The sequence below is a fragment of the Trachypithecus francoisi genome, unplaced genomic scaffold (assembly GCF_009764315.1).
Source record: "Trachypithecus francoisi isolate TF-2019V2 unplaced genomic scaffold, Tfra_2.0 Lachesis_group5, whole genome shotgun sequence".
Lineage (NCBI taxonomy): Eukaryota > Metazoa > Chordata > Mammalia > Primates > Cercopithecidae > Trachypithecus > Trachypithecus francoisi.
Window position 1 is genome coordinate 147,556,814 of NW_022681470.1, and position 59,176 is coordinate 147,615,989.

General features: G+C 56.8%; 3 protein-coding genes across 3 annotated transcripts; 2 read left to right on the plus strand and 1 right to left on the minus strand.

The window, feature by feature from the left end:
* Positions 1-10,959: 10,959 nt before the first annotated feature.
* LINGO3 (leucine rich repeat and Ig domain containing 3) lies at positions 10,960-33,100 on the plus strand. The gene is made up of 2 exons (XM_033195167.1): positions 10,960-11,049; positions 27,966-33,100. The coding sequence occupies exon 2, from the start codon at positions 28,012-28,014 to the stop codon at positions 29,788-29,790; it is 1,779 nt and encodes a 592-aa protein (XP_033051058.1). The 5' UTR covers positions 10,960-11,049; positions 27,966-28,011; the 3' UTR covers positions 29,791-33,100.
* A 6,067-nt stretch (positions 33,101-39,167) lies between these two features.
* Positions 39,168-47,000, plus strand: PEAK3 (PEAK family member 3). Its single transcript, XM_033195168.1, is given in 5 exon segments — positions 39,168-39,305; positions 39,807-39,892; positions 41,899-42,072; positions 42,075-42,427; positions 44,215-47,000. Coding segments are annotated over 4 exon segments (1,419 nt in total). The 5' UTR covers positions 39,168-39,305; positions 39,807-39,810; the 3' UTR covers positions 45,025-47,000.
* Positions 46,901-50,855, minus strand: OAZ1 (ornithine decarboxylase antizyme 1). The gene is given in 7 exon segments (XM_033195169.1): positions 46,901-47,412; positions 47,568-47,653; positions 48,414-48,586; positions 48,855-48,941; positions 48,943-48,971; positions 48,974-48,999; positions 50,615-50,855. Coding segments are annotated over 7 exon segments (684 nt in total). The 5' UTR covers positions 50,761-50,855; the 3' UTR covers positions 46,901-47,275.
* Between the last annotated feature and the right edge of the window lie 8,321 nt (positions 50,856-59,176).

Below are 59,176 nucleotides of genomic sequence, written 5' to 3' on the forward strand. Positions count from 1 at the left end.
CATCTGCAGGCTGCCCCTGACCCTGGCCCAGACCCACCCTTTCAACTCCCTGCCCATGGTCAGCGCAGCCCTCGGATCACGGTGTGGGGGCCACGGCCATTGGCCCGGGAACCAGCTTTGCTGCCTGTGCCCACGGTCACCACAACCCACGGCTTCCAGGTGCTGGCCGAGAGCCCTCGGGTCTTGTCCTCGGAGGCCCCACTCTGGGAGACATTGGCGGATAAGACAGATAGGCCCGTCTCGCCCCGACACCAGCCAGAGATCCTCAGGGCACCACCTCAATGCAGGTTCTGGAGGCTTCCAAAGGAGGACGGGAGCTGGACATTGCTGATGGTCAGTCTGGCACCTCCCCGACCCCGCTCCTTCTCCAAGGTAGCTCTACTTCACGGAACCCTCCCCCAAACCCGCAGGCAGGTCCTTTTTTATTCTCATTCACGGATGAGGTGGCTGAGGCCCAGAGAGGTTAAGCAGTTTGCACAGGGTAACACAGCCAGAATCCTAGCCTAGGAAGTGGGCTGCCTACCGCTCCATCTCCCCCACCACGCCTTTCCTCTGCCCCAAGCCACTGGGGCTCCCAGCCACCCCCATCTTGTGGGCACGGAAACGAAGTCCCAGTACCTAAGAGAGGCAAAGAGAAAAGGGAATGAGGCCGGGCGCGGTGGCTCACGCCTGTAATCCCACCACTTTGGGAGACCAAGGTGGGCGGATCCCTTGAGGCCAGGAGTTCCAGACCAGCCTGGCCATCATAGCAGAACCCCATCTCTTTTGGACTTTTAGTAAAGTCCAAAAATTATCTGGGCGTGGTGGCGGGCGCCTGTAATCCCAGCTACTCAGGAGGCTGAGGCAGGAGAATCATTTGAACCTGGGAGACAGAGGTTGCAGTGAGCTGAGATCACGCCATTGCACTCCAACTGGGGCAACAGAGCAAGACTCCGTCTCAAAAAAAAAAAAAAAAAAAAAAAGAACAGAAAAGAAAAAACAGACAAGGGAATGAACGCGCCATGGCCCCAGGAGCTGGGAGAAAGCAAGTCACCATCGGCCTCACACCACAGGTCCATGCCTGCCTTGAACGACCGAGGAGAGGCCTCCCTGCACCTCTGGAACACCGGTGCAAGGACCCGGACAGTGCTGTGCGGCGTAGGACCTTCTGCCACAGAGGCCCATGCTGCCCATCGCCACCTGTTTCTGGGTCTCGATTTCCCGCCTGGACTTAGACGAGGACATGGATATGAAGGGAAGAAAGTTTGTACACAGAAGAAGCTGTGCCCACAAGGAGAGCTCCTAGGGTTCAGGAATAGCTGGTTTGAGCCTGGAGACCACCCAGGGTGAGAGAGGTTAGCAAACCCCTGGGGCCGGGCGCTGTGGCTCACACTTGTAATCCCAGCACTTAGGGAGGCGGAGGCGGGAGGATCGCTTGAGCCTAGGAGGCCGAGGCTGTGATGATCTGATTGTGCCACCGCACTGCAGCCTGGGTGACAGAGCAAGACCCTGTCTCAAAATAAAAAGAACATTCCTGGGGGTCCCAGCTCCACGGCCAGGGTTCAAGTTCGCGGGATCTCACCAGGTCCCTCCCACTCTGCGCCTCCCCAAAGCCCCCACTGTCCACAGGAATAAGTCCCCGCTCCCCCGCCTTGCCCTTTAGACAGGGGCTTTCCGGGCAGGCCTAGGTCTGTCTGTGAACTCTGGGTCCTTCTGCCTCCAGTTTCTCACACTCTCTAACTCCCTTCAAGACCCAGCTCCGTGGACTCCCCGACCACTGCGCGGCCATGCTGGCCCCGGCCAAGCTGGCCTCAGCGGTGCTGACCAGAGCCAGCAGGGGTCAGGATTCACCCAGGAATGACGGGCCCAAGGCCGCTAGGGTTCCAGTGCCTGACAGAGGACAAAGTTCCTGCACGCTGGCCAGTGAACACAGACCGGAAGCAGTATGGGAACAGGAAGCTGGAGGTAATGGGCACGAAGTCAGAGACAGAGACGCCCGTGGGTGCCACTTTTATGCTGAAAAGGCTTCTGACTTCCATTTCCCTGACCTCATCTCTGCCCCAGCACCAAAGAGGCACTCCAAAATTAATGCACACCCCAAATCAGTGCTCCTTCCACCAGGTGCTGCTCCAGCTTTCTGCATCCAAGGAAGCAGCTCCTTGATTCAAGCTTACATCCTAGGGTGCCCTTTCCCCCTGTTTCTCTTGCCTCCCACGTCCCAGCCATCAGCAAATGCTGACAACTCTACCTTCAGAATTGTTCCCAGGCCAGGCACAGTGGTTCATGCCTGAAATCCCAGTGCTTTGGGAGGCTGAGGCAGGAAGACAGCTTGAGCCCAAGAGTTCAAGGCCAGCCTGGGCAACATAGAGACTTCCTCTCTGGAAAACAACAACAACAACAACAGCATTGATCCTGAAGCTTTTAAAGAACAAAGAGCACCAATCCTACCCAAACTCTTTCAGAAACTAGAGGAGGAGGGAACATTTCCCAACGTGTTTTATGAGGCCAGCATAACCAAAACACATTACAGAAAATCATAGGCCAATATCCCTCATGAATATCAATGCACAAATCCTTAATATTAACAAATTGAATCCAGCTATCTATTGAATCCAGCTATCTATAAAAGGGATTCTCCATCATGACCAGCAAGTGGGGCTTATCCCAGGAATGCAAGGTTGGTTTAATACCCAAGAATCAACATGATTAGCATAAGGGAGGAAAACCATATGATCTTCTCAGTAGATGCAGAACATTCAGCTCTCACTTGGACAAAATTCAGCACTCATGCAAATTTAAAACATGCAACTAGGAATAGAATGGAATATCCTCAAACAGATAAAAAGTGTCTATAAAAACCCTACAGCTGCCACCCTCAGTGGTGAAGGACTGAGTGCTCTCCCCCTAAGACCAGAAACAAGGGAAGGATGTCCAGTTCCACTGGTTCTTTTCAACATTGTACTGGAGGTTCCACACAGTGTGATAAGACAGGAAAATGACATATAAGACAAACAGCAGTAAGGAATAACTAAGGCCAGGAGTGGTGGTTCAGTGGCTCATGCCTGTAATCCCAGCACTTTGGGAAGCTGAGGCAGGAGGATCACTTAAACCCAGGAGTTCAAAACCAGCCTGGGCAATATAGCAAGACCCTGTCTCTACCAGAAAAAAAAAAAAGAAAGAAAAAATTAATGGGCATGGTGGCATGCACCTGTGGTCCCAGGTACTCAGGACGCTGAGACAGGGGGATCACCTGAGCCCAGGAGTTCAAGGCTACACTGAGCTATGACTGCACCATTGCATTCCAGCCTGGGTGACAAAGTGAGACCCTGTCTCCAGAAAAAAAGTGAGAGAGAGAGAGACAGACAGACATATCAACTAACTGCAATAAATGGACGTTATTTGGATTCTGAACTGAACAAAGTGTGAAAAAATTTTAGAAGGCAGTCAGGGAAATTGGACACTGGCTGGATATTTGAGCATATTATGGAATTACTGTCCATTTTCTTAAAAAATGATAATGGAATTGTTGGCTGTGTTTTTTTAAGTCGTTGTATTTTAGAAATGCAAATATTTATGGATGAAATTACTTCGCGTCTGGGATTTGCTTTGACATAGTCTGTTGGGGAGGGTGGAGAGGGACTTATGGAACAAGATGCATCATACTTAGGGGATGGCTTTATGGGGGTTCATTACGTGATTCTTTAAGCCTTTGTTTGTGTGTAAAATTTTCCATAATAAAAGGCTAAGCCAGGCACGGTGGCTCACACCAGTAATCCCAGCACTTTGGAAGGCTGAGGCGGGTGGATCACGAGATCAGTTCACTACCATCCTGGCCAACATGGTGAAAACCCTGTCTCTACTAAAAATACAAAAATTAGCTGGGCGTGTTGGTGCACGCCTGTAATCCTAGCTACTCAGGAGGCTGAGGCAGGAGAATTGCTTGAACCCGGGGGGCAGAGGTTGCAGTAAGCCGAGATCACGTCATTGCACTCCAGCCTGGGTGACAGAGCGAGACTCTGCCACAAAAAAAAAAAAAAAAAAGGCCGGGCACGGTGGCTCACACCTGTAATCCCAGCACTTTGGGAGGCCGAGACGGGCGGATCACGAGGTCAGGAGAACAAAACCATCCTGGTCTACACGGTGAAACCCCATCTCTACTAAAAAATACAAGAAAAACTAGCCGGGGCCGGACGCGGTGGCTCAAGCCTGTAATCCCAGCACTTTGGGAGGCCGAGACGGGTGGATCACGAGGTCAGGAGATCGAGACCATCCTGGTCTACACGGTGAAACCCCGTCTCTACTAAAAAATACAAAAAACTAGCCGGGCGAGATGGCGGGTGCCTGTAGTCCCAGCTACTCGGGAGGCTGAGGCAGGAGAATGGCGTAAACCCGGGAGGCGGAGCTTGCAGTGAGCCGAGATCGCGCCACTGCACTCCAGCCTGGGCGACAGAGCTAGACTCCGTCTCAAAAAAAAAATAAAAAAAGAAAAACTAGCCGGGCACGGTGGCGGGTGCCTGTAGTCCCAGCTACTCAGGAGGCTGAGGCAGGAGAATGGCATAACCCGGGAGGCGGAGCTTGCAGTGAGCTGAGATCCGGCCACTGCACTCCAGCCTGGGTGACAGAGCGAGACTCCATCTCAAAAAAAAAAAAAAAAAAGTGAATATAAGCAAGAGTTTCCTTCAGAATCTGATGTGGGCGATTAATTTCCATGTATATCAAAGGAGAGTTCTGGTTTTTTTTTTTTTTTTTTTTTTTAGACAGAGTCTCACTCTATCCCCCAGGTTGGAGTGCAGTGGTGTGATCTCAGCTCACTGCAACCTCTGCCTCCCGGGTTCAAGTGATTCTCCTACCTCAGCCTCCCTCGTAGCTGGGATTACAGGCGGCTGCCACCATTCCCAGCTAATTTCTGTGTTTTTAGTGGAGACAGGGTTTCATCATGTTGACCAGATGGTCTCAAACTCCTGAGCTCAGGTGATCCACCCACCTCAGCTTCCCAAAGTGCTGGGATTACAGGTGTGAGCCACTGTGCCGGGCCGAGAGTTTTTTTTTTTTTTTTTTTTTAATGGCAGATGGATAAACTTCATTCTAAACCTAGAACTTACTCTGGGGGTCACTTATTTGTGGGGACAGCTAATTTTTGTACTTTCATCGTGTTGGCCAGACTGGTCTCAAACTCTTGACGTCAAGCGATCCATCTGCTCTTGGCCTTCCAAAGTGCTGGGATTACAGGTGTGAGCCAGCCACACCGGCCAATATGTATATACATTTTTTGAGACAGGGTCTTGCTCCGTCACCCAGACTGAAATGCGGTGGTGAGATCCTGGCTCACTGCAATCTCGACCACCTGGCCTCAAGCGATCCTCCCATCTCAGCCTCCTAAGTAGCTGGGGCTACAGGTCAGGCATGCACCACCATGTCCAACTAATTTTTTTTTTTTTTTTTTTGAGATGAGGGTCTCACTGTGTTGCTGGTTTCGAACTCCTGGGCTCAAGCGGTCCTCCTGCCTCTCCCTCCCAAAGTGCTGGGATTCCCGGCATGAGCCACCATGCCCAGCCATTGTCCTCTTCCTGTCCTCGGTCAGTGTCTCCCTACCCCTTGCCCTGAGTGGAAGCCTCCCGAGGGTAGTGATCGTGCCTGAGCCTGCATGGACCCAGCACCTAGTAGGTGCCCAGGAGATGCTGAGAAGTGCAGGTTCTTCTGCATCCAGCAGGACAAGGGAGGTGGGTTTGACATCCCGTGGAGCACCCCAGGCCCAGCCTCTCAGCTGCTGGGTGACCTTGGGGTGTCCCTCAAGTCTCTGGGCCCAGCATCCCTGGCAGGATGCATCTCCCTCAATTCCTCATGGAGAGCTGCCCCGGGCAGCAGGGAGAGCGTGGGAGGGGGATGCAGGCGCAGCTTTGAGCCTCCCAGGCAGTGGGGCGGGAGCACCTGGTTGCTAAGGTTACGACCACCTGTGATGGGATGTTGCCATGGAGACTCACCACCTGGGCGGGGAGGGCGGCTCCAGATGGGGAAGCCGTGGGAGAGACTGGGGGCGGGGAGGAAGCAGCCCGCAGAGTGGGGTGGCCTTCTGGGGAGGGGCGTGGTAGGGCTGAAGGGTCTCCTGTCCTGTGCTGTCCTGCCTGGGAAAACCAGCAGGAACTCTTCTGTGGCAGGAATCATTTCTAAAATTAAAAGCCCTCCTCCTCTCACTCACCCTCTCCAGCATGAGGGACAGGACCAGGTGCGGGTAGGAGTGGTAGTCATGCCCCAAGGAGGGAGGCTGCAGGGGCAGGTGGCCTGGGAGCCTCCCGTGTGGCCCCAGACAAGTGGCCTCCCTCTGTAACTGGGGATAGAGTCCTTGGCTGCAAACGTGTAGAGTCCTGGAGCCTTGGGCTCCAGATGCCTGAGGTCAAGCCCTGGCTTCAGCAGGCAGATGCTGTGTGACCTAAGGCTAGTGACCTAACCTCTCTGAGCCCCCAAATTCTCATCTGTAAAGTGGGAATAATAATGAATCCTGCTGGATATGTGGAATAATAATGAATCCTGCTGGATAAAGTGGAATAATAATGAATCCTGCTGGATAATGAATCCTGCTGGGCATCCAGCAGGACATGAATAATGTCCTGCTGGATGCCCAGAGACACAGTGGCTCACATGTGTCATCCCAGCACTTTGGGAAGCTGAGATGGGAGGATCACTTGAGGCCAGGAGTTCGGGACTGCAGTGAGCTATGATTGCACCACTGCACTCCAGCCTGGGCAAAATAGCAAGATCCTGTTAATTAAAAGTTAATCAGGGCCAGGCTCGGTGGCTCACGCCTATAATCCCAACACACTGGGAGGCCAAGGTGAGCGGATCACTTGAGGTCAGGAGTTCTAGACCAGCCTGGCCAACACGGAGAAACACCAACTCTACTAAAAATATAAAAATTAAATGGGCCTGGTGGCATGTGCCTGTAGTCCCAGCTATTCGGGAGGCTGAGGCAGGATAATTGCTTGAACCCAGGAGGCGGAGGTTGCAGTGAGCCAAGATTGCACCACTGTACTCCAGCCTGGGCAAACAGAGTGAAACTGTCTTACAAAAAATTTAAAAAGCTAATTTAAAAATTAGCCAGGTGTGGTGGCACATGCTTGTAGTCCCAGCTACTTGGGAGGCTGAGGCAGGAGGACCACTTCAGCCCAGGAGTTCGAGGCTGCAGTGAGCCGTGATCATGCCACTGCACTCCAGCCTGGGTGACAGAATGAGACCTTGTCTCTTAAAAATATATAATAATGGCCGGGCGCGGTGGCTCAAGCCTGTAATCCCAGCACTTTGGGAGGCCGAGACGGGCGGATCACGAGGTCAGGAGATCGAGACCATCCTGGCTAACACGGTGAAACCCCGTCTCTACTAAAAAATACAAAAAACTAGCCGGGCGAGGTGGCGGGTGCCTGTAGTCCCAGCTACTCGGAGGCTGAGGCAGGAGAATGGCGTAAACCCAGGAGGCGGAGCTTGCAGTGAGCTGAGAACCGGCCACTGCACTCCAGCCCGGGCGACAGAGCGAGACTCCGTCTCAAAAAAAAAAAAATATATATATATATATATAATAATAACTAATCCTTCATCATTTTGGGAAGGATTAAATGGACACATAATATTACAAGACTGGGCTGGGCACAGTGGCTCACACCTGTAATACCAGCACTTGGGGAGGCCAAGGAGAGAAGATCACTTTAGGCTAGGAGTTCAAGACCAGCCCAGGCAACATAGTGAGACTCTGTCTCTACAAAAAAATTAAATTAAAAATTAAAATTAAAACTTAGCTGGGTGCTCACCTGTAGCCCCAGCTTCTTGGGAGGCTGAGGTAGGAGGATCACTTGAACCCAGGAGGTCAAGGCTGCAGTGAGCTATGACTGCACCACCGCACTCCAGCCTGAGCGACAGAGTGAGACCCTGCCTTAAAAAATAATTAGGTGAGGTGGCTCACGCCTGTAATCCCAGCACTTTGGGAGGCCGAGGCGGGCAGATTGCTTGAGATCAGGAGTTCGAGAGCAGCCTGGCCAACATAGTGAAACCTTGTCTCTACCAAAAATACAAAAATTACCTGGACGTGGTAGCTGATGCCTGGAATCCCAGCGACTCAGGAGGCCGAGGCAAGAGAATCGCTTGAACCCGGGAGGTGGAGGCTGCAATGAGCTGAGATCACACCACTGCACTCCAGCCTGGGTGACAGAGCCAGACTCCATCTAAAAAAAAAAAAATGAGGCAGTGGTTTCTGGAAGCGGTAGACATTTCCAGGGAAATCAGGATTGGGGGGCCGCTTCCCCACTCAGCCCCCCAGAAACGCCTGTTCTGGGAACAAACCCCACCATCTTCAATGCCACTGGATCATCCATCTGTTCAACCAGCATTTATTGGAGGCCTCTTGTGTGCCGGGTACTGGAGACCATGATAAAAAGGGAGGGTAGAGCTTGCACGGGGCACAACAGCAAATTATAGGACATCTTAGCAGGCACATGTCACATAGGCTGGGAGAGAGGGATAGACAGAGGGTGGGGATGGAGACGCGAGTGAAGAGGGGGAAGGGGCAGGCGGGGCAGAGGTCTAGGGGAAGGGCGTTCTAGGCAGAGGGAACAGCCCGTGCTAAGGCCCTGCGGTAGGAGCCTGGCCCAATCTCCACCCCCAAGGGCTCAGGAGCACTGGCCACAAACCAGGCAGAACCACTGCAGAGTCTCTGCAGCCCGGGAAGAAGACGGGAACTGCTCTGATCTCCATTTTGCAGAGGTGGAGACTGAGGCTGGAGGGACATACCCCACGGTTACACAGGCAGGGCCTAGACTGGACCCCAGCTGGCATCCCTCACCCTCCAGGACTCACAGCAAGCGTCCCCTCCTCCGGGAGGCCTCCCTGGCCCCTGGCTTCGGTCCAGGACCCGGTGTCTCTACTGCCTCTTCCACGCCACTGTGATGATTTAATATTTCAGGCATCTGCTCCCTCTGTCCGGAGAAATCCCCCTTGAGCCTAGAATCCTCCCTCCAGCCCTTGGCCTGGTATACAGCCGGTGCTCAATGAATGCCTTCCTACAAGAGCCCTGAGAGCCAGCTATCAGGAGCGTCACTTTACACAGAGAGAAACAGGATCAGAGAGAGAAGGAGGCCTCCCCCACTGGGTTCACAAAGTGCAGTAGCCCAGGGCCAGCTGGTGGGGAGAGCATGGGGGGTCATGAAGTCCTTCTGGACGTCTCTGGGGCCAGGAAGTGAACCGTACCTGCCCCCCACAGCATCCCGTGGTGGGGGGGTCTGGCCTGCAGCCTCCAGGGATGCAGTTTCTGGGCTTCCAGCCAACGCGACAGTCTGGGAACAGAGCCTGCTTGAGTCACAGGTGGCTGCGCGAATGCCAGGCCACCTCCAAAGCCACTGGGATTACACAGCGGGTGGGGAGGACTGCGGGGTGGGTGAAGGGGGCAGACAGGGCAAGGTTAGGCACACAGGCTCCCAAGGCCTCCTTCTCGCCCCTCACTTGGGAGAAATGGCATCTCCCAGCCTTGGTTTGCTCATCTGTGAGATGGGGAGGCTAAATGTGGCTTTTAGAAGATGCAGCAAGGGGCTGGGCTTAGTAGCTCACGCCTGTAATCCCAGCACTTTGGGAGGCCTAAGCAGGTGGATCACCTGAGGTCAGGAGTTCGAGACCAGCCTGGCCAACACGGTGAAACCCCGTCTCCCCTAAAAATACAAAAATCAGCCGGGCATGGAGGCAGGCGCCTGTAATCTCAGCTACTTGGAAGGCTGAGACAGGAGAATCGCCTAAACTCAGGAGGCGGAGATTGTAGTGAGCCAAGATTGCACCATTGCACTCCAGCATGGGTGACAAGAGGGAAACTCCATCTCAAAAAGAAAAAAAAAAAAAAAAGACATAAAAAGGTTAAAAAACTTTCCACGAGCATTCGTGGTGCACTTGGTGTGTGCTAGGCGGAAGGCACATTGGGGAACAAGCCCGTTAGACAAACAGAGGCTCCAAGCTGCTCGACGGAGGGACGGAGAGAAAGGCCGTCCAAGCTGGGCACAGTGAAGGCAAGGGCCTGGGACTGGAGGGACTTGGCCTGTTTGAGGAAGGCTGAGGGGGTAGAGCCCGGGAAAGAGTGAGTGAGGACAGGCGAGGGGGAAGGAGGCAGTGTGGCAGACCGAACAGTGCAGGCGGCCGGGCAGTGGCTCACGCCTATCATCCCAGCCCTTTGGGAGGCTGAGGTGGGTGGATCACCTGAGGTCAGGAGTTTGAGACCAGCCTGGCCAACATGGTGAAAACCGAGCTGTACGAAAAATACAAAAATTAGCTGGGCGTGGTAGCGGAAGCCTATAATCCCAGCTACTCCAGAAGCTGAGGCCGGAGAATGGCTTGAACCCAAGAGGCGGAGGTTGCAGTGTGCCAAGATGGCACCACTGTACTCCAGCCTGAGCGACAGAGCAAGACTCCATCTCAAAAAAAAAAAAAAAAAAAAAGAAAGAAAGAAAAAAAGAAATCCCAAGGTAGATGGGATGCAGACGGGACCCTTGCAGCAATAGGGAACCATGGCAGGTTCTGGAGCCCAGTGGCTGCCCTTCCTCCGAGGGCAACTTAAGGAATAGGCCTGGAGGGCTGGGCTGTGGCAGGTGTTCAGGTGCAGATGGTGGCGGCCTGGACCAGCGTTGGGGGACGGTGGGCAGAGGAGGCGATGGCAGCTTCCAGAAGATTCCACACGGAACAACCTGCTGCACTTGGGGTGCCCCTGCGTTTATTGCAAGGCCATCTCCGCAGGCGCACCCGGGCACAGGGGGGTCCTCGGACACGAAGCGCGCAGAGTGCTCACGGAGGGGTTATGCACCTGCCCTCCCAGCGCCCCCGCACCTGCGCCCATGTGGCCTCGCACACCTGCGGCCCCAACCGCCGAGCACGCGGCCCAGCGCAGCCCCCGCGCGCCCCCGCCAGGCGCGCCGAGGAGACCGGCGGGCGGGGGCGCGCGGCGGCGGCGCGCACGGCGGAGCCCGGGAGGCGGCGGCGGCGGCGGCTGCTCGTGTCGGCTCCGGGCGGCCCCCGCGCCGCAGCCCCCGCCGTGTCCGCCGCGGAGCCGCCCAGGTGAGTGGCCGAGCCGGGGCCCGGCGTGGGGCGCGCCCGCAGGCCTGGGGACCCCGCACCTGCACCCTGCGCCCCTGCTGCCCGAAGCCCCCAACCCGCGACCCCATCCTCAGCCAGGGGAAATTGCCCCGCGCACCCCTCCCGGGCGCATTGCTGCTTGCCAGGCCCCCGACGCTCCCCCTGGAAACTTTGGGGGCGAACTCCCCACCCTGGGGTCCCCCCGCCCCTCCCCTGGGGCGCCAAGGAGCGCGGAACCGGGTGGGCATCTCCCCGGAACAGTGGGGACGCTGGGAGGATGCGCTCTTCTCCAGGAGGAGATGGAGGGGGGACTGGTTGGGTCTGGGGTGTGGGGAACGTCCGAATAGAGCCTGCAGCCCGCGCCTGTCTCTCCCGAGCCGGGTCTGGTCCAGCCTGGGGTGCGGAGCTGGAAGACGCACAGGGTGTCTGGGGTCCACACCAGAGCCTGCTCCGTCCCTTGAGCTGACGACCCAGCCTGGCGGGGAGGGACCTAGGGGCACAGGGCTGAGTCCCCTGCTCTGGGGGCCTGCGTCTGAATAGCACCAGAAATGGTAGGGGCTTCTCTCTGTGCCCTGAGGCTGGGCCTGGGTGCCCCCACCTCCCGGGCCTCTGGGGCCTGGCCAGGGGAGGCCCTGAACCCCATTCAACAAGTTTTGGGGAGCAGCACCTTGCTCCTTGGTCCGGGCACAAGAAAAGCCCCGTGTCCTTACGCTGGAGACCACCTTATAATTGGGTTTCTCAACGTGTGCTTGGGGCACTAATGGTGCCGGTGTCCCGGCCCCCCCAGTTCTGAGGAGTCAGAACTTCTGAGGTGATGGGCCCCAGAAACTGTATTCTAGCGGGCAGTCCCTGGCTAATCCATGGACGCAGTGAGGCTGCAGACACCCTTGCTCTGGCGGGGGTGGGGAGCGGGCGTCTGCTGTGCAGTGGTATTCGCAGAGGGACCATCTGGGGCTTGGCTGGGGGGATCCTTCAGGGACAACAGAGCTGTGAGAACCAGAGCAACCCAGGAGGGCTCCCTGAAAGTGGCGTGGAGAGGATGGAGAAGGTGTGAGGTGTGAGTGGTCAGGTGGAGGACGCAGGCTGGAAACAGGTTCAGGGAGGGTGGCGCTGGCTTTATCAGGAGGCTGGTGCGGGGTGGGCTGCTGGGACATGGCCTTACCCTGGCTCCTCTCTGAGCTGAAGCGGCAGCCATCGTCGGAGACAGAATCTGAGCAGGAAGAACCCATGGGCTTCCCCTGTAGACCCCGCTCCTGTCCCCACCTGGATGATATGGGGTGGCAGGAAGGGGGCAGCCGGGCAGTGGGATGGGGGCTTAGGAGAGTTCAACTCAGCCTTCCCTGCCCTGCCTGTCTGGTCTCCACCGGTGACTTCTGGCAAATGACGTCCCCTCTCTCAGATTCACCCCACACAGGATTAAATGAGATGCTGCCCACCTCGGCTGTGGCGTGCTGCCGCCATAAAACAGATGCTCAGGGCCCTTCCTGGCCCCCCTCAGACTCAGCCATCCACCCCCAGGGTAAGCCGGGACCTGAAGGTGCCTTGCTGAGTGGGAATAGAAGGCAGTTTGATGTCTCTTCCCACAGCACTGTCATTCCCCGGCACCCCCTGAGTCACTACCTCGTCACCAGGTAGCCTCTTGAAGAACTCTGCCAGCAAAGTTTGCCCCGGGTGGGCCCCATCAAGCCGCCCACCACCACATGTCAATCTTGGGCCTCCAAAGGGTGCCCTCCACCCTCTAGGGTAGAGCTGGGATTTCATGGGTAGGAGCTGGCATCAGACTCAGGTTCAAATGCTGTCTGCAGCTAAGTGATGCGGTGAGCTGGGGCCCACTCTGACCCTCAGTCTCCTCTTCAAAATGAACTTTATTATTCCCCCCCCATCAGGGCTGGGCTAGTGGGTGAAGTGGCCGGTGTAGACAGTGGGTGCTCCAAAACTGGTTCCAGATCTAGAGGCCCCGCCTGCAGAGAGCAGTCCACGGCCACCGTGTACAAGCTGGGAAGGAAAGTGGGTCGGGAGGCCCCCAGCCCCTCGAGGGGTTGATGGGGACTAACAGCAGATGGAAGCTAATTAGGGCTTAATGAATTGTCATGGATGAAGCCCCGGGAGGGCCTGGATCTAGGACAGAGGATGCAGCGGTCCTGGGGGACCAGCAGCATGTCCCCAAAAGCAGACCTTGGAGGGGAGTCGCATGTTGTGAAGGACTGGGCCCCCTCCTCCCATATCTGTCTTAGAAGCTCGAATGGGGATCGCATCCAGACCACACTCCTCTTACTCCCACCACCCCGGTGGTCGTAGGGGGCAGAGAGAGGGAGATGGAGGTCGCTGTGGGCCTGGGGACAGAGGGGACCGCTACCACGCATCTCACCCCTGCCCCCTCTGGGTTCGGTCGGCCTCCAGGAGGGCCTTTCTCAAGGCAGATGTCAAGGCAAGCATCCCTTGCCCTGGGCGGGGACTGGAGGGAGGATGTGTTCGAGGTAACCTTGCAAGAGGGCCGAGGGGAAGAGCCCTGCTCAGAAAAAAGGAGGTGGATTGGAAGGGCTGCGGGACTTGGCCAGGAGCCGAGGGAGGAGCTGCCCATCCCACCAGGCACCAAGCAGGGGGGGCCGCCTCTGTTCTAGGAAGGGACCCCGGCCACTCCCAGCCACACTCTGCCTTCTCCTTGGGCTAAGAGCTTCCAGGATCATGAGTCCAGGATCTGTATCTAAGGACAGCTGGGGATACAGGGAAGAGAGGCCTCCGTTGCCCAGGTCCTGCCATGGGGGGCAGTTTTTGGGAGGGGGTCCCCAAGGCCGGTACCTGCACTGTGGTCGCTGCAGATCTCAGACCCCAAGGAGAGGTCAATGTCCCCCGCCTTCCACGCCCCAGAAGGCAGGTGCACAGATCCCGGAGGCCTTGAGCGACCTCGCTCTTCAAGACTGCAGTGACCCCGATGAGTTCTGGCTGCTGTGACAGCAGTGGCTGAGAACCACACACATTTATTATCTGACCGTTCTGGAGGCCAGAGTCCAAAATGGACCTCACTGGCATCAAACCAGGGCATAAGGCTGGGTGCGGTGGCTCACGCCCATAATCCCAGCACTTTGGGAGGCCGAGGCGGGTGGATCACCTGAGGTCAGGAGATCAAGAACAGCCTGGCCAACAGAGTGAAACTCCATCTCTACTAAAAATACAAAAAATTAGCTGGGCGTGATGGTGGGCACCTGTAGTTCCAGCTACTTGGGAGGCTGAGGCAGGAGTATCACTTGAACCTGGGAGGCAGAGGTTGCAGTGAGCCGAGATTGAGCCACTGCACTCCAGCCTGGGCGACAGAGCGAGACTCTGTCTAAAAAAAAAGAAAAAGAAAACACACACACAGGACATGGGCAAGACTGGGCCCTCCTGCGCGCTCCAGGCGAAAATCCGGTTCCTGCCTTTCCCAGTGCCCAGAGGCACCCGCATCCCTTGGCTCAGGGCCCCACCCTCTCCCTTCATAGCCTCAGTGCAGCCTCTTCCAATCTGTCTCTAACTTGCACCCTCCTGCCTCCTCTCGTGAGGACCCTGTAAGGATGCTGGGCCTCCGGAGGATCCGGGATGATCTCCTGACCTCACAATTCTTACTTAATCCCATCTGCAGAGGCCCTTTTCCATGTAAGGTGGCTTTATCTGCAGTTCCGGGGATTAGAACGGGTTAGCTGTGGGGAGGCCTTCGTTCTGCCAACCCCATTCTGCCAACCCCAAGCCCCCCTTCCCTGTTTTATTTTTTCCCATACCATGGCCCGCCATGTGACAGCTGGCTTTCCTTGTTTCTTCTGTTTCTCGCCCGTAAACAGAATGCAGGGATTTGTCTGTTTTCTTCACTGCTGTTTCTCTTAAAAGCAGTGCCTGGCACACAGGCATTGTTTTTAAGTGCTTGTTGAATGAATGAATGATTGAATTATAATGAATGAATGAATGCTTGTTGAATGAACAAATGAATGCTTGTTGAAAGAATGATTGTTGAAAGAATGAATGAATGCTTGTTGGATGAATGAATGGCTTGTTGAATGAATGAATGGATTGTTGAATGAATGAATGATTGTTGAATGAATGCTTGTTGAATGAATGAATGAATGCTTGTGAATGCTTGTTGAATGAATGAATGAGGTGAACACATGGCCAGGAGCAGACCAGGGCCTAGGACTTGGGGCTCCTGACCCCAGCCAGCACTCAGTGGAGACTTCCCTGGAAGGAACCTCCTTGCCCGACCTCTCACTCGCTCACTCCGGGGAGACGACTGGGAACGCTGCGGTTGGTTCCCTTTTGCAGAAGAGGAAACAGGCTCAGAGACCTCGATGTCTCTGCCCAAGGCGGTCAGTGGCCGATTCAGGTGGGGACCCCTGAGTTCTTGTCCTGGCTCTGGAGTGGACAAGAGGCCGTTGGTTCAGCACCCGGTGTTCAGTTCAGCCTCCCCATGCTCCGTCGTTGGCCATAGCTCTGCGTGTGGGGGACGGGGCGCAGAGGGAGATATTAGCGCCCTGCTCTCTCAAGAGGGAGGCGCAGCCGAGAGTCAAGACTTTCCAGGTTTGGGGGAGGCAGGGCAACGCGGGGTTGGACCACGCAGAGCTGGACTCGCCTTCCAACTGCAGCCCAGATCTCAGCATGTTCTTGCTCCTTATCCTCCCATGGCTCCCCATTGCCTGTGGACGCAAGTCCAGACACCTCCCTGAGGGTTCAGTGCCCCGGGTAGTTTTGCCATTGCCAGCCAGGGCTCCCACCCCACCAAGCGCAGACACACCCCCGGCCAGCATCGCCCCTCACCGAGCTGTACCCTGCTGACCCCAGCTCCCCATCAAGGTCTCAGCCCAGAGGGGGTCTTCCCTGGGCCCGTGGAACACAGCCACAGCCCGGAACAGACCCCCCCACAGCTCCCTGCTGGCTCCCCTCCTCAGCGCTTTTTTCAGACGATCTGCCCATTCGCTGGGCTGCGCGATGCTCACCTGTTTGTGCCCCCAACTTGACGTTCAGGGAACGGCCGGTCCCTGGAGGCCACAGACGATCCGATTGCATTGATGCGAGATGTCCAGGACAGGCCAATGCGCAGAGACAGGAAGCAGACGCGTGCGGGCCAGGGCTGGGGAGGGGCTGGAATTGACTGCTGAAGGGGATGGGGCTTCCCTTTGGGGGCGATGGAATGTTCTGGAACTAGAGGTGCCGGTGGATGATCTGTGAATGTGCTAGAAGGCGTTGAATGGAACATTTGTAACAGGGCGTGGATGTGCGGCGCACAGGCGGTGATGCTGCGGGCGTCTGCGTGGAAGCTGCTGTGCCTCCAGCACCCACGTAGCACCAGGCACATGCTGGGGCTTAGAAGGAGGACCGGAGTCCTGGGTGCCATCGCATGGCAGGGGCCAGCACACAGACCAGCCCCACCTGTTGAGGACAGACCCCCACTCCCGTCCACCACCGCCAACGCAGTCCCTGCCACCGGTCCGGCCCCCCTGCCAAAGGCCTCTGCGGCCTGGGCTGCGGCTGGTCGTGCATGGTAATGAGGCTCTGTCCTTGAAACAGGAGTCCTCCCTCCACAGGGGTCGAAGCCGCGCTCCCCCAGACTCCCGAGGCCGGGCAGCAGAGCTCACCAAGCCCACGACCAGAGCGGGGGACCCTGCAGGGGCAGACGGGCCGTCCGGGCTTGGTGGGACGTGCCCCTTGCTGGGGAGGGGAGGCAGGAAAGTTCTCGGTCGCCAGCCCCAGCTCCAGCTTCACGCCTGTGGATGGCGGGGCGCAGAGCTGAGGAGGTGACGTCACCCGAGGACACAGCTGTTCTCACCTCCGTGGCATTTATTACCAACTGATGTGACATACACTGATTTCACGGTGTCACCCGCACCAGAATGTAAGCTCCTTAAGGACAGGGGGCCGGGCGCGGTGGCTCACACCTGTCATCCCAGCCCTTTGGGAATTTGGGGCGGGTGGGTCACCTGAGGTCAGGGGTTTGAGACCAGCCTGAGCTACATGGCAAAACCTCATCTCTGCTAAAAATCCAAAAATTAGCCAGGTGTGGTGGCGCATGTCTGTAATCCCTGCTACTTGGGAGACTGAGGCAGGAGAATCACTTTAACCCAGGAGGCGGAGGTTGCAGTGAACAGAGATTGTGCCATTGTACTCCAGCCTGGGTGACAGAGTGAGAGTCTGTCTCAAAAAAAAAAAAGAAAAGAAAAAAGAAAAGAGAAGAAAAGAAAGAAAAAAAAACACAAATAAATAAATAAAAATAGGCCGGGCGCAGTGGCTCAAGCCTGTAATCCCAGCACTTTGGGAGGCCGAGACGGGCGGATCACGAGGTCAGGAGATCGAGACCATCCTGGCTAACATGGTGAAACCCCGTCTCTACTAAAAATACAAAAAAAGCTAGCCAGGCGAGGTGGTGGGCGCCTGTAGTCCCAGCTACTCGGGAGGCTGAGGCAGGAGAATGGCATGAACCCGGGAGGCGGAGCTTGCAGTGAGCCGAGATTGCGCCACTGCACTCCAGTCTGGGCGACAGAGCGAGACTCCGCCTCAAAAAAAAATTAAAAAGGTAAAATAAATAAAAATAAAAATAAAAGGACGGGGATTTTCTGGCCTCTGTTCTCTGTTGTGCTTCCAGTTCACGGAAGGGCAACTGGTACATTTTCTTTTCTTTTCTTTTCTTTCTTCTTTTCTTTTCTTTTCTTTTCTTCTTTCCTTTTGAGACAGTGTCTTGTTCTGCTGGCCAGGCTGGAGTGCAGTGGTGTGACCATTGTGATCATGGCTCACTGCAGCCTCCACCTCCTGGGCTCAAGCGATCCTCGTGCCTCAGCCTCCCAAGTAGTTGAGGTCACAGGTGTGCACCACCAGGCTGGGCTAATTTTTTAATGTTTTCACAGACATTCATCTGGTCCTGCAAGGGGCTTTTTGTGTGTGGGGGGGGGGTCTGGGTCTATGAGCTGTTTGGAGCAGGCTCTGGGACTCTAGAGGCACTGTTCATGTCAGCAAAGGCCTTCACCAGGAATCAGCAGCCACACAGCGGGGCCCCTGTGGGCGATGAGGACCCCCAACCCCCACACTGACCCACACCCTCAGTCCAGGAAGGGGGTGCCCAAGGCTGGGGCTGAGGAAACTCAGGTACACGGCTCCCATCGTGTCTCTCTTTTTTTTTTTTTTTGAGATGGATTTTCGCTCTTGTTGCCCAAGCTGGAGTGCAATGGTGCGATCTCAGCTAACTGCAACCTCCGCCTACTGGGTTCAAGTGATTCTTCTGCCTCAGCCTCCTAAGTAGCTGGGATTACAGGCATCTGCCACCACGCCTGGCTAATTTTTTGTATTTTTAGTAGAGACAAGGTTTCACCATGTTGGCCAGGCTGGTCTCGAACTCCTGACCTCAGGTGATCCACCTGCCTTGGCGTCCCAAAGTGCTGGGATTACAGGCGTGAGCCACTGTGCCCGGCCTTGTCTGTGCCTTTTTTTTTTTTGAGACGGAGTCTCGCTGTGTCGCCCAGGCTGGAGTGCAGTGGCGCAATCTCGGCTCACTGCAAGCTCCGCCTCCCGGGTTCATGCCATTCTCCTGCCTCAGCCTCCCGAGTAGCTGAGACTACAGGCGCCGCCACCACATCCAGCTAATTTTTTGCATTTTTGGTAGCGATGGGGTTTCACCGTGTTAACCACAATGATCTCGATCTCCTGACCTCGTGATCCGCCCGCCTCGGCCTCCCAAAGTGCTGGGTTGTCCATGTCTCTTAAACATCTGCTAGTCTGGGGCCTGGGCTCGGGGACGCTGCAGCTTTTGTGATGGGGCCGCCCGGCAGGCGTGGAGCTCCCAGATGCCTCCTGGCTCAGCCAGGCTGGCACGAGATGGGCAGAAGTCGGGTCCCATGGGGCGTGAGGTCCCCCCAAAACCCTAGCAGAACCACGGGAGGAACACAGGGTGTGCAGGCCCGGGGTCGCATCTTGTACCTGCTTCCTGCCTGCTGTGTGGCCCTGAGCATGTTGCTGTCCCTCTCTGGCTCCCCACCTCCCTGTGTAAAATAGGCTGAATCACCCTGGCTCCTCCTGGGGCATGAACTGGAGGTGGGCTGTGTGCCAGCGTCCTCTACAGCAAGAACTCACTCGGGGAGGTTCTGCCCCGCAGGAGACTCTGAGTCGTGTCCAGGGACAATTGTGCCCGTCACGACTGGAAAGGGGGTGCTCCTGGCTTGGAGTGGGTGGAGGCCAGGGATGCTGCTCAGCACCCTGCAGTGCCCAGGACAGAGAATCATCCACATGAGATGTCCATGGTGCCAAGAGAGACCTGCATTAATTATTTAAATTAAAAAAAAAATGCTAAATCTGTCCCCTGCTCACACCAGACACCAGGATCAACTCCCGAAAGGGCAGACGGTGTAAAGCAGGGGTCCCCAGCTCCTGGGATTCACCTCCTCTCACCTCCTCTCTCCCTCCTACTCAGGGCATGGATTTCAACGTGTGCAGCCTCCTGGGTCCTCAGCAGGGCTGAGGATGGTGGGATGCAGAGTCTCTTGGGGGTCCGTGGAATCCCGTAACCCAGGGGGTCTGAACCAGGGTGATTCTGCTCCCAGGGGACATTTGGTCATGTCTGGGGACATCTGTGGTTGTCTCGACAGGGGGTGCTCCTGGCATGGAGTGGGTGGAGGCCAGGGACACTGCTCAGCACCCTGCAGGGCCCAGGACGGCCCCACCCCAGAGAACAACCAGGCCCCCAACATTCACAGAGCCCAGAGAGACCCAGGTGTGCAAGGGCTGTCCTGATCCACCCCCCACCCCATTTCCATTTGGCAGCTGGGGACACCGAGGCCAGAACAGGAGGAGCGTATTGAATGTTGGGGGCGAACCGGAGCCCGGCTGGAAGGAGGGGAGTTTGGGGTGGGGGACAGACGCCTGGCAGTGGCAGGAGGCCCAGGGCAAGGGAGGAGTCTGGCCTGTGGGAGAGGAAGGGTGGAACTGAGGTTGGCTCCGTGTGGCCGGGGTTACGCTGGGGCTCTGTGGGTCGCCCTGGGAGATGTCAAGGATGGGGCTGGGTCCCTGGGTGGCAGTTCAGGTGACCGGGACACACCATCGGGAGGTGTCTGTGAACAGATGGGGTTTCCATCCTGGGACAACGGGAGGCGATGCTCCAGGTGGGTGGCAGCTCCCTGGGAGAGGAGTGGTCCGAGGGACCTCTGAGGACGGAGATAGTGTCCTGAAAGTGTTGCCTCCCCCAGGGCTGCAGCCTGAGGACAAGGGAGGGGACAGAGGCTCCTAAAGAATCAGCCTGGTGGCCGGGCACGGTGCCTCACACCTGTCATACTGGCACTTTGGGAGGCCGAGGCAGGCGGATTGCCTGAGCTCAGGAGGTCCAGACCAGCCTGGCCAACAGGGTGAAACCCCGTCTCTACTAAAAATACAAAAATTAGCCAGGTGTGGTGGCGGGCGCCTGTAAGCCCAGCTACTTAGGAGGCTGAGGCAGGAGACTCGCTTGAATCCGGGAGGCAGAGGCTGCAGTGAGCCGAGATCGCACCACTGCACTCCAGCCAGGACCTCAGAGTGAGACTCTGACTCAATTTTTTAAAAAATCAGCCTGTCTGCGCAGCCTGCTGTGACCGCTGCACAGTCCTGCCCCACAGTGCCCTCCGCCTGGTCTGCCCTTCCTGACGCTGTCTGAGCCGTGACTTTCTCATCTCCCTTATTTATTTAGAGACAATCTCGCTCTATCACCCAGGCTGGAGTACAGTGGCGGGATCTTGGCTCATCACAACCTCCATTTCCTGGATTCAAGTGATTCTTCTGCCTCAGCCTCCCGAGTAGCTGGGATTACAGGCACTCCTCACCATGCCAGACTAATTTTTGTATTTTTAGTAGAGACGGGGTTTCGCCATGTTGGCCAGGCAGGTCTCAAACTCCTGACCTCAAGTGATCCGCCTGCCTCGGCCTCCCAAAGTGCTGGGATGACAGGCGTGAGCCATCACTCCTGGCCTACAAAAATTTTCAGTATTAGCCAGGCATGGTGTTGTACGGCTGTAGTTCCAGTTTCGTGAGAGGCTGAGGCAGGAGGATCACTTGAGCCTAGGAAGTTGAGGCTGCAGTGAGCTATGATCGCACCACTGCACTCTAGCCTGGGCAACAGAGAGAGATCCTGTCTCAGATAAACAAAGAAAAGCAGTGGGGGTCCTGACTTTCTAACCCCATCCTACCTAAGGCCCCGGGCTCCAGGGTGAGAAAATCGACCCAGAAAGCATCACCCCCTGCTCAGAGTGCCCAGCCCCTTCCTCACCTGAGAACTGCAAGAGTTGAGGGAGCTCTCTGGCACCTTGGCTGAAGACCCCGCAGCCCTCCACCCAAGAGACACCCCCCTGCAAGAGATCAGCGAGGCCGGCCAGGCACAGTGGCTCAAGCCTGTAATCCCAGCACTTTGGGAGGCCGAGGCGGGCAGATCACAAGGTCAGGAGATCAAGACCATCCTGGTTAACACAGTGAAACCCCATCTCTACTAAAAAAAAAAAACAAAAAATTAGCCAGGCGTGGTGGCAGGCACCTCTAGTCCCAGGTACTCGGGAGGCTGAGGCAGGAGAACGGTGTGAACCCAGGAGGCGGAGCTTGCAGTGAGCCAAGATCCTGCCACTGCACTCCAGCCTGGGCCACAGAGCAAGACTCCATCCCAAAAAATAAAAATAAAGAGACCAGGGAGGCCAACCAGATGCGTTCAGGGCACATGGTGAGCAGATGCAGGCCGTGTAGACAGAATCGAGTCTCCCAGGTCCCCTCTCCAGGAACCAGTTCTTGCTCCCAAGTTGGGGAGCACCAGACCCTTAAGCGGACATATCAGAAGCTTGAGTCCCGCTGCCAGATCCCCCCTCCCGCCTCCCCAGCAGCACCCCGCAGAGGAAATGAGAGGGCCAGGCCATTGAGGGGGGCAGTCAGGGTTGTAAAACTAGGTCACAGCTTGAGTGGCCCCTGCCGGGCGCGAGGGATCATCTGTCCTCTCATCCCAGGAGTAATTATAGAGCCAGAGCTTGGAGGGTGCCCCGGAGGGCTCTTGTGCCTGTGCCGTGACAGGCGCAGTCCAGAGAGGGTAGGTTTCTCAACAGAGGTCACACAGCTTATCCGAATGGAGGCCTCCTGCCGGCACTTCTGCCACTGGATCGGTGTGACTGTGACCTGGCGATTCCAGACCTGTCATCTCTCTAGGAAACTTCCTGATTTTGCCCTTATCTGTGCTTTGTGGGAACTGCTTTAAAAAAAAAATTATTGGGCCGGGCATGGTGGCTCACGCCTGTAATCCCAGTACTTTGGGAGGCCGAGGCGGGCAGATCACAAGGTCAGGAGACCGAGACCATCCTGGCTAACCCAGTGAAACTTCATCGCTACTAAAAATAACAAAAAATCAGCCGGGCGTGGTGGCGGACGCCTGTAGTCCCAGCTACTCGGGAGGCTGAGGCAGGAGAATGGTGTGAACCCAGGAGGTGGAGCTTGCAGTGAGCCGAGATCGCACCACTGCACTCCAGCCTAGGCGACAGAGCAAGACTCTGTCTCAAAAAATAAATAAATAAATAAATAAAAATAAAACAGGGTCTTGCAGCCAGGCACGGTGGCTCACACCTGTAATCCCAGCACTTTGAGAGGCCGAGGCGGATGGATCATTTGAAGTCAGACCAACCTGGATCACATGGTGAAACCCCGTCTCTACTAAAAATACAAAAATTAGCTGGGTGTGGTGGCGGGTGCCTGTAACCCCAGCTACTCGGGAGGCCGAGGCATTAGAATCACCTGAACCCAGGAGGTGGAGGTTGTAGTGAGCTGAGATCATGCCACTGCATTCTAGCCCAGGCGACAGAGCAAAACCCTGTCTCAAAAAAAGGAAAAAAAAGGTCGGGCTCGGTGGCTGAAGCCTGTAATCCCAGCACTTTGGGAGGCTGAGATGGGTGGATCACGAGGTCAGGAGTTCGAGACCATCCTGGTGAACACGGTGAAACCCCTGTCTCTACTAAAAAATACAAAAACTAGCCGGGCGAGGTGGCAGCGCCTGTAGTCCCAGCTACTCGGGAGGCTGAGGCAGGAGAATGGCGTAAACCCGGGAGGCGGAGCTTGCAGTGAGCTGAGATCTGGCCATTGCACACTCCAGCCCGGGCAACAGAGCAAGACTCCGTCTCAAAAAAAAAAAAAGAACAAAGACAGGATCTTGCTCTGTTGCCCAATCTATAGTGCAGCAGTGCGATCTCAGCTCACTGCATCCTGGGACCTCCTGGGCTCCAGTGATCCCCCTGCCTCAGCCTCCTGAAGTGCTGGGATGACAGGCATGAGCCACTGTGCCCGGCCTGTGGGCTGGGATGACAGGTGTGAGCCACCGCGCCCAGCCCGTGGGCAGGTTTTCACCAGTGGTTTTATAAACACTGTGGAGTGGACAGTAAGGGGGAGGTACAGGGTGGGGGACAGATAAAAGTGCCATCACTGCCCTAGCGCTCTCGTCCCCTCCTGCAACACAGCCCCTGAGTGTGCTCTCAGCAGGGCAGCAGCTCGGGAGAGAATGACCCAGAAAAACAGCGCTAGGAGGGAGCTTGCTGGGAGGGAAGGGTTGCCTTCCCTGTAAAATGTCCAGGTTGGGATTAAAGACGATTCTGGGGGGCAGGGGAGGGGGCCATGCCCCCTCTCTCGCTCCCTCCTTCAAGTTCCCTACGTTCCCAAGCCGGGGGCAGGAGGACCAAGGCCTCCTGGAAACCAGAGGCCCCTCGCTTTTCTCTCGGTGGGACCGCATTCTCGCCTGTGACACCTTCCTTCCTGCCAAGCTCCCTGCTGTTCCATGCGGCCTGTGAACACCCAGTTTTGGCATCTGTACACACATGTCCATGTCCACCTAAATCCAGAATTCAGTTTGGCGTTTCACTTTATGTATTTATTTATTCAGACGGAGTTTCCCCTCTTGTCGCCCAGGCTGGAGTGCAGTGGCGTGATCTCGGCTCACCGCAAACTCCGCCTCCCGGGTTCAAGCGATTCTCCTCCTTCAGCCTCCCAAGGAGCTGGGATTACAGGTGCCCATCACCACGCCCGGCTAATTTTTGTATTTTTTAGTAGAGACAGGGTTTCTCCATGTTGGTCAGGCTGCTCTCGAACTCCTGGCCTCAAGTGATCCGCCCGCCTCAGTCTCCCGACGTTCCGGGATGACGGGCGTAAGCCACCGCGCCTGGCAAGAGGAGCTTCTTCTCTCACAGTTCTGGAGTCTGGAAGTCGAAGCTCAGGCAGGTCCAGCTTCCTTTGGGGGGCTTTCGGGGAGACCCTTTCTGACTCTTCCAGCTTCCAGTGGTAGCTGGCCATCCCTGGTGTCACTTGACTTGTGGATGAATCACTCCGGTCTCTGCCTGTGTGGTGACTTGGCCTTTGCCTGTGTCTCCATGTCCAAATTTCCTTTTTATAAAGACGCCAGTCATTGAATTAGGGCTCCCCCTACTCCTGCGTGACCTCATCTTAATGAATTACAGCTGCAAGACACAAACTGTCCTCACTTACGTACCATTCATCTCTGACATTAAGCAGTCTCCCGGGGCTCCGCGTCTGTGCGCTCTCAGCTTAAATTCTTGAAAGGCGCTGGGAAGGCAGGAGCTGCCTTCAAAGATATTTAAGCAGATGAGGATAGACGGCCAATGGGAACCGTGAGGAGACACACGGCCTGGTTTGGGCCAAGGGGCCTGGGGGGATGCCTAGTGGGGCTCAGCTGCTAAGATGCCAAAAATAGCCGGCTGGCTGGCGGGCAAAGCAGCCAAGCAGAAGAGGCTGGGCAATGCCGCCTGGTAACTCTAGCTCCGTCCTCCCGCTCCCTCCAACCCTACCTCCACCTGCCACCCCAGCCCCCAGAATCCGGGCTGCAGCCAAGAAGAGTTGGTAGGGGTGTAGCAGGCTCCCAGGAGAGATGGGAAGAGCCCAGGAGGCACAGCCGCCGGGACCCACGGAGCATTGGTACCTCTGGGCCACCATGGCTCCATGCCATCTGCCCCCCACCCAGAGGCCCAGCTCCCCGCCCTGCTCCACCCTCTCCCTTAGCTTCTCCAGATGCCCGCCACACCTCAGGGCCTGTACATTGGCTGTTCCCCCAGCCCACACACCCTTCCTCCAGAAAACCACGGGCTCTGTTCTGTTCAACTTTTGAGTCGGCCTATTTTCCTGCCAGAACGAGGCGCCGCAAACCCAGGGAGCTTAAAACAACCGAAACATACAGTCTCCCAGGTCTGGAGGCAGGAGTCCAAAATCAAGGTGTCCGCAGGGCTGGGGCCCTCTGGAAGCTCCCAGTGAGCATTCTTCCTGCCTCTCCCAGCTTCCTGGGGCTCTCAGCAATCCCTGGCTTGTGGCTGTGTCACCCTAGCCTCTGCCTCCGTCTTCACACGGCTGTATTTCCCCTGTAAGGGGCTAGGTGTGTGTCCCAGTCTCCCTGTTGTTATAAGGACAGGAGTCGTTGGAAAAGGCTCACTGTAACCCACCACAGTCTCATCTAAACTTGAGTGCATCTGTAAAGACCCTGATTCCAAATGAGGTCTTGTGCACAGTGGGCACGGAGGGTAGGATTTGAATATACCTTTTTTTTTCCCCCCGCCTTGAGACAGTCTCAATCTGTTGCCCAGGGGCTGGAGTGCAGTGGCGCAATCATGGCTCACTGAAGCCTCAACTCCTGGGATCAAGTGATCCTCCTACCCCAGACCCCCCCGGTTAGGACTATAGATGCACCATCACGCCCAGCTAATTTTTGTATTTTTAGTTGAGACAGGGTTTCCCCATGTTGCCCAGGCTGGTCTCGAACTCCTGACCTCAGGTGATCCACCACCTCGGCCTCCCAAAGTGCTGGGATGACAGGTGTGAGCCACCGCACCTGGCCTTGAACATATCTTCTGCAGGAACACAGTCCACCCGCAACAGGGTCTGAGATCAAACGTCATCTCCCTGTCTGCGGATGGGCCTGTCCTGGATATTTCATAGAAATGAGATCACACAGACGGGCGCGATGGCTCAAGCCTGTAATCCCCACACTTTGGGATGTCAAGGCGGGTGGATGACTTAAGGTCAGGAGTTCAAGACCAGCCTGGCCAACACCGCAAAACCCAGTCTCTACTAAAAATACAAAAATTAGCTGGGCGTGGTGGCGGGCGCCTGTAGTCCCAGGTATTTGGGAGGCTGAGGCAGGAGAATGGCGTGAACCCAGGAGGTGGAGTTTGCAGTGAGCCAAGATCGCGGCCACTGCACTCCAGCCTGAGTGATAGAGCAAGACTCCGTCTCAAAAGAGAGAGAGAGAGAGAGAGAGAGGGAGGGAGGGAGGGAGGGAAGGAAGGAAGGAAAGAGAGAAAGAGAAGAAAAGAAAGAGAAAGAGAGAGAGGGAGGGAGGGAGGAAGGAGAAGGGGAGGGGAGGGAAGGGGGAGGGGAGGGGAGGAAGGAGGAGGGAGGGCGGGAAGGAAGGAAAGAGAGAGAGAAGAAAAAGAGAAAGAAAGAAAGAGAGAGGGAGGGAGGGAGGGAAGGAAGGAAGGAAGGAGAAGGGGAGGGAAGGAGGGAGGGAGGGCGGGAAGGAAGGAAAGAGAGAGAGAAGAAAAAGAGAAAGAAAGAAAGAGAGAGGGAGGGAGGGAGGGAAGGAAGGAAGGAAGGAGAAGGGGAGGGAAGGAGGGAGGGAGGGCGGGAAGGAAGGAAGGAAAGAGAGAAGAAAAGAGAAAGAAAATGAGAGAAAGAAAGAGAAAAAGAGAAAGAGGATCACACGGTGTGGCTTTTTGTCGCATCTCTCACTGAGCATGGCATCCTCAAGGTGCATCCCCACTCTAGCCTGGGTCAGAGCCTGGCTCCCTTTGGTGGCTGACTCGTGTTCGTGTGTGGCCGGCTGCACTGTGCTGATCCATCCATTCCTTGGTGCACACTCCAGCCTTTCCCACTGTTTGGCGGTTACAGATGAGGCTGTGAATGTCCCCAGGTTCTCCGTGCACGGTGTGTTCCATTCTCTTGTGTAAAGACACCCAGGAGCGGGCGGGCACGGTGGCTCACACCTGTAATCCCAGCACTTTGGGAGGCCAAGGCGGGAGGATCACCTGAGGTCAGGAGTTTGAGACCAACCTGGCCAATATGGTGAAACCCCATCTCTACTAAAAACACAAAAATTATCCAGGCGTGGTGGCGGGCGCCTGTAATCCCAGCTACACGGGAAGCTGAGGCAGGAGAATCTCTTGAACCGGGAGGTGGAGGTTTCAGTGAGCCGACATCAAGCCACTGCACTCCAGCCTGGACGACAGAGCGAGACTCCATCTCAAAAAAACAAACAAGCAAAAACAAAACAAAACTCCAGGAGATTGGAATTGCAGCCACACGGTAGATCAATGCTGCTTTTTTGGGGGGGGTCTTCCTCTGTCCCTCTGTCTCCCAGGCTGGAGCGCAGTGACACAATTACAACTCACTGTGGCCTTGACCCCCTGGGCTCTAGGAATCCTCCTGGCTCAGCCTCTTGAGTAGCTGGGACCACAGGTGCAGGCCACCATGCCTGGGTAAACTTCTTAATATTTCACAATTACTTGCAAACCAGCTAATTATTATTATTATTATTTTGTAGAGATAGGGGTCTCACTGTGTTGCCCAGGCTGGAGTGCAGTGGCACGAGCATAGCTCATTGCAGCCTCCACCTCCTGGGCCCAGGTGATCCTCCTGCCTCAGCCTCCTGAGTAGCTGGGACCACAGGCCTACACCACCACGTGCGGCTCATCTTTTATTTTTTGGTAGAGTTAGGAGTCTTGCTGTGTTGCGCAGGCTGGTCTCGAACTGTTGAACTCAAGCAATTATTCCATCTCAGCCTCCCAAAATGCTGGGATTACAGGCGCCAGCCGCTGTGCTGGGGTTGGGTTAGGGGTGAGCTGGGTGCGGAGGCGCCGCGGAGGGAGGCCCGGTGCTAACGGTGCTAACGCTGCCCGCTCCCCGCCCGCCCGCAGGTGCGCAGGAGGATGGTGGCGCGGCCCTAGGCCCACGCTCCGCACCATGACCTGCTGGCTGTGCGTCCTGAGCCTGCCCCTGCTCCTGCTGCCTGCGGCACCGCCCCCGGCTGGAGGCTGCCCGGCCCGCTGCGAGTGCACCGCGCAGACCCGCGCCGTGGCCTGCACGCGCCGCCGCCTGACCGCCGTGCCCGAAGGCATCCCGGCCGAGACGCGCCTGCTGGAGCTCAGCCGCAACCGCATCCGCTGCCTGAACCCGGGCGACCTGACCGCGCTGCCGGCGCTGGAGGAGCTGGACCTGAGCGAGAACGCCATCGCGCACGTGGAGCCCGGCGCCTTCGCCAACCTGCCGCGCCTGCGCGTCCTGCGTCTCCGTGGCAACCAGCTGAAGCTCATCCCACCGGGGGTCTTCACGCGCCTGGACAACCTCACGTTGCTGGACCTGAGCGAGAACAAGCTGGTCATCCTGCTGGACTACACCTTCCAGGACCTGCACAGCCTGCGCCGGCTGGAGGTGGGCGACAACGACCTGGTGTTCATCTCGCGCCGCGCCTTCGCGGGGCTGCTGGCCCTGGAGGAGCTGACCCTGGAGCGCTGCAACCTCACGGCTCTGTCCGGGGAGTCGCTGGGCCACCTGCGCGGCCTGGGCGCCCTACGGCTGCGCCACCTGGCCATCGCCGCCCTGGAGGACCAGAACTTCCGCAGGCTGCCCGGGCTGCTGCACCTGGAGATTGACAACTGGCCGCTGCTGGAGGAGGTGGCCGCAGGCAGCCTGCGGGGCCTGAACCTCACGTCGCTGTCAGTCACCCACACCAACATCACTGCCGTGCCGGCCGCCGCGCTGCGGCACCAGGCGCACCTCACCTGCCTCAATCTGTCGCACAACCCCATCAGCACGGTGCCGCGGGGGTCGTTCCGGGACCTAGTCCGCCTGCGCGAGCTGCACCTGGCCGGGGCCCTGCTGGCCGTGGTGGAGCCTCAGGCCTTCCTGGGCCTGCGCCAGATCCGCCTGCTCAATCTCTCCAACAACCTGCTCTCCACGTTGGAGGAGAGCACCTTCCACTCGGTGAACACGCTGGAGACGCTGCGCGTGGACGGGAACCCGCTGGCCTGCGACTGTCGCCTGCTGTGGATCGTGCAGCGTCGCAAGACCCTCAACTTCGACGGGCGGCTGCCGGCCTGCGCCACCCCGGCCGAGGTGCGCGGCGACGCGCTGCGAAACCTGCCGGACTCCGTGCTGTTCGAGTACTTCGTGTGCCGCAAACCCAAGATCCGGGAGCGGCGGCTGCAGCGCGTCACGGCCACCGCGGGCGAAGACGTCCGCTTCCTCTGCCGCGCCGAGGGCGAGCCGGCGCCCACGGTGGCCTGGGTGACCCCCCAGCACCGGCCAGTGACTGCCACCAGCGCGGGCCGGGCGCGCGTGCTCCCCGGGGGGACGCTGGAGATCCAGGACGCGCGGCCGCAGGACAGCGGCACCTACACGTGCGTGGCCAGCAACGCGGGCGGCAACGACACGTACTTCGCCACGCTGACCGTGCGCCCCGAGCCGGCCGCCAACAGGACCCCGGGCGAGGCCCACAACGAGACGCTGGCGGCCCTGCGCGCGCCGCTGGACCTCACCACCATCCTGGTGTCCACCGCCATGGGCTGCATCACCTTCCTGGGCGTGGTCCTCTTCTGCTTCGTGCTGCTGTTCGTGTGGAGCCGCGGCCGCGGGCAGCACAAGAACAACTTCTCGGTGGAGTACTCCTTCCGCAAGGTGGATGGGCCGAGCGCCGCGGCGGGCCAGGGGGGCGCGCGCAAGTTCAACATGAAGATGATCTGAGGGGTCCCCAGGGGCGGGCCCTCCCCTCCCACCCCTCGCGGGCCGGCAGCTCGCGTGTCCACCTATGCATTTTCCGGAGGGGGAGGGGGCGGCTGCACGGCGGCTCCCCTGGCAGAACTTCCCTTTTTTTTGTAGACGACCAACCGCAGGACTGTTTTTCATCAGCATGCGTCTTTTTGCAGTTTCTCAAGCGTTTTCTAAAGGTTTCAACCCGTCTTCCTGTCCCTGCTATGGTGGCTGAGTTGGGAGTGGGGGTGCGGGCTGCAAGGGTGGGGTGATGGGCTCCCATCTACCAACCTGGAATGACCGGGGGTGCTGAGAGACCCCAAGATCCTCAGGGCCCGCAATTCACACCCAGGAGGCACAAGACTGCTGCCCCCAAGCCCTGGGCTTCTGCTCCCCCAGCCCTTTACACACAGATCACACCCGGGAGACGGCGGACATCCAAGACCCACAAAGGGCCCTACAACCCCTACGCAGAAAGTCTGCATTGCTCACACCTGGGCCTCCTGCACCTCACACCCAGAGACACACTCACACCTGGAACCCAACCACACAGGTGAAACACATCTCACACCCAGCCGACACTAAAACCAGACCCGGGGCGCCAGAGCTGACCACAGGGGCAGGCAGGGCTCTCATGAGAGCAAAGTTCTCACCCGGGACAGGCACAGCTCACACTCGAGACACACCTCACACTCGAGACACAGCTCACACCTGGGACACAGCTCACATCCGGGACAGGCACAGCTCACACCCGGACACACAGCTCACACCTGGGACACAGCTCACACCCGGGACAGGCACAGCTCACACCCGGGACACACAGCTCACACCCGGGACACAGCTCACACCCGGGACAGGCACAGCTCACACCCAGGACACACAGCTCACACCCGGGACAAGCTCACACCCGGGACAGGCACAGCTCACACCCAGGACACACAGCTCACACCCGGGACAAGCTCACACCCGGGACAGGCACAGCTCACACCCAGGACACACAGCTCACACCCGGGACACAGCTCACACCCGGGACAGGCACAGCTCACACCCAGGACACAGTTCACACCCGAGACACAACTCACACCCAGGACAAGCACAGCTCACATCTAGGACACAGCTCACACCCAGGACACAGCTCACACCCAGGACACAGCTCACACCCGGGACAGGCACAGTTTACACCCGGGACACATAGCTCACACCTTGAACACAGCTCACACCTGGGACACAGCTCACACCCGGACACAGTTCACACTGGAACACACAGCTCACACCTGGGACATGCTCAGCTCACACCTGAGACACAGTTCACACCTGGGACAGGCACAGCTCACACTGGAACACACAGCTCACACCCAGGACACACAGCTTACACCTGGGACATGCTCAGCTCACACCCGAGACACAGCTCACACCTGGGACAGGCACAGCTCACACCCAGAACACACAGCTCACACCCAGGACATGCTCAGCTCACACCCAGAACACAGAGCTCACACCTGGGACACACACAGCTCATACCTGAGACACCTCACACCCAGCTGACACTAAAAGCAGACCCTGGGCACCAGAGCTGACCACAGAGGCAGGCAGGACTCTCGTGAGAGCACAGCTCACATCCAGGACATGCACACCTGGGACAGGCACAACTCACAACTGAGACACAGCTCACACCTGGGACACACAGCCCACCCCAGCACCTGCTCAGCTGAGCATCTCCCAGCCGACCTCAGGGCCTGGGCTCAGGTCTGCTGAGGACCCAGCACACGCAGTGGTTACAGTCGGGGCCCCCACGCCCTGTCCTCCGTCCTCCCCACAGCCCAGCAGGGCTGTCCACAAGGAGGAGCCATTGCCCCAGCCCTCCACCTCCCTCTGCTGCCACTTGCTTCCCAGAACAGTTGGCAAGAGAGGGCCACCCACAAGGGAGAGGTAGCCACCCTGGCCCCGGCCCAGGACCATGGCTTCTGGGGTCCTGAGTGTCCCTCTAAATGGGTCTACTAGAGGGACCTTTGCCTCTAGGTACGCATTGACCCCTGAGCCAGCCTCAGACAAGGCCTGAGCGTGGCCCATCATGCCTGGCTCTGCTGACTCATGGCTCAGGTAGGGAACAAGACCGAAGAACACAGGGGGTTCCCGGGGGGGTCCCTGCTATGTGCATTGCAGAGGCAGTGACAACAAGGCCGGAACAAGGGCTTCACCCTGCAGGAAGGCCTGGACCCAGGTCCTTGGAAGAAGGTGATGGAGGAACCTTGGTCTCTGCACCTGCAGAGGTGGGGCAGATCTAGGACCAAAGCTGGGGTCACAGGCCGACTGCAGCTCAGTTCAAGGAAAAGCTTCCCCGAAGTCACCGCCCTGTTGCTCTGCAGATAGTGAGCTCCCCGTCATGGGGAGTAAACAAGCAAGAGCTGAGGTTTTGCAGAAGGATTCAAACGCTAGACAGAGACCATCTGTGACCTGGCCTCCTCGTAGCCAGTTCTTGCCCCTCCCCCTCCACATCCTCCAGAGGACAGTTAGGACATTGCTGGGGGCAGGGACAGGAACCATTGCTGGGCCAAAACCTCAGTCAGAAAGGGCTTGGCTGCCAACCGAGAGGTTAGGACAGACCCTCCAGAACTTTGCAGGAAGGGCTCAAACGCAGCTCTGCTCCTGCCCAACTGTACGATCTCAGCTGGTGACTGACGATCACCTAGACCATCAGTGTCCTCATCTGTAAAATGGGTCTGAGGGTCAAACCTATTACCCCGTATTCAGAGGCCAGGCCTGCAGATGGGCCTAATGGCTTGACTTGGATCCTGGATCCCTTAGGACTGCTCTGAGATCAGTCAGAGAGAAACAGAGAGAAAGCCGGCTCAGTCCTGGAGGGTTTGAGCAAAGGTTTCAGATGGAGCTGGAAGGCGACGCCGGCCCATTCTCCCTGAGCTGTGGCCAGGAGGGCCCAGGCCTGCACCACGGTGTACAGATGGTCCAGGGGGCTCGACATGAGTGAGGGGTGAAGTTCCTGTAACGCCAGCCGCCACCCCTGAATTGGGCAGAACCAATTTTTTTCTTAGCACCTGCCTGACTCTGCTTACCATGACAACCCCCAGGGCCTCCCCAAAATTGATATCCAAGTGCCTTTAGCCTATCAAAGACAGGAGGGGGTGCGTTCTCGGTCATGTTAGGGTTCACAGAGCATCCATATATTAGGATTTCCCAGCCCCCTGACCCCCACCCCATCCCAACATGAACCAAGACCCCTCAGTCCCCCACCCCTCATCCTGCTGTATTTGGTTCAAATCCAATAAAAATGGAACCGATTTAATAACAAACTTCAGATTTTGTTCCTACTCCCATGGGAGCAACAGGGGGCAGGGCTGAGGGATGAGGGGCTGCTGGGGTCCCCAGGGGAAGCCAACCCTGAGAGAATTCCACGCCACTAGTGACGTGTGATAGGCCACGCTTCTGCAGCGCCCATGCTGTTCCCGGCGCTGTTCCAGGTGCTGTGTGTGTTCCCTCCTTTCACGCTGAGGCCAGCCCTGCGAGCTGGGTGGATCCTGTCAATGAACCCATTTTACAGATGGGTCGAGCGAGGGGCAGAGAATGGAGGGAAGCCGCTCTGAGACCCCAGCTAGGGACAGGTGGGGGCTGAGAAGAGTGGGCAAAGCCGGGCCGTTGAGAAACTCCTTCCCCAGCCTCAGGCCAGGGAAGAAAGAAGACGTGAGTCCCCGTTGTGCCTCCTGGAATTGGCCTGTCGGGGAGTCTGGGTGCTGCTGACAGGGTCCCACATCTGCCCTGCCTGTCTCTGAGGGCTCCGAGAAAAGCCAGGGAGTCTTGGCTTTGGAAGTGAGATTAATAAAGTGCTTTAGCCTGCGCCAATCCTCACTGACAGATGGGGAGATGGAGGCACACAGCGGCAACAGATGGGGAAGCCGAGGCACGGAGAGGCGACAGGTGGGGAAACTGAGGCACAGTGAGCGTGAAGGCTCAAACCCCACCCACCCAGGAAGGCACAGGGGGACGCTTGTGCTTTCTCAGGAAGGAGGTGGACGGAACTAGAATGCAGAAGTCCTAGCCAAGAGCAGCCTCCCACTTGCCACAGCCCAGTGTCGTTCTCGGGACCTCGGTTCCCCCATTTGAACCTAGGACTGAGGTTCCTTTATTTCCCTGCCCTTCGGGGGCAGAGCAGAGGCCCGTCAGGGACTGTGAGGCGGTCCTCTCTCCATGCCTAGTTTCAAGGCAGCTGGAGGATGAGGGGTGCTCTAGGCTGTGGGACTCTCCCGTGGGGACTGATTTCCCGTTCTCTCCTGCAGCAAAGGCAGGTGAAACTATTGTCCTGTGGGCCTCAGAGTCCCCATCCAGGAAAGCCGCCTGTTCCCTGTGCAATGCTCTGAGTGCCTGACATGAACCAGGTGCAACCTCCAAGCTTTCCATGAATCCTGTCTCGTTTATGGGGTGCACTGCGGGGAGGGCAGGGGAGCCCCCAGAAGAGGCCCTTCCTGCTCAGGCAGCCAAGACCCAGTTAAAGCAACACCCGTCTCCTTGGTGGCTGGAAACTCAAGAGAGGACCCCTAAAACCAGGAATGGACCAAGCCATCCTCATGCCTCATGTCTGAGTGGCTTCTGACCAAGCCTGCCTTGACTTCCTCTCCCACATGGAGCTAGGACAGCACTCCAGGTGCCCCAGCCCACACCTGCACCCTCGAGGGTCTCTCACCCCCATCTTCGGGACGCAGACGCATGTTTGGGGTGTCTCTCTCTCTCCCACATCCCCCCAAGCCGGCATCTTTTCCAGGTGATTCCCTGAGCCCCGCATATTAACTTCCCTCCTGTTTTCCTCTGCAAGACAGAGACACAATTCCCACATGCAAGCTTTTGCTCGTGGGGCCAAGGGAAGCTGGAGGCTCAGGTCTCTGGCTTCCATTGCTGTGTGGCCTGGGGCAAATCACTGCCCCTCTCTGTGCCTCGGTTTGTCTGTCTGTAATTTGGAAGATAATAATCCTGCAATAGGCCGGGCACGGTGGCTCACATCTGTAATCCCAGCATTTCAGGAGGCCGAGGCGAGTGGATCACCTGTGGTCAGGAGTTCAAGACCAGCCTAGTCAACATGGCGAAACCCCATCTTCACGAAAAATACAAAAATTTGCCGGGTGTGGTGGTGGCCGCCTGTAATCCCAGCTACTCGGGAGGCTGAGGTAGGAGAACCGCCTGCATCCAGGAGGCGGAGATTGCAGTGAGGCAAGATCGTGCCACTGTGCTCCAGCCTAAGCAACAAGAGGGAAACTACCGGCCGGGCGCGGTGGCTCAAGCCTGTAATCCCAGCACTTTGGGAGGCCGAGACGGGCGGATCACGAGGTCAGGAGATCGAGACCATCCTGGCTAACACAGTGAAACCCCGTCTCTACTAAAAATACAAAAACTAGCTGGGCGAGGTGGCGGGCGCCTGTAGTCCCAGCTACTCGGGAGGCTGAGGCAGGAGAATGGCGTAAACCCGGGAGGCGGAGCTTGCAGTGAGCTGAGATCTGGCCACTGCACTCCAGTCCGGGCGACAGAGCGGACTCCGCCTCAAAAAAAAAAAAAAAAAAAAAAAAAAAAAAAAGAGGGAAACTACCTCAAATAATAATAATAATAATAATAATCCTGTAATAGTCCTGTGGTATGCAGGATAAAAACTGCATGAGTTTCCTACAACCGCAGTTACAAATGGCCACAAACCTAGTGGCTTAAAATAACTTAAAATTATTATCTGACAGATCTGGAGCCCCCAAGTCGAAAATCAGTTAGCAGGGCTGTTTCCTCCAGACGTCCCGGGGAGAATCTGCTTTCTGCCTTTCCTGGCTCCAGAGCCGCCTGCATCTGTGGGCTCGTGGCCACATCATTCTGACCTCTGTTTCGGTCATCACATCTCCTTCTCTAACCCTGAGCCACCTGCCTTCCTCCTTACAAGGACCCCTGTGTGGACACTGAGCCCCCCAAAAATGAAGATCTCCCTATCTGATGAAAGGCAGCCAAATTCCATCTGCAACCTTGATCCCCTCACCAGACAGCCGCCTCGTCAGATTCCGGAGATCAGGACACAGGAGCTTTTTGAGGCTGTTATTCTGCTTACTAAAAAAAAACAAAAACAAACAAACAAAAAAATGGGTCAGGCGCAGTGGCTCCTGCCTGTAATCCCAACACTTTGGGAGGCCGAGGCGGGGGGATCGCTTAAGGTCAGGAATTCGAGATCAGCCTGGCCAACATGGTGAAACTCTGTCTCCACTAAAAATACAAAAATGACCCGGGCATGGTGGACGTGTGCCTGTAATCCCAGCTACTCAGGAGGCTGAGGCAGGAGAATCGCTTGAACCAGGGAGGCGGAGGTTGCAGTGAGCCGAGATTGCACCACGGCACTCCAGCCTGGCAACAAAGTGAGACCCTGTCTCAAACAAAACAGGCATTTTTCTCCGAAAGGCCAATGTCATGTGAAATCCATCAGTATGTGGTCTCTCTGCCCCGTGCTGGGCGATGCTGGGGACCCAGAGAGAATGTGGTCCCAGCTCCCGTGGCTCAATAAGGGCCTCTCAAATGAAGGGACAGCTGTAGGATCTGGAGGGGCCTGATCCAGAGGCCACACCACACTATGAACATTTTTTTTTTTTTGAGACAGAGTTTCACTCTTGTCACCCGGGCTGGAGTGCATTGGAATGATCTTGGCTCACCACAACCTCCTCCTCCCAGGTTCAAACGATTCTCCTGCCTCAGCCTCCCAAGTAGCTGGGACTACAGGCACAGGCTACCACGCCTGGCTAATTTTGTATTTTTAGTAGAGACGGGGTTTCACCATCTTGGCCAGGATGGTCTCAATCTCCCAACCTCAGGTGATCTGCCCGCCTCGGCCTCCCAAAGTGCTGAGATTACAGGCATGAGCCACCATGCCTGGCCTTTTTTTTTTTTTTTTAATGGAGTCTTGCTGTGTCACCCAGGCTGGAGTGCAGTGGTGGGATCTCAGCTCACTGCAACCTCTGCCTCCCAGGTTCAGGCAATTCTCCTGCCTCAGCCTCCAGAGTAGCTGGGATTACAGGTACCCACCTCCATGCCCGGCTAATTTTTTTTATAGGCATGTGCCCAGCCTTTGCATCATTTTAAACTCTGTGCCCTGGCTGGGCGTGGTGGCTCATGCCTGTAACCCCAGCACTTTGGGAGGCTGAGGTGGGCAGGTCACCTGAGGTCAGGAGTTTGAGACCAGCCTGGCCAACATGGTAAAACCCTAACTCTACTAAAAATAATAATAATAGGCCGGGCGCTGTGGCTCAAGCCTGTAATCCCAGCACTTTGGGAGGCCGAGATGGGCGGATCACGAGGTCAGGAGATCGAGACCATCCTGGCTAACACGGTGAAACCCCGTCTCTACTAAAAAATACAAAAAACTAGCCGGGCGAGGTGGCGGACGCCTGTAGTCCCAGCTACTCTGGAGGCTGAGGCAGGAGAATGGCGTAAACCCGGGAGGCGGAGCTTGCAGTGAGCTGAGATCCGGCCACTGCACTCCAGCCTGGGCGACAGAGCAAGACTCCATCTCAAAAAATCAATCAATCAATCCATAAATAAACAAACAAAATAAAAACTAACCAGGCATGGTGGTGCACGCCAGTGGTCCCGACTACTCAGGAGGCTGAGGTGGGAGGATCACTTGAGCCCAGGAAGCGGAGGCTGCCGTGAGCTATGATCACACCACTGCACTCCAGCGTAGGTGACGGAGCGAGACCCTGTCTCAAAGGAAAAAAAAAGTGTGGCGTGGGACCCACTCGAAGGATGTTCATAAGGGAAAGGTAGTCTCCTTCCCCTCCTCCCCCTTCTCAGGGGATTGGGGGAGGCCAGGAGGACTCAGCAGTGGCTCTGTGGACCTCTGCTCCCAGCCTCGAGCTGCTGTGTGACCCTGGATGGAGCCCATACTGTCTCTGGGCCCATTTCCCTCAGGGAAACGGGACCGGGAACCCCACATGAAACACACTCAGTCTTGCTGCAAGAACATCTTTGGGGCCGGACAGGTTGGCTCACACCTGGGATCCTAGCACTTTGGGAGGCCGAGGCGGTGTAGCAGGACGAGCTGCTGACAAAACTCCTCAGACACCGGATTAAAGAAGGAAGTGGATGATTCGGCCGGGAGCGCCGGCAGACTCGCGTCTTAAGGGCTGAGCTCCCCGAAAAAGACATTCTTGGCCTTTTTAAAGGCTCACAAGTTTAAGGGGTCCATGTGAAAGGGTCGTGATAAATCGAGCGAGCGTAGGGAACGTGACTGGGGGCTACAGGCATCAGCTAACAGAACAAAAAGCTTTACAATGCTTTTTCCATACAGTGTCTGGAATTTACAGACAACACAAGTAGTTTAGGTCAGGGGTCGATGTTATTATTATTACTTTTTCTTAACTCCTAGGGCCGGGTGGTGGTGCCAAGGTTGTCTGGCTATTTATCTTCCTTTTGTTTCTTTCTAACTTTTTGCTTTGTCTCTCTCCTCCTGTCTTGTGAACTAGGCAAGGTGCCGGGAGAAGGGCAGCAGGAGGAGTAGTGGGATCCTTCCTTAGCTGGAGGATCGCCCCAGGAGTTTGTTCCAGGCTGCAGTGAGCTGCGATTGCCCCACTGCGCTCCAGCCTGGGCAACAGTGTGAGACCCTGTCTCCAAACAAAAAAAAAGAAGACAGTTTTGACAGGGACACACTTCAGATGGAATTTCACCCCGCATCTGCTTTTCCTTGGGTTTTTTCCATTCTTGATTTTTCCATTTATGGTGATTTTATCTACAACGTCTTTTCTAAATAAATGCATTGAGGCAGTGAGGAAGGGGGAAGGGGGAAAGTGAGCCGATTCCATTTTTTCAAAGAAAAATCCAGCAGGCACGGCTGTTACCAGGCGGGATGTGGGAGACGCTTTTCTTTATTTGCCAGAGCACGGAGAGGGGTGGGGATTTGCCCACAGTCACATAGCGAGGCGCGGCAGAGCCAGGAGGGTCCTCGCCCACACTCCACATTCGGGGGCCCTGGGATCGGGCAGGGGGCCGCTGGGGGCTCCTCAAAATGCTGCCACAGGAGGGGAGGCGGTTCCCGGGGAAGTGAAACCCACAGACCCCACTTTCACCTTCTCCAGGGACAGCCGCCACCACGTTCTGTGCCCTCCCTATGGTGGGCCAGCTCTGCCCCTCTCCCCATCTCACAGGGCTCCTCACTGCCCACTACCCCAGCCTGGCTTCTGAGGCTGTCAGCCCTGGTGCTACTGACTTTCAGATCCCACCTCCTGGTCTCCATCCGGGCTGTTCCCTCCGACCGGGATGCTGTTCCCAGTTACATCCTGTCCTCTGAGGGCGGGCAGGGGAGGGGGCGGCCTTGGTTGGCAGGGAAGTGTTGCAGAAATGCCGCCGCCCCGCCCTGGGCTGCGGTCTGACAGTTTTCCTGTCAGCTGCCAGGGCTAGGTCAGACCCCTCCTGCGAGGCCAGGGGCTGTGGCCATTGGGAGTTTGTCCCCAAGGACGCCTCCTCCCCCAGAGGGCACGACAGTCTTGAAGGTAGGGGGGCTCCTGGAGCGGGGAGCTGGACAGAAGCAGTCACTTTTTCAGGTTGGGATCTGGGCCGGGGTGGGTTGGGGCCTGGCTGCCGATAGCAACCGCACAGCTGAGCCCTCAGGGACGAGGCCTGAGCGTGGATCCCTGGGTCCCTGGACACTGTCTCCCCCACAACTGACCCCCAAAGACCTGTCCTCAGGCTGAACATTCTGTCCCCATCCCAAACGCGCAGTGGGGGTTCCTTCCCACTGCCTGGAAGATTGATGGGTGACAGACCTGCCTCATGATTGAGGAAGTGGGCCCAGAGAGGGCAGGAAACCCACTCAAGATCACACAGCAGAGTCAAAACTGGACAAGGGAGTGGAGTGTGGGTGCCCCTGTTCTCACCAAGGGCCCTGGAGCAGGGGGCCTCAACGGTCTCCCATGCTGCAGCACTCACAGACCCCTCCCATGTCGCCCTGTGCGTGCGCCACCCCACCACGCCCCCTGTCTGACCTTCCCCAGCAACATGAGCAGCCCGGAGACCCCCACAGAGCCCCCCGAGCCCGACGACCCCGCCTGGTCAACTCAGCCCACGTATAGCAACCTCGGTGAGCAGCTCCCCGGGGAGCCCTGGGCCGGGGAGTGCAGGGAGCGGCAGCGGGTGGAGGACGCCGCAGCCTCTGGGAACAGCAGCAATCGGTAAAATGAGTGACCTCAGGAAGGCCCGGAGTGGGCGAGGGCTGAAAAACAACCTGTGGGTTGGTGGGCGGGGTGTGTTGGCTCGCGCCTATAATCCCAGCAGCTTGGGAGGCCGAGGCAGGTGGATCCCTTGAGGCCAGGAGTTCAAGACCAGCCTGGGCAACATAATGAGACTCCCCCATCTCTACAAAAAAAAAAAAAAAAAAGAGATGGACATGGTGTCAAGCGCCTGCAGTCCCAGCTACTGGGGAGGCTGAGGCAGGAGGATCCCTTGAGCCCAGGAGGTCAAGGCTGCAGTGAGTCATGAAATAGAAAAAAATATATACCATTAAAAAGAGAGAGGGGCTGGGCACGGTAACTCATGCCTATAATCCCACCCTTTAATCCCAGCACTTTGGGAGGTCAAGGAGGAGGATCACTTGAGGCCAGGAGTTCAAGACCAGCCTGGCCAACATGGCAAAACCAGTCTCTGCTAAAAATACAAAAATTAGCCAGACATGGTGGTACATGCCTGTAATTCCAGCTACTCGAAAGGCTGAGGCAGGAGACTTTCTTGAACCTGAGAGGCAGAGGTTTCAGTGAGCCAAGATTGAGCCCCTGTACTCCAGCCTGGGCGACAGAGGGAGACTCCATCTCAAAAAAAAAAAAAAAAAAAAAAAAAGGCCGAGTGCAGTAATTCAAGCCTGTAATCCTAGCACTTTGGGAGGCCGAGTCAGGCAGAACGTCTGAGGTCAGGAGTTTGAAAACAGTCTGGCTAACATGGTGAAACCCCATCTCCACTACTAAAAATACAAAAATTAGCTGGGCATAGTGGCGGGCGCCTGTAGTCCCAGCTACTCGGGAGGCTGAGGTGGGAGAATTGCTTGAACCCAGGAGACAGATGTTGCAGCAAGCCGAGACTGGGCCACTGCACTCCAGGCTGGGCGACAGAGCAAGACTTCTTTTTTTTTTTTTGAGACGGAGTCTTGCTCTGCCACCTAGGCTGGAGTGCAGTGGCCGGATCTCAGCTCACTGCAAGCTCCACCTCCCGGGTTTACGCCATTCTCCTGCCTCAGCCTCCAGAGTAGCTGGGACTACAGGCGCCCGCCTCGTCGCCCGGCTAGTTTTTTGTATTTTTAAGTAGAGACAGGGTTTCACCGTATTAGCCAGGATGGTCTCGATCTCCTGACCTCGTGATCCGCCCGTCTCGGCCTCCCAAAGTGCTGGGATTACAGGCTTGAGCCACCGCGCCCGGCCTGACAGAGCAAGACTTCAAAAAAAAAAAAAAAAGCCAGAGAGACACCTGCCCAAAGTCACAGAGGTAAGAGTAGGAGTTGCTGAGTGCTGGGTGGCACCATTCTCTGAAACTGATCCATCCTCCTGTGAGCCTCAGTTTCCCCTTCTGTAAGCTCTGTCCCCCAGACTGGAGTGCAGTGGCGCAATCTCGGCTCACTGCAAGCTCTGCCTCCCAGGTTCAAGCGATTCTCCTGCTTCAGCCTCCCGAGTAGCTGGGACTACAGGTGCCCGCCACCACGCCCGGCTAATTTTTTGTATTTTTAGGAAAAGACGGGGTTTCACCGTGTTAGCCAGGATGGTCTCGATCTCCTGACCTCGTGATCCTCCCACCTTGGCCTCCCAAAGTGCTGGGATTACAGGCGTGAGCCAACGCGCCCGGCCGCATCTGGCAAATTTGTTTAAATTTTTGCAGAGACAAGGTCTCACTATGTTGCCCAGGCTGGTCTGAGACCCTAAGTTCCAGTGATCCTCCTGCGCCGGCTTCCACCTTCCTAAGTGCTGGGATTACAAGCATGAGCCACCGGCGCCCAGCCTTATTACTTCCATGTTAGAGATGGGGAAACCGAGGCTGAGAGGTGGAGTCACGTGTCCCGTTCCCACTCCACCGGTCTTCAACCCTCCCCACTGTCTCTCCCTGCAGGTGAGATCCGTGCCCACCTGCTGCCCTCCAAGGCCTGCCGCTCCCGGACCCCTGGGTCCCTCTCCACCGACCCACAGCCCCTGCCCCCACCCCTGCCCAAGAAGATCCTAACCCGGACCCAGTCACTGCCCAACCGCAGGACCCCCCATGCCAGCTCCATCCAAGTACAGCTGCCTCGAGGCCCTTTCTGGAGTCCCACAGTGTGGACGAGAGCCAGGCTGAGGTGGGACCAGCCTGTCCCCCTGCAGAGCTGACCTTTGGCCTGACTGATGGCCCGCTGGGCCTCTCCCTCCGCAGTCTACACAGTCCGGAGGCTGTGCATGCTGCACTGGCTGCCTGGCAGCTGCAGGGCCTCCGTGCCATCTATGCCCGGCTCCGTGCCCGGCTCATGGGGGGCCACCCCGGGCCCTGCCGCCCCGGCCACGGCTTCCGCCTCCTGGACAGCTCGCCCTGCGTAGAGAGCGGGGATGCCCTGTACTACCGCGTGGTGCGCGTGCATGAGGATGCCTGGCACATCCTGGTCGCCAAGGTGAGACCCACGGCCCCACCTTCTCTGAGGTGTCCCCAGTGTCCCGTCTTAGGCAGAACCCAGGGCTTGTTTCGCTTGGCCTTTCTGCGGGTCAGTTCTCACACTGCTGGAAAGAAATACTGGAGCCCAGCACTCACACCTGTCATCCCAGCACTTTGGGAGGCCACGGCAGGCAGATCACGAGGTCAGGAGATCGAGACCATCCTGGCTAACACGGTGAAACCCCATCTCTACTAAAAAAACAAAAAATTAGCCAGGCGAGGTGGCGGGCGCCTGTAGTCCCAGCTACTTGGGAGGCTGAGGCAGGAGAATGGCGTGAACCTGGGGGGCAGAGCTTGCAGTGAGCCAAGAATGCGCCACTGCACTCCAGCCTGGGTGACAGAGCAAGACTCTGTCTCAAAAAAAAAAAAAAAAAGGCTAGGCAGCACAGTGGCTCACGCCTGTAATCCCAGCACTTTGGGAGGCCAAGGCGGGCAGATCAGGAGGTCAGGAGTTCGAGACCAGCCTGGCCAACATAGTGAAACTCCGTCTCTACTAAAAATACAAAAATTAGCCGGGCATGGTGGCGGGCGCCTGTGATCCCAGCTACTTGGAGGCTGAGGCAGGAGAATCGCTTGAACCTGGAGGTGGGGGTTGCAGTGAGCCGAGACTGCACCACTTCACTCCAATCTGGGAGACAGAGTGAGACTCTGTCTCAAAAAAAAAAAAGTAAAGAAACGAAAAAAAGGAATACTGGAGACTGGGTAATTTATAAAGAAAAGAGCCTTAACTGGCTCATGGTTCTGGTGGCTTCTGCTTCTGGAGAGGCCTCAGGAAGCTTCCAATCATAGTGGAAGGTGAAGCGGGAGCAGGCATCTCATATGGTGGGAGCAAGAGGAAGGGAGGGAGGAGGTGCCACGCACCTTTACACAGCCAGATCTCACGAGAACTCACGCGCTATCTCAATGACAGTGCCAAGGAGGATGGTGCTGAGCCATTCATGATAAATCAGCCCCAAGATCCAGTCACCTCCCACCAGATCCCACCTCCAACACTGGGGGATTACAATTGGCCATGAGATTTGGTGGGGACACAGATCCAGACCATATTAGACTTGTTTATTTTGCAACTAACACGTGAATCAACACAGCTAACCCAGGAAACCATGTTTCTAAAGTGTGGGGCCATGGATATGGCCTTGGAGCCCTTGTCAAAACCCCTCCCACACCTCTCTGGCCGGGGATCTGTTTTTTGTTTTTTTGTTTTGGAGACAGAGTCTCACTCTGTTGCCCAGGCTGGAGTGCAGTGGCACGATCTCGGCTCACTGCAACCTCCGCCTTCCGGGTTCAAGCGATTCTCTCACCTCAGCCTCCGAAGTAGCTGGGACTACAGGCGCACCACCACGCCCAGCTAGTTTTGTATTTTTAGTAGAGACGAGCTTTCCCTGCGTTGACCAGGCTGGTCTCAAACTCCTGACCTCAGCGATCACCCTGCCTCCCAAAGTGCTGGGATTACAGGCGTGAGCCACCGTGCCCGGCCCAGGAATCTGCTTTCGAACTCATTGCCCAGGGACACTGCCACCATCTTCTTCCCTGGCTTAATTTTCCTGGAAGTCCTTACTGGTGACTAACTTCCCAATTAACATCGACCTCCTGCTGCTGGAGGGATGCAGGCAGCCTCCCACTCCCAACCATAGTGGGGGCAGTTTGGGGGTGTGCGGGGGAGGCTTCGTGGCAAGTCGCTCTGGGGCAGGCAGTGGTGGTGGGGGTCCCAGTGATCCAGGCCCCGACACCCCCTCTGCCTTGCAGGTACCCAAGCCCGGGGCGGACGTGCCCCACCCGTGGGGCCTGGAGCTGCAGGCCTCCCTATCTCCACACTTCAATCTGCAGGGGTTGTGTGGCCTGGTACCTGAAGGCACACTGCCCGGGGCGCCCTGGAGAGGCGCGGTGGCGCTGGCAGCAGAGGTGCCGGAGCGCACAGTGGCGCAGTGGCTGGTGGAGGCCTGCACGCAGCCGCCGGAGGAGTTCGTGTGGGCGGTGGCCCTGGTGCTGCTGCAGCTGAGCGCGGCCCTGGAGTTCCTGGAGGCGTGGGGCGCGGCCCTGGTCGAGTTGCGGCCGGAGAACTTGTTGCTGGCGGCACCTCGGGGCTGTGCGGCCACGGGGCACCCGCGCCTACTCCTCGCTGACTTTGGCCGCGTCTGCCTGCAGCCCCCCGGACCCCCGGGCTCCCCGGGCCCCCACGCGCCGCAGCTCGGCAGCCTCCTCCGCCAGCTGCTCGGCCTTGCTGCGCCCTCGACCACGCCTTTAGCCGCGGGCCTGGAGCGCCTGGCAGCACAGTTGACCCGCTTGCAGCCCTCGGCGTCCAGGACGCGGGGCGCGCTGCAGGCGCTGCTCTGGGGGCCCGGGCCTGAGGTGCGCGACCGCGGAGCACCGCTCGGTCCCTGGCTCAGGGCGCTCGGGCCCTGGCTGCGCTTGCGCCGTGGGCTGCTGGTCCTGCGCCTGGCAGAGCGGGTCGCAGGTGGGGAAGCGCCCAGCCTCGAGGACTGGCTGTGTTGTGAATACCTGGCCGAGGCCACCGAGTCCTCTATGGGCCAGGCCCTGGCGCTGCTGTGGGACTGAACCCAACCCAGGGCGAACACACCTGGTCCAGGCCTGCCCAGGAGGCAGGGCTGGGGCTGAGGTCAGCGTCTCTATGATAGCGAGGACAACCTCTTCCTGCAGAGTCCAGGGACGCAGCAGAAAGAGCAGTGCCCCCCTCCAGAGTCTCCCCTCTCGTGCTGGCGATGTGGGTCAAGGGCTTCCCAGGAGTGCAGCTACCCCTCCAGGGCTGGGGGCTGGCCAGCGCCTCCTGGGTGGGCAGCAGCTCTCTGAAGCCAGGGCCCCCAGGCCACTTCCAGGTGTGGACACCCCCGCTGATCAGTGTCTCTCTGTATTCCGCCTTCCCCAGCAGCCAGGGGGCTTTTCCGCGGTGGGTCCTGTCATTGTCTCCGTGAGAGGCCAATGCCAGGACCAGAGGCATTCCTGGCCCTGGAGCACCCCCTTGTGCTGAAGACGGCCAGCGATTCTGGGCATGTCCCTAGTGGAGAATTGCTTGGTGGTGACACAGGAAGGGAAGGCTCCCTGGGACCTTAGACACCCAGCTCGTCTCAGAGGCATCTGGACTCACCATCCCTAAAATAGTCCCCGCGGTTCCCTGCCACCTCCCCACAATCCCCCTGCGCCCACCCTGCCTCCCTCCCTGTTTCTCCATGACACACTAACTTCTTTCCCACCCCCAAGCATCTGTGCAGGCTGTTCCCTCTGCCATACTGTTCCAGTTCCACTTTAAACAAATAAAGGTGCCCCCTCTGGGCCCTCGCTAGCTCCTTACCCTTCGTTCTCCGCCCACTCCCAGGAGCATTTATTCCTGTTACTGTCCCCAAGGCTGTGAGTTCCCTGGGGGCAAAGGCCAGGCTTGGCACACAGTAGGTGCTCACTTAATACCGCAGGATGATGGAATAAACAGGCACAGACGAGACTCACTGGAGGGGAATGCAGTCTTTATGCCTCTGACACACTGCACTGCACTTGCCTGTGGCCTCCTTCCTGGAGACTCAGAGTTGCCCTTCCATTCCATTCCCCATGGCAGTCCTGGGAGGATCTTTCCAACCCCAGATATGAGGTCCCTCTCCAGCTCAAACACCTCCCATGGCTCCCCAGTGCCTCAGAATACATACAGGTCTCTTCCAAAGTCTCCTCAGTCTCCAACCCCATGTCATTTATCCCTGGAGGTACTTTCTGGCCTCCACGCCTTTGCCCAAGTTGTTTTCTACGCCGGAAATAGCCCCCTCTACTCTGGTTCAGACTCCTATTCATCCTGCAACGCCTCAGCTCTAATGCCCCTTCTCTGCATTTGCACTGCCCAAATGAGCTGCGAGTGTCTGTGTTCACATCTATCCTCCCAGCTGACCCCACCATGCTCAAACGGCTGAATATCCCCCTGCCCCCGCTCGCCAAGGCTACAATCTCTTGGAGCGCCTTTCCTCCTCTTTCCAACCGGTTTCCCGGCCAGGCCTGGTCCTGATTTTCCGGGTGATGCTGCCGGATGCGGCCGGCAGGTGGCGCAGCGCCGCGCAAAAGGCGGGGGTCGCAGACCCGGAAGCGCTCCAGGCCTTGACCCCGCCGGAAGTCCTCCTGCCCTGAACGGCGCTGCAGGGCCACAGGGGCGGCCAGTAACACGGTGACCCAAAGGAGTTGGGAACACAGACATCCCCATGCGCAGGCCCAGGCTGGGGCGGAAGGGGACGCGATGCAGGAAGGCGCTCCAAGTGAACGGTGGTAAGGCTGATGCCAAGCTGAGGACCCAGGCCTCCCAGCCCAGGGGGTCTCCTCCGTGGGAGGGGTCCCGCAGCTGGCCTGGTTACAAGTCCCCTGCGACCCCTCCACCCAGGGCCCTCTGTGGTCCCAGGCACTCCACCCACCAGCCCCCGGCGTCACCACCACGGAGCCATGTGCATCGGGTGTAATCACTTTATTGGTTTTTGGAGAGCAATAGAGGGATTAATACCTAATCTTTCCAAGTTAAAAGACTAAGACTGTTTCCAAAAGACTCCAAATAAGAAACTTCTCCTCAAAGTACAAGGATAATCTGAATCATCTTAAACCAGCAATAAAAAAGTAAAATATAAATTTTTATTTAGAATTAAAGCAAATACTTCAGTATCACAAACACAATATTAAACTTCAAGAAATAGACGCTAATTTGGAGTGAGCATTTATTTGCACAATTACAACATGCGGATAAACCCAGGCGAGATGAGCGAGTCTACGGTTTCCACCCACCCGGCTAAGGGGTGGCCCCGCGGGCCGGATGCCCGGCCCCCAGGCGGCCCTACTCCTCCTCCTCTCCCGAAGACTCTCTCTCGAACGTGTAGGCCATGAAGCAAGCGTCGGGTCTCTTGGGGACAAGGGGATGCCCCGGTCTCACAATCTCAAAGCCCAAAAAGCTGAAGGTTCGGAGCAAGGCGGCTGTGGGGGAGACGCCATCAGAAACCCCACCGCCCAGGAGCCCCCACCCGCCCCCGCATCCCCGCCAGGAGACCAGACCACGCCTGCGGGCCGAGAATGAAGGTGCGGGGCAGGTGTCCGCACACACCCTGCTGCAGGCGAGGCGGGTCACCTACCTCTGTCCTCGCGGTTCTTGTGGAAGCAAATGAAGACATGGTCGGCTCGCAGCTGCTCCTCAGCGAATTCCAGGAGAACTGCAAAGCTGCAGCGCGCGTCAGAGTCTTGGCTAGCCCGACCCGCCCACCTACCTCCTGGGCCTTAGCAGCTACCCTGAAGCCCGCTCTACTCCAGGGTACCCCTGGGGCCCAGATCGTTCTCTGGGTGGGGCCGTCCTGGCACCGCTGCACCCACCCACGTGCATTGTACCCAGGGTACAAACTTGGAATGCACTTTTTAAAAAGGGACCCCAGAACGGGAGCAGTGGCTCACGCCTGTAATCCCAGCACTTCGGGAGGCCGAGGTGGGCGGATCAAGGGGTCAGGAGTTTTGAGACCAGCCTGGCCAACACAGCGAAACCTAGTCTCTACTAAAAACACAAAAATTAGCTGAGCATGAGTGGCGAGCGCCTGTAATCCCAGCTACTCGGGAGGCTGAGGCAGGAGAATCACTCGAACCCGGAAGGCCTCCGGAGGTTACAGTGAGCCGAAATCATGCCATTACACTCCAGCCTGAGCGACAAGAGCAAGACTCCCTCTCATAAAAAAAAAGGGGGGGCCATCCGAACCCACAAAGCGATGGTGGCCCCCATATTTGCTGCCTGAAGGCAGTGCCCTCCCTCATCTGTCTCTGTACCCCTTGGACAGCGACCCCCACCCTGGTCCCTGCTCCCCTGGGTAAGCACCCCGGCCTATCCCTGCCCCTACCTGTCCCTGCTCCCCTGGGAAACCTCTCCCCGCCTGTCCCTGCCCCCACCTGTCCCTGCTCCCCTGGGTAAGCTCTCCCCGCCTGTCCCTGCCCCTCACCTGTCCTTGCTCCCCTCAGGCAGCGCGCCGCCCGGGATCTCGATGTAGAGGCTGCCTCCACTCAGCACTGTTCGCCAGTTAATGCGTTTGGCGTCTGTGAGCCTGGACTGGACGTTGAGAATCCTCGTCTTGTCGTTGGACGTTAGTTCCTCTGTTACATTCAGCCGATCATCCTGTCCAGGGGACGGTGCGGCGTAATTCAGAACCCCGACTCACCCCACGGGCAAGAGACTGGCAGCGCTAAGGCTCGGGCCTAAGACGTGTTCAGCTCAAGCAAGGCCTGGGCTGCAGGAGACTGTGCGCCCTCTGATGAAACTCAGAAGGGTTCCCAGGATTCAGTTAAATCACAGGTACCGGCAGCGAAGTGCACAACCAGTGCCAGCGGCCCCAGAGCAGCCCCAGCCCCGTCCACCCCAGCGCGGCAGGCGCGGCCGTACTCACGGAGTAGAAGAAGTTAGCTGAAAGATTGTGATCCCTCTGACTACTCCCTCGCCCACCTGGGATCTTCAGGGGTGGGTGAGGGGCATCAGGAGCACCACCGAGGCCCCGGACCCGGTTACTACAGCAGCGGAGGGAGACCCTGGAACTGAAGGCAGATGCGGTCACCAAGCGGCGCCAGGCTCCCGGCGGAGACCCCTCCAGGGCGCCCGGATGGTCTTCGGCCGCCCACCCCTGCCCCGGCCAGAGGACCCCGCCCCGCTCAGGCTGGGGCCTACTTGGCCCCACACCCCCGGGGCTTCCCGAGGGCAGCTCCAACGCCTGCCCCAAGCACCTACAACGGCATCGGTCGCTGAGCCCCGACGTCTCGGGCGGCGCCGCCCGGGACAGCCCAACCCTCCCAGGGCGGGGGGGTCCCTTCCCCTCACGTAGCCTCGCCGGAGCAGAGCCTCACCCCCCCCGCCACCGCGCCAGCCGGCGCTTCCCCTTTTCAGCTCGGCCGCGGCTTCCCCTTTCCACCCTGCACTGCGGTCAGAATCTGAACCTCTTGCTTGTCCCCGCGAGGAGGGGGCGGGCCTGGCCTGACCTCGCGGAGGACGCGCCCCGCTACTGCTCCTGGCCGCCCCCCGCCCGCCCCCGCTCCGGGCCCTCCCGGTTGCGTCATCTAGGCAGACGCGGCCCCGCGCCCCGGGGGAGATTTTCACAATCGCGCAGCCGGCAGCGCCAGCAGCCATTTGCTGCGCGGTGTAAACAGGCCCCAAAGTTGCCTCCATTTTACACGGCCCCCAAACCGTGGCACCGCCAGCACCGCTGCCCAACTTCCCGATCCCCGGGACTGAGCGACGCCCACCTCGGGAGACGCAGTCATGGAAGCTCGACCGAAACGCCGCGGGCTCCCCCACAATCGCAGCTGGCACCCGCGTCCCCGGAAGCGGGACGCGTCGTCCCGCGAGGCGGCGGGGGACTCCCCAGAGCGCTGCTGGGTTGTCGGAATGCGCGACCCCCAGCTCCCCGACGGACCCCGCGGAGAACCACTGGGTGCCGTCTACGTGCGCAGGCTCGCCCCGCGCGTCCCCGGCCATCCAGACCGACTCGCTCTGGGGCGAAAAACCGGGCCCACGAGGTCGGTTGCGTGCGGGGGCCACATCGAGGCGCAGGAAACCCAAGGGAGCTCGTCCGCCGCGAAGCGCTCCCCGCCCCGGCAGCGCACGCTCAACGGCCAGGACCGAAAAGTGCAGATTCACCGGCCCCGCGGGCCCTGCCTGGCCTCGGACCAGCCCCCCAAGGCCGACCCCGCCCCCAACTAGATTGCCCCATCCTGCGCCTCCCAAATCCGACCAGCTCGCACACCCCTCCTCCAAACCGAATTTCCAGTCTGCGCCCCCCAAATCCAACCCTCTCCCTTCCTCCAAAGCCGAGTCCTATCCTGCGAACTCCGCAAAACACACACGCCTCCCCCACACTCCCCGTCCTGCGCCCAAATCCCACCTTCGACTCATGCCCCACACCCAAATTAGGCGCCCCGGACGGCGCCCCCCAAATCCAACTCCTCACCCGTGCCCCCCAAACCCGACCCGAGCGCTGCCAAGGCCGGGCGGACCTCAAGGTCCCCACTGCCCCTACCTCGTCCCCAGCACGATTCTGGCCTTGACAAAGGGGCGGATCTCGCGCGCCGGGGACCTATCTGGCGCCCCGAGGACGGCCCCCCGCGGGCCTGCGCGGCCGGCGCTTCTGGAAGCTTCGGACGGGGGCGGGGCGCTCACCTCTCACTGCTGCTGCCGCCGCGGCTGTGCAGGCTTAGAAGCGGCATGGTGCGGCTGGCGTGGATGGTGGCGCTGGGTTTATCCCCTTCCTTCTCTCTGGCGAAGCAGTGGCTATTGAGGATCCGCTGCAGGGAGGATTTCACCATCCGGCCGCTGGGGTCCGAAACCAGGAAAACCTCCGCTGCGCCTCTCCGCGCCGCCGCCGCTGCTCGCCGTTCGCAAAATGGCGCTGCTGCCGCCGCCCACCTTTATAGACGCCGCGCCCGGGCCACGCCCCCCCGCACCGCCGGGAACGCGGCCGCACGAGAGGCAGAGCCGCAGGGCCGCCGGGAAAAACAGTCACGCCCGCCCCTTCCAGCGTCTGATTGGTGGAAGGGAAAGGGAAAGGGAGAGGCGCTCTGGAGATTGGTTGGTGAGCCTCGGGCCACGCCCCCTCCCGCGCGCGTCCTTTTGCGGGCGCCCGGGGGCGGGGCTGCCATAGCGCCGGGTACGCGCTGCGCTCGCCCCGGGTCGTCCCCGCCCCCACAACCGTGCCTTGGGGCGTGGGCGGCTCGCTGGGGCCGATTTTCGGGGGTCTCGGAGTGCCCATTTGTCTGTCGTGGTCCACGTCGCCCTCCCTAGGGTCCCTTCACGCAGTGGGACCCCTCCCCTGGGTAGGCCCCGGGTATTGGGAGGGGTGTCCACACGCGCCCATCCTCCCATAGGACAAAATTATTTCCAGTAACACCTGGTAATCATCGCTAATACTGGTTTTATTTTTTTTAAATTTGGTCTTGCAGTTCTTAAAATGATTCCAGTGTTTCTTAAAAAAAGAACGTCCAATGTTAAAGATATTCAAATTTAGTAAAATATTTCGTGTACAATTTGGACTTCAGTAAAAATTTTACTCCTTGCAGATAAATTCAGATTTTTCCTGTGGAAACTAACACTTACCCTAAGGAAAAACACTACTCCTGCCAGTTAAAATTCAGAAACACATTTCATGTATGAACTAAAATGTGGATCTCCCAAGGAAAAAACGATTTTTTTGGTGGTTAAGTTCGGTAAACTGTTTCGCCTGTTGAGTTAAAATGTGGACTTATCCAGCAAAAATATTTCCCCTCCTGGTTAAATCCAGAAAAAAAATCTCAGGTATGAACTGCAGTTTGCATGTAGTAAGCGAAGATATAACTCTTGGCAGTTACATACTGGTACGTAGCTTGTGTGTAGACTATGAATTAAGCAAAAAGTTGCCACTTTGCAGTGAGGTTTAATAAAATATTTTATATTTCATGTATAAACTAAATTTTGTTCTTACCAAACAAAAATGCTACTTCTGGCAAATCCTGATTTCGTTCATAGTTTTAATTTTGTTTTGTTTGCAACCGGCCTGGCTCTCACCCAGGCTGGAGTGCAGTGGTGCAATCTTGGCTCGCTGCAACCTCCGCCTTCTGGGTTCAAGCGATTCTCCTGCCTCAGGCTCCCAACTAGTTGGGATTACAGGTGCCCACCACCATGCCTGGCTAATTTTTGTATTTTTAGTAGAGATAGGGTTTCACCATGTTGGCCAGGCTGGTCTCGAACTCCTGACCTCAGGTGATCCACCTGCCTTGGCCTCCCAAAGTTTGGGGATTACAGGGTGAGCCACCCCGCCCAGCTCAAAAAACAAACAAACAAACAAACAAAACAGCCCACACCCTGAGTGGGGAAGGAGCGAGGAGAAGAATCCCAGGTGCTGGGGCCTTCCTGCTTTATACCTTTGCCCCATTGGGATTTTATCCTGGTGTCTGGTGTGAGCAGAGAACAGACTCTGTTTCAAATAATTAACTCAGGGGCTCTTCCTTCGGCCCCGTGGACATTGGGCTTGAATTGTTCTTTGGGGTGGGGCATCCTGGGCACTGCAGGGTACTGAGCAGCGTCCCTGGCCTCCACTCCATGCCAGGAGCACCCCAAGTCATGACAACCAGAAATGTCCCAAACATCGCCCAATGTCCTTTGGGGGCAGAATGACACCCCCTAGTTGAGGACTTCCTCTGGGAACTGAGGCAAGAGGGTGCTCGAAATGAACGGGTCACGAGTGGGATTTCCAGAACAGTCACCACCGGGGAACCCTGTCCCTCTGTCCTGATTGCAGCAGCTCTCCCTTCCTCCTCCTGTCCGCCTCTAACTCTGATGGCCGCCTGCCAATTCTGTGAGGCTTCTGGAAGGGCCACCCTACACTGGCCAGGCCACTTTTGATGAGCGCCAGGATCAGCAACTGTGTCCTGCTGGCCCACCTGGCCGGGCTCCCCGGGAACCAGGGTGGGAGGTGCTTTGCTGAGAGCTGGGGAGTCTGTGACTGGTGAGGGACCCCCAGACAGCAGGGAGAGAAAGAGGCATATCTTTCAAGAGGCTTGAACTGTCTGAAAGGGACAGCAGAGGATGTCGGGTGGTCAAGGGTAGAGGGCCCATGCCTGGGTTTTCCTCTGAAATCAAGCTTGAGGGGATAGGGATGCTGGCAGAGGAGGCAGACAGTATAACTCTGATTGATTGACTGACTGATTTTTTTTTTTTTTTTTTGAGACGGAGTCTAGCTCTGTAGCCCAGGCTGGAGTGCAGTGACATAACCTTGGCTCACTGCAACTTCCACCTACAGGATTCAAACGATTCTCCTGCCTCAGCCTCCCGAGAAGCTGGGACTATAGGCATGCACCACCATGCCCGGCTAATTTTTGTATTTTTAGTAGAAACAAGGTTTCACCATATTGGCCAAGCTGGTCTCAAACTCCTGACCTCATGATCTGCCTGCCTCCCAAAGTGCTGGGATTACAGGTGTGAGCCACCGCGCCCGGCTAATTGATTTTTGAGACAGAGTCTCACTCTGTCACCCAGGCTGGAGTGCAGGGGCATGATCTCAGCAGCTCACTGCAACCTCCACTTCCCAGGTTCAAGTGATTCTCCTGCCTCGGCCTCCCAAGTAGTGGGAACTACAGGCTCACACCACCATGCCCAGTTAATTTTGGAATTTTTAGTAGAGACAGGATTTCACCATATTGGTCAGGCTGGTCTCGAAATCCTGACCTCAGGTGATCCACCCACCTCACCCTTCCAAAGTGCTGGGATTACAGGCATGAGCCCCCGCGCCCGGCTGACTCTGATTTAAAAAAGGATATGTGGGCCTGGTGTGCACTTTGGGACGCAGAGGCAAAAGAATCGCTTGAGGTCAGGAGTTCAAGACCCGCCAGGGCAACATAGCCAGACCCCATCTCTGCAGCAAATTTAAAAATTAGCTGGGCATGGTGGTGCACACCTCTAATTCCAGCTACTCCAGCAGCTGAGGCAGGAGGATCACCTGAGCCAGGGAAGTCAAGGCTGCAGTGAGCAGTGATCTCCCGACTACACTGCAACCTGGGTGACAGAGGGAGACCTTGTCGCTAAAAGAATTATAATAATAAGTTAAATAAAATAAAATGTAAATAGGTAAAAATAAAGAAGGATTGGGGCTGGGCATGATGGCTCACGACTGTAATCCCAGCACTTTGGGAGGCTGAAGCAAGAGAATCGCTTGAGCCCAGGAGTTGGAGACCAGCCTGGCCAACATAGCAAGACCCTATCTCTAGGTTCTCACTTCGTGGAGAATTTAAAAAATTTCTAGAAATTTTTTAAAAATTAAAAATTTGGCCGGGCGTGGTGGCTCACGCCTATGATCCCAGCACTTTGAGTGGCAGAGGCTGGGCAGATCATGAGGTCAGGAGATCGAGACCATCCTGGCGAACACGGTGAAACCCCATCTCTACTAAAAATACAAAAAATTAGCCGGTGTGGTGGCGGCGCCTGTAGTCCCAGCTACTGGGAAGGCTGAGATGGGAGAATGGTGTGAACCTGGGAGGCAGAGCTTGCAGTGAGCCGAGATTGCCCCACGGCACTCCAGCCTGGGCAACAGAGCGAGACTCCGTCTCAAAAAAAAAAAGAAAAAAAGAAGAAAAAAATTAAAAATTTTTTAATTAGCTGGGATTGGGGTGGGCATCTGTGGTCACAGCTACTTGGGAGGCTGAGCCAAAAGGATCACTTGAACCCGGGAAGTCAAGGCTGCAGTGAGCTGTGACCACACCATTGCACTCCAGCCTGGGTGACAGAGAACGACACTGTCTCAAAAAAAAAAAAAAAGAAGAAAGAAAAGGAAAAGGAAAGAAAGCAGGAAAATGGCCGGGCGTGGTGGCTCACACCTGTAATCCCAGCACTTTGGGAGGCCAAGGCAGGCCGATCACGAGGTCAGGAGATGGAGACCATCCTGGCTAACATCGTGAAACCCCGTCTCTACTAAAAATACAACAAAAATTAGCCAGGCATGGTGACGGGCGCCTGTAGTCCCAGCTACTCAGGAGGCTAAGGCAGGAGAATGGCGTGAATTTGGGAGGCGGAGCTTGTAGTGAGCCGAGATCACGCCAATGCACTCCAGCCTGGGCGACAGAGTAAGACTCTGTCTCAAAAAAAAACAAAAAACAAAAAACAGGAAAATAAGGAAGAATCTTGGCCTCCTTTCCTCCCTGTGTTCCTGCCTGGCATTAAGTTCAAGCCTGGCTCTGTCTCCTGAAGAAAAACTCAGAGGGCCCATGAACTCTTTTGAGCAAACAGTGTGGGGAAGAAAAAGGGAAGTAAAGAAGAACTGCCCCTTTTTTTTTTTTCCTTTGAGACATCGCCCAGACTGGAGTGCAGTGGCCACTCCCTGCAACCTCTGCCTCCCAGAGAACTGACCATTTTTTTTTGAGATGGAGTCTTGCTCTGTCACCCAGGCTGGAATGCAATGGCACAGTCTCGGCTCACTGCAACCTCCATCTCCCAGGTTCAAGCGATTCTCCTGCCTCGGCCTCTCGAGTAGCTGGGACTACAGGCACACACGACCACGCCCGGCTAATTTTTGTATTTTTAGTAGAGACGGGGTTTCACCATATTGGCCAGGATGGTCTCGATCTCTTGATCTCGTGGTCCGTCCGCCTCCAGCTCCCGAAGTGCTGGGATTACAGGCGTGAGCCACTGCGCCTAGCGGAACCGATCTTTTTTTTTTTCTTTTTTTTTGAGACGGAGTCTCACTCTGTCACCCAGGCTGGACTGCAGTGGCGTGATCTCCGCTCACTGCAAGCTCCACCTCCCGGATTCACACCATTCTCCTGCCTCAGCCTCCCGAGTAGCTGAGACTACAGGCGCCCACCACCTCGCCCAGCTAATTTTTTTGTATTTTTAGTAGAGACTGGGTTTCACTGTGTTAGCCAGGATGGACTCAATCCCCTGACTTCAAGATCCACCTGCCTCGGCCTCCCAAAGTGCTGGGAATTCAGGCGTGAGCCACTACGCCTGGCCTCAAACTTACCATTTTTAATATGCACCATGCCGCCTGCGATAAGCTCAGGCCACAGCGAGGCTGCGCAAGGCCGGGGTTTGGCCACAAAGCCGCAGAGGCGTCTGCTGCTGGGTGATAAAGCAGGACTCACAGCCGTGCAGGCAACCTCGGGACGAGCTGGGCAAACACACACGAAAAAGCGAGGTCCCCAAGTAAACAGGGCTTATCTCAAGCAAGTTGCTGTTTTTCCCTTTACTGTACTTATATTTCTTTCTTTCTTTCTTTCTTTCTTTTTTTTTGAGACAGAGTCTCGCTCTGTCATCCAGGCTGGAGTGTAGTGGCATGATCTGAGCTTACTGCAAGCTCTTGCAAGCTCTGCCTCCCAGGTTCACACCATTCTCCTGCCTCAGCCTCCCGAGTAGCTGGGACTACAGGTGCCCGCCAGCACGCCTGGCTAATTTTTTTGTATTTTTAGTAGAGACGGGGTTTCACCATGTTGGCCCAGATGGTCTCGATCTCCTGACCTCATGATCCGCCCGCCTCGGCCTCCCAAAGTGCTGGGATTACAGGCATGAGTCACTGTGCCCGGCCTCTTTTTTTTTTTTTTTTTTTTTGAGATGGAGTCTCACTCTGTGCCCCAGGTTGGAGTGCAGTGGCACCATCTCAGCTCACTGCAACCTCCACCTCCCGGTTCAAGGGGTTATCATGCCTCAGCCTCCCCAGTATCTGGGATTACAGGTGTGCACCACCACACCCGGCTAATTTTTGTATTTTTAGTAGAGATGGAGTTTCACCATATTGTCCAGGGTGGTCTGGAACTCCCAACCTCAGGTGATCTGCCCGCCTCGGCCTCCCAAAGTCTGGGATTACAGGCGTGAGCCACCGTGCCGGCCTATATTTCTTATGGTTTTGCCCCTTGCTATAATTTTCGGGATTTTATTTTGCAGTATTTCTAATGTTTATTTTATTGCATTTTTTGTAGAGATGGGTTTTCACCATGTTCCCCAGGCTGGTCTCGAACTCCTGGGCTCAGGTGAGCCTCGTGGCTCAGTCTCCCAAAGCGCTGGGATTACACGTGTGTGCAACCGCGCCCAGCTTAATATTTTCACAAAGGTTTCATTATACAAAAAGGAAGAAAGCTTTATAGGCGGGGCATCTGAGAATCATTCTCTGCAGCTCTTCAGTATTTCCTGCCCCACATTGTCCATGTCCCTGTTTTCATGGAGTTTGACCTTTACTTTTGTAATTTTTTTTTTTTTTTTTGAGATGGAGTCGCCCAGGCTAGAGTTCAGTAGCGCAGTCTTGGCTCACTGCAACCTCTGCCTCCCAGGTTCAAGCAATTCTCTGCCTTGGCCTCCCGAGTAACTGGGATTACAGGCACCCACCACCACACCTGGCTAATTTATTTTGTATTTTTCGTAGAGATAGGGTTTCACCATCTTGGCCAGGTGAACTCCTGACCTCGTGATCCACCCGCCTCGGCCTCCCAAAGTGCTGGGATTACTGGCGTGAGCCACCGCGCCCAGCCATAAAATTGGTTTTTATTGCTTTGCTTTTCTTTTCTTTTCTTTCTTTCTTTTTTTCTTCTTGTACAGACACGGTCTTGCTATGTTGCCCAGGCTGCTCTTGAACTCCCAGCCTCAAGTAATCCACTTGCCTCGGCCTCCAAAGTGCTGGGATTACAGGCATGAGTCACTGTGCCCGGCTCTTTTTTTTTTTTTTTTTTTTTGAGATGGAGTCTCACTCTGTGCCCCAGGTTGGAGTGCAGTGGCACCATCTCAGCTCACTGCAACCTCCACCTCCCAGGTTCAAGGGGTTATCATGCCTCAGCCTCCCCAGTATCTGGGATTACAGGTGTGCACCACCACACCCGGCTAATTTTTGTATTTTTAGTAGAGATGGAGTTTCACCATATTGTCCAGGGTGGTCTGGAACTCCCAACCTCAGGTGATCTGCCCGCCTCGGCCTCCCAAAGTTCTGGGATTACAGGCGTGAGCCACCGTGCCGGCCTATATTTCTTATGGTTTTGCCCCTTGCTATAATTTTCGGGATTTTATTTTGCAGTATTTCTAATGTTTATTTTATTGCATTTTTTGTAGAGATGGGTTTTCACCATGTTCCCCAGGCTGGTCTCGAACTCCTGGGCTCAGGTGAGCCTCGTGGCTCAGTCTCCCAAAGCGCTGGGATTACACGTGTGTGCAACCGCGCCCAGCTTAATATTTTCACAAAGGTTTCATTATACAAAAAGGAAGAAAGCTTTATAGGCGGGGCATCTGAGAATCATTCTCTGCAGCTCTTCAGTATTTCCTGCCCCACATTGTCCATGTCCCTGTTTTCATGGAGTTTGACCTTTACTTTTGTAATTTTTTTTTTTTTTTTTGAGATGGAGTCGCCCAGGCTAGAGTTCAGTAGCGCAGTCTTGGCTCACTGCAACCTCTGCCTCCCAGGTTCAAGCAATTCTCTGCCTTGGCCTCCCGAGTAACTGGGATTACAGGCACCCACCACCACACCTGGCTAATTTATTTTGTATTTTTCGTAGAGATAGGGTTTCACCATCTTGGCCAGGTGAACTCCTGACCTCGTGATCCACCCGCCTCGGCCTCCCAAAGTGCTGGGATTACTGGCGTGAGCCACCGCGCCCAGCCATAAAATTGGTTTTTATTGCTTTGCTTTTCTTTTCTTTTCTTTTTTTCTTCTTGTACAGACACGGTCTTGCTATGTTGCCCAGGCTGCTCTTGAACTCCCAGCCTCAAGTAATCCACTTGCCTCGGCCTCCCAAAATGCTGGGATTACAGGTGTGAGCCACTGTGCCCAGCCCTATCTCTTTAAAAAACAAAACTGGCCAGGCACGGTGGCTGACATCTATAAACCCAGCTCTTAGGGAGGCAGCGTTGGGAGGATAACTCGAGTCCAGGAGTTCAAGACCTGCCTGGGAAATATAGCAAGACCCTCGTTCAAAACTAAATAGATGAATGAAAAAATTTTAAATAAACAAATAAGAACAAAACAAAACGAAAAAACATTGTAAACACACCTGCGAACCAGGAAAGGTTTATTTCTTGTTCTTGCTCCGTGAGCTTCTCAGGCCCTAGGGGGCGCTGCTCACCTCCCTTGCCATCTTGAACGTCACTATGGCCAAGAGAGGAAGACCCTGGAAGGTCTCACACTAGCAATTAAATGCCCCAGCCTAGAAGTCACCCCAGGAAAGGCGCCACCTCTCCCTGACAACAAGTAGAGTGGACACACAAATGAAATTGGTGTGCTCC

What these genes read in the sequence shown, in the direction of transcription:
- LINGO3 (XM_033195167.1), top strand. Translation starts at nt 28,012, where the DNA reads ATGACCTGCTGGCTGTGCGTCCTGAGCCTGCCCCTGCTCCTGCTGCCT.